General features: G+C 37.4%; 1 long non-coding RNA gene across 8 annotated transcripts; it reads left to right on the top strand.

The window, feature by feature from the left end:
- The first annotated feature begins 21,698 nt into the window (after positions 1-21,698).
- On the top strand, positions 21,699-54,317 carry LOC118151444 (uncharacterized). 8 transcript variants are annotated; one of them, XR_004739760.3, is made up of 5 exons: positions 21,873-23,341; positions 23,720-23,906; positions 34,717-34,844; positions 34,998-38,594; positions 39,404-51,555. It is a non-coding gene; the product is annotated as an uncharacterized LOC118151444 (long non-coding RNA). The 8 variants fall into 8 exon arrangements; XR_013532572.1 differs by lacking the exon at positions 39,404-51,555 and adding an exon at positions 51,593-54,317 and having other exon boundaries at positions 22,584-23,341; positions 34,998-35,120; XR_013532569.1 differs by having other exon boundaries at positions 22,584-23,341; positions 34,998-35,120; positions 38,352-51,555.
- The last annotated feature ends 17,772 nt before the right edge of the window (positions 54,318-72,089 follow it).

The raw sequence follows: 72,089 nt of genomic DNA, 5'->3' as shown, positions 1-72,089 counted from the left end.
GTCTGTAAGATGGCAACAATAAAGTTAAGTGCTTCCTAGAAGAGCATGAATTAAATAAAACAATTTCTGAATTTTCTGGACCATTGCCCAGCAAACGAAAATTGTCTTCTGAGTGTTCAAGTCTCTTCTTACACAGGAAATGAGACACAACTGATGTTAGCTATCTATTATATTTATTGTACATTTCTTTTTACTGTTACATGGGTGTAAGAGAAATTTACTCCATCTCTTTTTCTTTTAATTCTGTTCATCCAGTTGAAAGTGAAGTGTTCTATCAAAATTTAATACAATTCCAAGGATAACAGTTTTGTGTTCTACTTCTTCTTTTACTATATGCGTACTTCTAGAGAGAAGAGATTGTTTATTATGATATGTATCACAAATACATGTAGTATTGATGTGACACAATTTTCTAATGCTGCTCAAAAAGTCAACAGCTGCAGACAAGAGAATTCCAGCTCACAGTTTAATTTTACAGCATCACAGGATAGCATATGCGCTCACCCACAGTGTGACAAACTTGTCCACAGTTCCTAAAAGAGCAGATAAGTTTTTCATGGTAGAAGAAAAACAAGTAGTCTTAGGAATAAAAAAATTATAATCTCTTTGTTTGATTTTTGTTTTGTTTACTATTAAGCTTTAAGTGTTATTTTATTTTCTGATTAACCCAATGTGAGCAATTAACAATTTTGTCTCCATTTTTCAAGACCTGTGATTTGATATTGTAAAAGGACTCAATTTTATTAAAATCCAAAGTTAATAGTAAGCTTTAATAAGCAATAAACAAGAATCAGATATTGACGATGAGGATGTAGTGCCACTAATAACAAAGCTATAGCTACAGAAAAAAACAAAACCTTAAGTTCTAGCTATGGTATCATTTAGCAATTCACCTTAGAAAAGTGTTTGAACTACTTTCAGTCTTAGGTTCCTCAACCATAAAACAGAAAATGACAGTCAAGATGCAGGCAGGCAGGCTAGCCTTAAAATTGGGGCTTAGTCTGGGTGGAATCTTGTCTTTATCTAGGAAAAAATTAAAGGGCTAATTAGTGTAGTTAAAACAGTAATCCTTTCTTGAACCGAATTGTCTTGTTTGTGGAGCAAGTCGAACATGAAGGCAGAGTGTCAGAGCCTTATTTGTGGGCTGTTGGCAACTGTATTTAAATCTATACTGGCTTTCAATTAAATGCAAAATAAGGCACATGTTAATGCAAATTCAGAGGTAAATCGTTTAGAACATTTTAGCAAAGGGACAGTAACTTCCAGGTCATTGCCATGGAAAGGGCCAGTAGCTACTAGGTTGTTGCCACGTCATTGGTAAACTGTTGTGGCGTTGGTGGAAGTGTCTTACGGTAATAAGCAAGGAGGGCAGCTGGGGATCATTTTCCTTGCCATCAGCGGGTTCAGCAGACTTCTTGTTATCCTGTCTCGACCAGATCCTACTTTGGTCAGCAGGGTTGTGACAAAAAAGCAAGTCTTGCAGGTCTCCCAATTTAATAGTAACTATTTTATAAAGTTATTTTGAGAATTAAATGAGATAAAGCTTGAAAGCATAGTATAGTCACTGGCACATTATAAGTTCTCAATAAATATGTTTTGCTTTTATGATGACAATATAATGATAGCCATATTATACATATTCCCACATAAACATATTCACAATAGGATGAAAATTAATCTACTCAATAGTTCAGTTGGTATTAAACACTAATTGTGCCATCTGCATTTTTGTTAAATAGTGACTTCTTCTTCAGTCTATAAGATACTGGCACACTGGAGTTTGGTTGGAGGAGAGAACTGTGACTTTTCTGTTAATCAGCTTAATTCAAAATTTAAGATAATACAAAGTCACACTGGCTGGGCATGGTGGCTCATGCCTGTAATCCCAGCAATTTGGTAGGCTGTGGTGGGTGGATCACTTGAGGTCACAAGTTGGAGACCAGCCTGACCAACATGGTTAAATGCCATCTCTCTTAAAAATACAAAAAAAATTAGCCAGAGTGCTGGCACATGCCTGTAGTCTCAGCTACTAGAGGGGCGGAGGCAGGAGAATTGCGTGAACCTGCAAGGTGGAGGTTGCAGTGAGTCAATCCAGGCTGGGCAACAGAGCAAGACTCCCTCTCAAAAAAAGAAAACAAACAAATACCTATACAGCATTCTTGTCAAACAAACCAATTTTAAAAAAACAAACTTGAATCTGATGAAGCCTCTAGAATTCCATTACGTTACAGAGTTTTCATGAACGTATCTCGTTTAAAAATACACAGCAACATACCAACCTTATTTATCTGAGAGTAATGAAATTTGGGCTATATGGACTTTCTTAAGTCTATGGAAGTTGTAATAATAGCTTAGATAGAGCAATAGAAGGGGTACAAAGGATAGAAAGATCAGCAGACTTCAAAGAGATTTTTAAGGAGAGGCATTACTTGGAGACAGGGATTAGTTAGGGTGCTGTTAGAGGCAGGGGCTGATCAGGTTTTCTCACGTCCATAGAGAGGGTTATTGCCAAGTTCAATAGTTCTATAGAAGGAAAAGGAGACAGAAGGTCAGGAGAGATTTATTAGAAGGACAGTTTGTGACATGTTAAAGTTAAAGCATTGACTATCTGGGGGGAATGTGCAAGGGCTGAAATGTGGGGAGGAGTTAGGCTGAACATAAAGCTGGTACAAATCAAACAACAAATTAATGGCAAATAAAACATTTTCTAAATAAAATAAAACATTTTGGCTGTTTTTTGGATTCCCACATAGAGAAAGGTTCCTCTGCACAAAGCTGAACTGTTTGCAGCCAATAGTTTTTATTATAAATACTCTCTCCTTTTTGAAAACTTTATTTCCTTATCCTGTTGTTTCCTTGCCTTCTGTTGGGATTGTTTATAGATTTTACAGTGAGGAAAATTAATGCTTATAAAATAGTTAAATATGTGAGCTATTTTGAAAAATAATTTTAATTGTTTACCAAAAAGGAATGAAAATCTATTGTTTTACTAGATTGAAAATATTTTCTTTTTATTTATTCTTTCAAAACTTGCCTTTGTTTGTCTTGCTCTCCTCATGTAGAGAGACAGCAGGAAGTAGATTTTTTTTAATACAAGAATTCATTATCACCCTTGTATTACCTCCCTGTGGATTCTAGAAGAATGCAATCCTGACTATAATCCTTGGATGCGGTGTCTGCCTATGCATGTTTTGAAAATGATTGCAGCTATTTCATATTATCAGACCTCTAAATTATCTTTTTCAGAAAGTTGCTCAATTTATTTTTCTCATCCTTCCTCCTTGTCTTGACTACAGGAATTATAAGCCCATGGTTTTTGTGACGATCTTACGTAATTTGAGTATTCACTTTTTACTTTCAAAAAAACTGATAAAAAACCAAAGTGCTATTATGGTCCTAAATATTAATGTATACATAAATGCAATCAATTTAGAAGTGGAATTTGCTGAGGTAGAGCAAACTAAAATTTACATGGAAAGGGAAAATCAGCTTTACACTGGAGAATTTTGTGGTAAAGGAAAAACGTAAGAAAAGATGATTTTGAAAAGTCATTTGCTAACCACCACAATGGTGGTTTCATGTAAATCTCATGCTTGTAAAGTAAACTTATTTTTTGGGGGGGTACCATTGAGTTTATCGGAAAATAGTTTGTTTCACATATCTAGGATAGCTGATACACCTAACTGGCAATACAAATTAAGAAAAATAAAAGTCAGTGTGAATAAGAATAAGAATGAGTTACAGTGGATTTGCTTGACAGTTTCTCTCCTTTCATTATGAATCAAAAAACAATTTAAGTAAAAACAATGTTTTCTTATGTGTAAGATCTCCATTTGGTTAGTTTGAATGGCTATTTTAATACTTTGCCATTTTTTGATTCATATCTAATTTCTCTTTCCAATAAAATCCTGGTGTCTGAAATATTCCCCACATAAGCTCTTGACATAAAGATATTTTTTCTGAATATGAATTAACAGTTGTTGGTACTTAATGCAATGTAAAGCTTAAGTGTTTAATTGTATTTGTTTTACAGTAATTTATGTTTTATTTTGCCTCAGGATCTAAATGAGACTTGGACATTAAGGATACACAATAAATAAGCATTACCTCTTCTCTAAGTAAGTAAATAAATAAAAGCAGTGCATTATTGAAGAGTATACACAATTTTTTTCTAGCCATTCTGAGAATGAAAAAGTATTTTCCATATTGGAAGATGTAGAGATTGGTGTGTAAGCTATTTGATCACCAGCTATATTTGTCATTTTGCTGAAGACAACATTTATTTGATAATATCAAACTTTACTTTGATTACTCAGTTTAGTATAATTTTCTTTGAGGGAAGAAAGAAGGTAATTAAAAAGTCTGGATTTATCTTTTACCTCTGTGAAGACCAAATTATGAGTAGGCCAGGAAACATAGAAGAAACGTGAAGAGACAGAATTGTGAACATAGATGGGTAGTTTGCATTTCAGAAAACAAATTCTAGTAAGTCAAAAAATATTGCTATAGCCCATAGCATGCATAACATGGAAATGGAAGGCCATAGTAAATGTAAAATTTTTAATCTGTTTTATTTGCTATTTCAAGATTATGGCAATTAAAGATACCAATATGGCTACAAAGGACACAGAACAGGATATTTGTAAGAGTGTAACATAAAAAATGAATATATAATCTTAAATTCCTATCATATTCTTTTTTTTTTTTTTGAGACAGAGTCTTGTTCAGCTGTCCAGGCTTGAGTGCAGTGGTGTAATCTCAGCTCACTGCAACCTCCGCTTCCTGGGTTCAAGCAATTCTCCTGCCTCAGCCTCCTGAGTAGCTGGGATTACAGGTGCATCCAACCACTCCCAGCTATTTTTTTGTATTTTTAGTAGAGACAGGGTTTCACCTTGTTAGCCAGGATGATCTCGATCTCTTGACCTCATGATCCTCCTTCTTCCACCTCCCAAAGTGCTGAGATTACAGCCATGAGCCACCTGGCCAAATTCCTATCATGTTCTTAACTATCAAAATTCAGGCAGGAACAGACAAATGCACTAAGAAAAAAGATATATTTCTCTGGAATTTCTTATCTGCATATGTTCTGATATTGTGGAGTCATACACAAGTATTTATGATGACAGTCACTATTATTGAAAATAAATTTTAGACCTTACAGTAGCTAACAAACATCACATTTTCAAGCTTTATCTCACTGATAGAAAATATCATCTTATTTCTCACAACATAAGAGCTGTTTTTTACGAGGATTTGGTATCTTACTTGCTCAGACTAAAATGCCACATTCAGGTATCTGTCTCATTTTCAATCCAGTCTGATTTCCAGAATAAATAACAAAGTATACATAATTGGCAAAGCTATCATGACTGATGCATTAACTTAGATTACAATTAGATGTTATTAAATCATAATCACTAAAAGATGGTCTTTGGCATTACAGACACAGATAATAATAATTCTTTAACCAAACAACCACAAAGAGAAATTCCAAACTGCCTTTGGTACCCGTTTTCCAGCAATGATCGCCATTGAACTACATCTCCCTCTATAACCTCCGGTAGTACACGCTCTCATTGAACGTGGAAAAGGTGATTGCCAGTTCTGGGCTGTGCCTTTGAGAGAACTGTCAGCATCCTTTTCTTTGCTCTTGGGAGACCCACTTTCATAAGCCATGATAGAGGAAATCTGGCTCCCCTTCTGGAGATACCATGGGGAAAGCCCATGTCAATGGAAGCCCTGAGACTGCATGACAGAAAAAAAACCCAAGTATGCCAGCATTTCAGTCTCACATACAGATGAATTCCCTCTTCACTACCATATATTTGCAACTACATGGGGGGAGCCCAAGTGAGATCAGCACAAATACCTAAATGAACCTAGTCAACCTGCCAAATGCTAAGATATGATAAAACAGCTGTTATTTTAAACTATTAAGTTTTAGGGTAGCTTGACACTAGAAATGGTTCCAGAAAAACAGTCTTAATATGGTAATCTGTAAGGAAGTCTCTGATCTAAGTAGATTTCCATGGGCCTGGCAGCATGAGTAGCTCATGGCATGCAGTGACAAAAAGTATGTGAATTATCACATGTAGTCACCAGTAACTAAATGCCTATAGAAGGAAATTTTTAGGTAAGCAGGGAGTAATTCCCATAAAAACATAAGGGCACATAAGGAATACAATGGAGATGATTGGTTGCTTCTAAATGCATTGGAAAATTAGAAAAAAATTATCTACTCAAGGTCCAAGTTAGCAATGAAAAAAATGCCCATAACTGCCCTAAGCACTACCTTTATTTCCTGTAGTTGCATGGACAAGGTTGCTGAGAACCCAATTTCTTCTTACTTAGTTGTATTTAGGTTTGTTCACACATTTGGTTTCGACTTTCTCAAGAGTTAGGACCAAAATCCCAGTTGTTATTACCTCAGGACCAAGCTCAATATCCTGCACAATGGTTACCAAACACATGCTGAGTGAATAAATGAATACTTGAGAAGACATGGTTCAGAACAATCAATATGGAGCAAAGTAAAGAGAAGCAATGTTTACAATTAAACATACTCTGATTTCATCTTAAGGAAGATGAGAAAGAGAAAATATCTGTCAGCTACCATATGAGAATTAAAAATTCAACTTTTGACTCTCTCAATTCTATCTACTTCAGGAGACATATAAAAATGTATTTTTATATGTTTTATATATACTATATACAATACTTATGTATAGTAGTTTTAGTGTTGCTTTTTGGTTTTCTTCCTATTTTAGTTAAAGATTAACTTCTAAGAGAGATATTTTTGGGGAATGTTTTTCCTAAACTCAAACAGATAGGGCTTTAAATTCCTCTTCCAGTTATAATAATTCTTATGTTTTAAAAGAGGACGCAAATTGTTTTCAGAGTCCCATTCTGATTCATTATCTGAAAATGATTCCTAAGTCAAATATTGTGATAATCATTTTTGAATATCAAACAGCTTACATTTGTTACCTGTTATGAAAAGCATATCAGCTGGAGCTTTTAGCCACAGTTACACAGAAGCACAGCTCACCATGATCCTTGTGGAAGGATTGGATTTCTGTTTCTATTAACTTTCCCTCGAGAGAAAAACACTTGGCTACTCTACTTCCTGTTCTGCGGTGTCATTGTTGCTACTTCTGCATGACATAAACAGCCTGCTCAGCTTATATTCACCAAACTTTTAGAATGCAATTTAGCCTGCTAAAGCCTTAAGGTAAGCAAACACACATGCAAGACAATATTTCATATTGGAATATTCCCCATCCACCTATGTTATGAAGACTGATCTTCACAGAGGTAGTTGCACTCTATTCTCTAAATTGTTTTTAAATTTCCTTGTGGCTGGCTTAAGTCAATAGAGCAGTGTAGTGTACCTTTTGAAAAATCTCCTGCCTCACTTCTCAATACTTTCCATTTTTTTTTCATCTTAAGCAATAGCAACTCACTGCCATACACTGTATAGTTATCTGTGATCTATTGGTCCAACCCTGCTGGATTGATGCCAGATTTCAACACTTAGCTCCCCCCGCCGGCGAACTACTTTCCCACCAGTGGTTAAAAAATGATCACTTTTATGCTTAAGCACACACATTGACATCTCCTGTCTTGAATTCTTCTGAAAAAGAAGAAAAATAGCTAGAGAAGTCTACCATAGCAGCCCCTTCTGGCAGGGATTTGAAAGTAAAAGAACATTTCCAATTTCAGTAAAAACCAACTGGTTCAGAAAAGTTCAGTTACTTCAGAAGTGAACACAGGGCTCCCTTTGGTCCCATCAGGATTGACATTCCTGTCGGCCCAGTTTGCTTTTACTCAGTTCGGCTGTTTTGTTATTACTTATAGAAAGTGTTGCCTTGGCTGGAAAGCAGAATCATATCAGAAACCATTTTTAGAAGAGTTTAATGACGATATTTCAGTGGGACAAAAGGAAAAGAGTGCCCCCTCAGGATGTCTTTAAAATCCATAAAGCCAGGTGTTGAAAAGAATATGATTGGAATGCAGCAAGAAATCTATCCTTAACAATTCCCCTTCACTGAATTGCTTCCTGGTTGTTCTTCAAATGGCAACCCTTAATGGTACAAGACACCTTTACACGCTGGAAAACATGGCAGTCTTCTCATGAAAGCAATGCTATTAGTTTCACACAAGGAATTAAAATCAATTATTTTCTCTCTTTTCTCTTTTTGGATGAAATTTTAAGCTTTGGTCAAGAGATTTTTGTTTTTCTTCTGAAAGGCAAATAAGAAACCCTGAAATAAAAAAAAAATAGGCCAATTTGAACTTGAAAAAAAGACTAGTAGTTTATTTTCTTAAACTTTTCAGATTTTCCTTGTTTTTTAAGGGCAGTTACTAAAACGAATGGAATTGTTGGACTACTATAAGCTATTCATGAGTTATCATCATAAAAGAGAATAAAAATACTGTATCATTTTGATGAGGCTTTAAGTGAAATCAAATCAAGAAGCTTTCTTAGGTATTTATGAAGAATATCTAAATAGAGAAGTTGGTATTCACACACACACACACACACACACAGCAGTAAAATTAGAAAAGATGCACCAAAAACAACAAGCAGACAAGTGTAAAAAGTGGTGTTGAGTCATATGGTGTCTCATATGAGAAAGATTTTCAGCGCAAAACAATTTATAGAAGGAACATACAAGTTAGAGAAGGTATGAGAATCAAGTGCTCCTGCAGTAAGATTTGGAAAAAAATAGAGAGGTACAGTTTATAGTAGAGGCCATGTCTTAACTATGGTAGAGGACAGATCTTAACTTTCCAACTCTTTAGGATAAAGGAATGCACATTTCTAGAAAGTCAGTGTAAACAAAAAGCCCTAGAAATCCTTAATCTTAGTTAAGGAGTATGAACATATTTAAAACTAATATGGTAAAAGTGGAAATTGAAAGAGGCTAGAAGAAGAAAAAGAAGAAAAACAAGAATACTGAGTCTTTGCAAAGGAGGAGACAGCATTCGGAAGGAGGATGTCAGAAACAGTTACAACCTTTAGTGCAAAGTTCAAGGAGAGTGATAAGTGGCTGAAAGAAAAACAAGGATAGAAGAAAAATCAATAGACTTCGTAACAAGATTTTGGTTGACTTGACAGCAATTTCAGTGAAGTACTTAATGAAAGTTTAAAGAAATAAATGAAAAATCAGATGTGATAACTAGATATCATTATGCAAGAATTTTCACTGAGAAAGAAGGGAAGAATGAGTATTAGGATAACAATCAGAAGAAATACCCACAGCAGAAGAGTGTGTTTGTGTATGTGTATGTTTTGACATATCTGGTGTTTTAAAATATTGTTTTAAAGTTTCTTCCTATATGAATTAGAAGAAAATGAGAATGAATTGCCACTGCGATACTAGAGATAAGACATTTAAAAATAGTATTCCTCAAGAATTAGAAGAGGAGCTACTAAGAATAGTAGAGAGGTTAATTTTAGAGAGAAGTCTGCCTGTCACTTTGATATCACAGGAAAAGAGGAGCCAAAGAAATTAGAAAAGAATTCAACTAAGGGCGAAGATAAATATGTAAACACACATGGAATTATTTTTGTAGGTTTAATGAAGATGATTACAAGTAAAAATTGAGAAGAGATTTGAGATTGACAAAAGATCAGAAAGGTGATGAACTAGAAAGTAGGAAGAATTACAATCAAAGGTTAGAACAAAAGTTGGAGTTTCATAGGCTGAACAATCAGAAAGATAAATTTCCCCCATAAATGAAGAAAATAGACACATCTTTATTTGATGTGAGTTTTGAGTGCTGCAAATCCTTCACTTCTTAGCCCTGCCACAGTTCTTCAACTTCTCATGTTATTTTTTACTTTAGGTTAAATCAATGAAGTTCTCTGTTAGAGTGAAGATAGTAATAAAATGATTACTATATCATTAGTATTGTTAATATTATATGGGACACCCTGCTTATTGTAAAGTAATGATTCTTTAATAATGGATCCCTGGAACCTGTGATATTCCACTCATAGCTCATTTTAACTAAGAGATATCCAGTGGTATCTTTAATAACTTCTGTCCAATTTAAACAAAATATGAGAGGAATCTTTGAAATGAAGACATTGTATCTGAGAAGAAAAAATTATAATTTGAGACATACACACAGATTGGCTACTTTTTGGTATGTCTGAAAAACAAAGAGAAGACTAGCACTTTTATTAAAAGGAGAAATGTTACATATTGCTTTTTGAGAAATTTCATTGGTACTGGCAAACAATATATTTTCACTAGCTTCTGGTGTAAATGTAGCTGCATCTCTCTAATTTTTAAATAATTATTAATAGTTGTTTTTATTAAAAAGAATCCCAAAGAAAGAAATAAAGGTATTTAAATATGTTAAGAGGAAATCAAATTGTCTCTATTTGCAAATGACACGATTATATATTTAGAAGACTGCATCGTCTCAGCCCAGAATCTCCTAAAGCTGATAAGCAACTTCAGCAAAGTCTCAGGATAGAAAATCAACGTGCAAAAATCATAAGCATTCCCATACACCAATAACAGACTAACAGAAAGTCAAATCATGAGTGAACTCCCATTAACAACTGCTACAAAGAGAATAAAATACCTAGGAATACAACTCACAAGGGATGTGAAGGACGTCTTCAAGGAGAACTACAAACCTCTGATAAGCAAGTATGAGAGGTCACAAACAAATGGAAAAACATTCCAGGCTCATGGTTAGGAAGAATCAATAAATATCATGAAAATGACCAACTGCCCAAAGTAATCCATAGATTCAATGCTAACTCCATCAAGTCACCATTGACATTCTTCACAGAATTGAAAAAAAGCCACCTTAAATTTCATATGGAACCAAAAAAAGAGCCCACATAGCCAAGAAAATCCTAAGCAAAAAAACAAAAACAAAAACAAAGCTGGACGCATCACGCTACCTGACTTCAAACTATAGTATAGGGCTACAGTAATCAAACAGCATAGTAATGGTACCAAAACAGAGATATAGACCAATAGAACAGAACAGAGGTCTCAGAAATAATGCCACATACCTACAACCATCTGATCTCTGACAAACCTGACAAAAACAAGCACTGGAGAAAGGATTCCCTATTTAATAAATGGTGTTGGGAAAACTGGCTAGCCATGTGCAGAAAGCTGAAACTGGACCCCTTCCTTTCGCCTTATACAAAAATTAACTCCACATGGATTAAAGATTTAAATGTAAGACCTAAAACCATAAAAACCCTAGAAGAAAACCTAGGCAGTAACATTCAGGACATAGGCATGGGCAAAGACTTCATGACTAAAACACAAAAAGCAATGGCAACAAAAGCCTAAATAGACAAATGGGATGTAATTAAACTAAAGAGCTTCTACACAGCAAAAGAAATTATGATCAGAGTGAACAGGCAACCTACAGAATGGGAGAAAATTTTTGCAATCTAGCCATCTGACAAAGGACTAACATCCAGAATCTACAAAGAACTTAAACAAATTTATAGGAAAAAAACAAACACCACCATCAAAAAGTGGTCAATGGTTATGAACAGACACTTCTCAAAAGGAGACATTTATGCAGCCAACAAACATATGAAAAATAGCTCATCATCACTGGTCATTAGAGAAATGCAAATTAAAACCACGCTGAGATACCATCTCACGCCAGTTAAAATGATGATCATTAAAAAGTCAGGAGACATCAGAGGCTGGAGGAGATGTGGAGAAATAGGAACACTTTTGCATTGTTTGTGGGAGTGCAAATTAGTTCAACCATTATGGAAGACAGTGTGGTGATGCCTCCAGGATCTAGAACTAGAAGTACCATTTGACCTAGCAATCCCATTACTGGATATATACCCAAAGAACTATAAATTACTCTATTATAAAGACACATTTGCACATGTTTATTTATTGTGGCACTGTTTGCAATAGCAAAGACTTGGAACAAACCCAAATGCCCATCAATGATAGACTGAATAAAGAAAATGTGTCATATATACACCACAGAAAACTATGCAGCCATAAAAATATGAGTTAATGTCCTTTGCAGGGACATGGATGAAGCTGGAAACCATCATTCTCAGCAAACTTAACACAAGAACAGAAAACCAAATCCTACATGTTCTCACTCATAAGTGGGAATTGAACAATGAGAACACATGGACACAGGGAGGGGTAAATCACATACCTGGGACTGTCAGGTGATGGGGGGTTGGGGAGGGATAGCATTAGGAGAAATACCTAATGTAGATGACGGGTGATGGATGCAGCCAACCACCATGGCATGTATGTATCTATGTAACAAATCTGCATGTTCTGTACATGTACCCCAGTACTTAAAGTACAATTTAAAAATGCTACTCTATAATAAAGGATGGTTAATAGGCTGTATTACAGTTATTTTGTAACCAAGATCTAAGCTACAGAAAAGAAAAAAATAAAGACACACACACACAGAAATACACATGCATAATTCTCAAAGAAGAGGCTGGAGATCCCTATTATGCATATTCTTTTTTATCACTAGTTTCTGAATCAAAGTTTTGCCTAAGTATGCCTGATTGACAGAGTTAACTGCATTGCCTGAAATCTAGCTTTAAAAGAGTACAAAAAATTGTGCTTCTCATTTCTATTTGAAAGATTTTTAAATCATTGTAAGGGCTAAGTCACTGAAGCAAAGGTGTACCTAAGTGCAGTTGCTTACAGAAAAGAGTAAGACTTTTTTTTCTCCGCTGTCAGTCCCTAGCTCAATGTCCAGGCTGCAGGGTGCCTATGCTCTGCATGTGCATTCTGGGCCAAGTTCATTCCATTCTCCTGCTCTGCGACCTGCAAGGCCACTATTTACATCTGCATAGTCAGCTAGATTGCAGACATATCACTCTTTCAATTCGGAGAGAGAGGAAAAGAGAACAGTAGTATAGTACTTCAAGTAGTATAGAAGTGGTCTACCACTTCAAAAGTTATAGTAATCACTCTCCTCACAACTCAAATACTTTCTCAAAAAAGGCTTGTGTCTTGTCCATTTGTCCCGCTATAACAAAAATACCCGAGATGTGGTCATTTATAAACAATAGATTTATTTGTCACAGTTCCGGAGGCTGGGACAACCAAGGTCAAGGGTCCCGAAGATGTGATGTCTAGTGAGAGGCTCTTTGTACTTCCATCCTCCAGAGGGGGCAAACTCATTACTTCAAGACCTTTTATAAGTGACCTAATCCTGTTCATTCTGTGCTCAGAACAAAGTTACTTCTTAAAAATCTCACCTATTAATATGATTACATTGATGATTAAGTTTCAATATGAATGAATTTGGGGAACATAGGCCATAGTAGATGGGAAATGTCATCTTTAGCTGGACAGCTATGTGCTGTGCTAGAACTCTATTATGGAAGAGGAAAAGATTGCTCATCTCTAATACGGAGTCATGAATTCATATCTTAGATAATCCCCCAAACTTACTAAAGATGTCTAAAGCTGCTGAGTAATTGCATGTACCTTTAAACAATGTTTTCATTTAAGCAGTTTACATAAAATAAAATTCTACAGTAGAAATTAGTGACCTGCATAACTTAAAATGTATATTTCAGAAAATGTAATGTTTTAATGACATTTTTACAAGACAACTAACTTAGGCCAATCATAAGTTCTGCATGAGAGACTTAAAAAATATCTGAGTATGAATATATTAATCATAAAGAAATGGAAGCTCTTTTGGGTCCTCAAGGGCTTAGGATGTCTTTCATTGTGACTGATAAATGGGATTCCATTTGCTCATTTATTCTTTTAATAAATAATTATTCAATAATTATCTTCAGTTCTATGCACAGTGAATGTTAAAAATGACATGTTACCGACATGCAAGGAAATTAAAATTTAATAAGAAATACATAAATATAGCACTAATAAAGACAACTTCTACACAAGATAAAATACAACAAAAATGCCCCTCTTATTTTAGTTTGTTTGCATTTTCAGAACTTAATTTCCAGAGGTATGTAGAAAATGTAAGTCCAAGGAAAGAGGAATCAATTCTAGTTGGGTTCTAACTATGGAAATGTCTAAAAATCTTTGAAGTGTTTTGGAGAATCTCTTTTCTAAAGGAATAATTGACCAGAAAAGATTGTTTCTATATTGTTTATAATTGCATACATTTTTAACACCTGCTTCTCAGTAATCTTACATCTTCTATGATATAAGTTCAGAAAACTCCAGCCAGTCATGTCTTCTCAAGAAGAGATAAGGAAACTGTCAGGATGTCAGTCTTCTCTTCCCACCAGCTTTAAGAATGACAGGCCACAAATCACTTTGGGTGGAAAGAAATGAATGTCAACTGTGTTTGTTCCTCTCTGTGTTTAGAGATGAAGAAAGCCTCTTAAACTATACATTAATGTGTACTAATTGATATATCTGGATCAGCTCAAATGCTGTCAGTCACACTGTGTGTTTATATAAACTCAGCACTTTAAAAAGAACCATTTGCCTCCAAGCCAAGGAGCAGAAACAAAAATTTGTATAATTTCCTACTGGTTTATATTTGTGGATAAAAACCCACTGTTAAAGCATTTTAAAGGCCATTTTTTTGTGTTTTGTTTTGCTTTTTAGTATTGAGTAGACATATCATGCACATGTGACACAATAAAATGATTTATATTTTTTTTAGGTCTACTTTCTCAGAAACTATTTTGGTAGCTTCTACATGAAAAACTTATGAGACATTGAGACCTCTACAATGATTAAAAGAGCATGCTTATGGCATTCATTCTTCTCATTAAAATCCATAGATGTTCTAGGGACTTTCTTGTACTCAAACCAAATCCAAAGTACTGCTTGCTATGTATCCCACAGGTTCACTTTCTTTTTAATTTTAAACCAATTGTTGTCATTAATACCTATTTATAATTTTTTTGTTTTTCTCTTCTGGTTGAGATATAATACACAAACAATTAAATTTAAAACTTATAGTATGCAATTCAGTCGTTTTTACTGTATTCAGAAAGTTGCTTACCATTACCACTATTTAATTCCAGGTTATTTTCCACTTCAGAAAGAAATTCTATAGCCATTATCAGTCATTCCCCACTTCCAACTCCCCACAGACCCTGGATACTAAAAATCTGCTTCTGGTATCTCTGGAGTTTTCTTTTCTGTACATTTCATAAGTTAAATCATAAGGCCTTTGAGTCACATTGCATCATATTAAATATGTGCCCTAGTGTGTGTGGCTTTATTCACTTTGCATAATGTTTTCAAGATGTATCCATATTATAGCATGTGTCACTACTTCATCTTTTTTGGGGGTGAATAATATTCTATTTTATGAATATACCACATTTTATCTATTTATTAGGTGATTGACATCTGGATTGTATTCACTTTTGAGCTATTATAAGTAATGCTGCTTGTGAACATTTGTATACATATACCTAGGAGTGAAATTTCTGGGTCATATGGTAACTCTGTGTTTAACTTTTTGAGGATCTCCTGTTTTCCAAAACAGATCTACCATTTTGTATTTCCATGAGCAATGTATCAGGGTTTCAATTTCTCCACATCATTGTCAATACTCATTATTGTTTGCCTATTTGATTACAACCATTTTAGCAACTATTGCTTTTATTTGCATTGACCTAATTTTCTTAGTCTATTCCTGCTGCTGCAATAAAACACCTAAGACTCTGTTATTTATATATAGTAGAATCTTATTTCCCATAGTTCTGGAGGCTGAAAAGTTTAAGATCTAGGTGCTAGCAGGTTTTGTATCTGGTCATGCCCTGGTCTGCTAATAAGGTGGCACCTTGAACATTGTCCTCACATGGAGGGAGAATAGAAGGACAAAACAGAGACCTCAGTAGTCCTTTCAGCCCTTTTGTAAAAGTACTGATCCAGTCACGAGGGAAAAGCCCAGCTCTTAATACGTCCCCAAAGCCACAACTCTTAATATTGTTGCATTGGGGATTTAGCTTGAACACAAATTTTAGAGGAGACACAAGCATTCAAACTCTAGCTCTAATTAATAATGATGTTGAATGTCTTTCCAGATGTATTGGGGATTTTTATATCTTCTCTGAAGGAATTTTTATTCAAATCCTTTACCTGTTTTTAAAAAAACTGATTGTCTTTTTCCTCTTGACTTATAAGTGATTTTTAGATATTCAGAATACTAGATATGTGATATGTTAGTTAAAAATGATACTGAGATATATTTAGATATATCTATTGATATACGTTAATTATAGATGTTTTCTTTATTTCTGTTGGTATTTTCACTTTTGTAACAGTGTCCTTTGATGCACAAATGTTTTAAATTTTTATAAGATTCAATGTATTTCCTTTTTTTCTCCTTGCACCTGATTTAGGTGTCATATCTAGGAAACCATTGACTAATCTAAGGTCATAAAAATTTACGTCTATTTTCTTCTAAAAGTTTGATCATTTAGTTCTCATTTAAATATTTGATTCATTTTGAGTAATCTGTGTATGTGTGAAGTAGGGGTAATTTCATTTGAGTTTTTTTTCTAGAGTCTTTCATTTTAGTGTACTATTTGTTGTATTGAAAACCTGATAGCAAAAAGTTTTCTCCATTTTTAAATATGTGGTAATTTTAAATTTTTTCTCCAGTTTCGTTTTCTTGAATACAGAATTTTAATGTAACATGTTTTTCTTTTTTTCTTGTACTTTCAGCACATTTCAATATGTTTCCCGTAGCCTGCTGTCCTCCATGGGTTCCAGTGAAAAATCAGTTGTTAATCTTTTGGAGAATCTGTTATACATGATAAGTCACTTTGCTCTTATAACTCTAAAGATTCTCTTTTCGTCTTTTAATAGTTTGATTAAAATGAGTCTAGGTGTGGAACTACTTGAGTTTTTCCTACTCAAAGATTGTTACATTTCTTGGATTTGTGGAATCATATGTTTTCTCAATGTTTGGGAACTTCATGGCTTTTATTTTTTCAAATATTTTTTCTCCTGTCCTTTCTGTTTTTCTCCTACTGGATTTCCATCACATATGTATTGGCATGCTTGGTTATGTCTCATAGGTCTTTGAGACTCAGTTCATTTTTCTTTACTGTTTTTTCCTTTCTCATACTGAATGATATAAATTGATCTATCTTCCAGTTTGTTGATTATTTTGTCTCTGTTATTAAATTTGCTGTTTAACTTCATTATGAGGATTTCCTTTTAACTTTTCATTTTTAGTACAGAATTTCTATTTTTTTTTTTTTTTTTTTTGAGATGGAGTCTTGCTCTGTCACCAGGCTGGAGTGCAGTGGTGCAATCTCAGCTCACTGCAACCTCTGCCTCCTTGGTTCAAGTGATTCTTCCGCCTCAGCCTCCTGACTAGTTGGGACCACAGGTGCACGACACCACGCCTCGCTAATTTTTTTGCATTTTTATTAGAGATGGGGTTTCATTGTGTTGGCCAGGATGGTCTTGATCTCTTGACCTCGTGATCTGCCCACCTTGGCCTCCCAAAGTGCTGGGATTACAGGAATGAGCCACTGCACCCAACCTCTATTTGTTTTCTTTTTATAATTTCTATCTTTCTTATTGCTATTCCCTTGTTGACAATATTATCATAAATTATTTTACCTTTTTAGACATGGCTCTTAAAAATGAACATATTGAAGTAGCTGATTTAAATTATTTGCCGTAAATATGTTTAAACTTTTCAAAGACCCTATGGATATAACATTCTCTGTCTTTTTCTTATAAGCTTTTTCGTTAGTCTTTTGCTTACTTTAATTCTTGTCTACTACCACAGAGAGCTGCAAAGTTAAACAATTACCTGTAATTTTTTGTTCAACATACACCCCAAGGAAAAGGTTTTTCATACTGGGTGAGATCGAAGTAATGTTAAGCAAAAAAAAAGAAAAAAAAAGAAAGAGTTTTGCAAATGAGACCTTCAAGAGAATCACCTGGCAGGTCAAATAATGAAATGTAGGCTGGGTTTTGAAAGAGTTACAACTCTTTTTCTGCCCTATGTTGGCTGTCAGATGATTGGTTTTCACTATGATTACAGACTGGTGGTTTTCAAGGTTATCACCAACATAGGGAGCTGGGATAGTGACGAGGACAAGTTAAAATGCCACAGAGGTCACTGTTCTTACCGAGATTCAGCTGTTTTTGTTGGGTAGATGACCCCAGAATTGCTGCAACCCTTTGGCTAATTTCCAGAGTTCTGAAAAAGTTAATTCTGACAATTGTTGCAAGATTCCTAATTGCTTACATGCAGAAGAAAATTTTTGGAAGTTTCTACTCTGCTGTTTTCACTAAAGTTATCTGTTTCTCCTGAGAACTTATTTACTTGGAAAGTAACTTTATTTTCCCCTTTATGATACAGTAACAGATGGTAATGGTATTTTGAATCAACCCTTTTTTCAGCAGAAGGGGCCGTGCACAAACAAGATCCAGATCATTGTTAACCATCATCATTCATGGCGATATAATTGATTTAACAATCCTTCCAACAGGTTTCCATCAGCATTACGAGATTAAAAAGAATCAATGTAAATGTCTAAGTTGCATGAGAACAGTTTCATAATTGTTCATATAATTAAATATCACATACAAATAATCTCAAAAATCAAATTAATTAGGAAAGTATGAACTCTAAGATATTGGTAGAAACCAAATAGTACACTGATGTACATATTCTGAAATATAATAGGAAAGCACAAATCATGCTATTTTAAATAGTGACAGACATCTTTGCAACGTATGTGTTCTGGAAGTAGTTCAAATGTAAAAGCATCCTTTTGAAGATAAGGGTTGAATACTGAGAGATAATGGTTGCTTTTAATTTACCAATTAAAATTTCTCACTTGGAAAATAGAAGACTGCTGTCTCACATATACAGTTTCAAGAAAATTAAAATCAGTGAAATACAAAAGATACTTTTGATAAACATGGAGTACCAGGTTGGAAAATTTAGAGGTAGGGCCAATTTAATTCAAAAGTTAAATTGGCTTTTATTAAGTGTTTATTGGAGTAGATCTAATAAACATGTTTGTTGTGCTACAAAGAAAACTTAAGTTTAAACAGCTCAATTAAAAATTTCCACTGGGTAATTCATGATAGAATGGTTAGAGAAAAGCCACACTGTATAAAAATTTCAATAGTTGTGCATTTAAATGTGATACCCCAAATGTTAGAAATGCCTGTAGACAGAATTACTATTTCATTTAAAAATTGTGGCTTGAATAACAACAGTTTTTTAAATAACTCAAGACACACCAACTCACAACCATTTTTATCTGTTTAATTTTATCTTCCATACCATTTGCCAAACTGCCCTACATGAAATGGCTAAAGTCCCCAAGCTCATTGTCATTCAAAAACTCATTTGTCAATTGGCTTTTTGGAACCCCAAACAGACTTTTTCGTAAAAATAAACTTGTAAATGATAGTTTGATTTTAGATCAGATCACAGATTTCTAAAAATAAAATGTGTGAAGTATATATAGTAATGGTGATAAAGGCTCAGGATTATAGACCTAAGAATGGGTGAATTGATTTAAAAGAGGACAAGTTTTTTTTTTTTTTTTTTTTTCTATTTATGGAAGACTGGCCAATCTTAAGAAACTTTAAAGGGAAAATACAAGTTTGTTTTTAATGTATACCCTACCTTCGTTTTAGGCCTCCCTTTTAACTGCCTCTTGATGTCTTTTTTCATACATACTCAACATCCTCAGTTGTATTATTTATAAATAAGCCAAAGATAATCTATTCTGTATACATCAAATGTTTTCACTTTCCCCTGTACTAAAATTCCATGCTACCAGCTATTATCTAGAAAGCAGTCAGACAGATATAACTCTCTCAATGTTATTGATATTTATAGTTTTGCAATGGTTAAATGTGAGGAGAAGGTTGGCTATCTTGTTTGATTATCTATTAACTTTAATCTGTGCTGTGTCACTTACTAGTTGCATAATGTTAGGCAAGTCTCTTTTCATACCTCAATTTCTCCATCTATAAATCTCAAATAGCAATAGTCCTATGTCATAGGGACTCATATCATTGTGAGTAAACACTGATACACTACTATATTACTGCATTTAGGACTATGCCTAAAATAGAGTAATTATCAATTAAGATCAATTTTTACTCCCCCCCCCCTTTTTTTTAATCAGAAACCATCTTTATTTAAAAAGAGGGAGAACTGCTGCTGGTGTCTCACCCAACTCCTCCCCGCAGCCATTGGCATCCACTGTCAGGTTTCCATGTTCCTGGACTTCAGATCCTTCGTCCTCTCCAAATTGATTTTATCAGCTGTCCAGCTATGTTGAGGCGATCTTACTCTTTCTCTTGGTGGGCACAGGCAGAAGCATCTCATTAGTATTGAAATGCATCTCCTGACAGCCCTGCGGCGCCCCAGCTTCTTGTTGGCTGGGCCAACACAGGCTCGGACTTCCTAGCTTGGAGGACGCTGGCTTCCTGTGATTATTGTTGAGCCAGGGTACTCTGGGTGGAGGAGGCGGCCATGAGGTCACGCGGGAGGGCTTGCTGAGCCAAGGTTTCTAAATCTCCACAATTGCCGAGAGAGCTCTCGATGGTCGGGGAGGCCATGGGGGCATGCTGGAGGTCTGGATTAAAATGCTCCAGCTTCCTCTGCAGGCCGGCAGGTGAACTGGAAACTTGAGTGGATAGAGAACAGGTGGGATCCCCCGGAGCAAGGGACTGTAGTGTGTTAGTGGATTGATTTTTTTTTTTTTTCTATCTAAAATAAGGTAGGTGGCCACAGGATAATTGAATAAGTTTTCTTTAATTGCCTTGAAGATGTTCTCAACCTGGAATCCCATGGCCACCAAGAGTTGGGTTGTTTCAGGGTTTGGGTGGTCCATGATTTGCTCTTCATAAGTTGTCAGAGGCAACTCCTGGCCATTGTTCACCCACGGGTTCCTCCTAACTTCTTCTACTGTGGGCCTCTCCCTGGGGTCTGGCATTAACAGTTTTTTCATTAGGTTTTTAAGGCCTTCTGAAAAGGAATCCAGCCAAATGTAATTTCCAGATTTAAGTTTTTGTTTGAGGATCATAATTCTCCATGAGAAGGGCAGATCCCTGGATATCATCTGCTACAAAATGACGCCTAGGCTCCAAACATCCATGGTGGGCATTGGTAGCCCCAGCCCTGGAAGACTTCTGGGGCCATGTATGTAAGGCTGCTTGCCTTGCCGGGAGTCAAACGGACACATTCCTCACTCTCCATGCCTGATAACTGCGTCATCACCTGAGCTCATTATCTGGCTTCCCCACAAAGCTTCCCCCCACCCACCTCTGCATACCATTCCCAAGCCCACACAGCACTAAATTATCCATACAACTTCCAGCCCACTGTTAAAAAACTGCAGAGAAATTTTTTTAAAAAAAGAAGCTCCACCGTTCCCTGCCCAGCAATACCCTGCCCAATTCGCCCCGGCAGGCCCGCGTACCCAAAGTCCTGCCCACCTACCAATGGCAGCTACTTCCTACTTTAACTCCGTGTACTTCCTGCTCCTCAACAGCCAATAGAAATGCCTTCTCTTTGTTTCCCCAGTAGTCTATCAAAGCCCACTTAACCAAAGCCCTGCCCACCTACCAATGGCAGCTAGTTTCATTACTTCCTACTCCTCAACAGCCAATAGAAATGCCTTCTCTTTGTTTCCCAGTAACCAATCAATTGCCTGCATACCTCATAAAACTCCACACCCTGAACAACCGGGTGACTTCTCTGGCCCCTCTTAGACCAGTGAGGATGCTTGGGAGCTGAATAAATTGGCTGCTCATCTTTTTTCATACCTGCCTCAGTTTCCTCGTTTTATCTTGGCAATAAATCTTACAATGTAGACATAGGTGCCACAACGTGTTGTCAGCTTCTGCCCCTCAAGGTAAGTTATTACTGAGCCAAAACCTGCAATTTTTACATTTCCTTCCCTGTCCAACATGATATTTCCTGGATTCAGGTCTCTGTGTGCTATTCATTTTCTGTGGCAGTACTGCATGGCTGACAGCATCTGCTGGAACATGGCCCGGGCCTCCTCCTCTGTCTTGAGGTTGCGGTACATCCACTGGCACAGGTTTCCTCCTGATGCGTACTCCATTATCAAGTGGCACACATCTGTGGTGTCAATAAGTTGATATAGCTTAATTATATTGGGGTGGTGCACAGACTTTAAAATATTCATCTCTCTCTAGCTAGTGATGATGCAGGAGCCAGTTTTGCGGGTGATTTTCACGACCACCGGGCTCCTAGTCAGCAAGTGCCGGGCCAGCTTGACCTCACTGAAGTCACCACAGGCAATGAGGCCCAGCATTTCATAATTCTGTAGCCCCTGGTCAGGTGGGGTGGAGACTGATCTCTGCCCCATGGTGCCTGACACCTCTCTACACTAACTACACAACTACTCTAACTATACTGACTATGCTAATAATACAATTCTAACTACGGTAAAATACTAAGCAACAATACTGACTATATCAAAGTACGCTAAAATACTAAGCAATGATACTGACTATACTAACTACACTAACAATGCTAACTAGAATAACACACCAACACCCCTCACACAGAAACCCTCCCCCACCCCAAACACCCCCACACCTAACCCCCTCCACACACAGATACACACACACATGCACACACCACACAACTCGCAATCACTAAACTGGTCTGAGTCCACAGGTCACCAAATAGGCTTCCAGGGATCTATCAGACCAAAAACCATGACCCAGCCAGGGCCTTACACAGGCCCTGTCTGTGATGACATCACAAAGGCTTTTGATGAGTTCAGAGCAAAACAGGCCTAGTCATGGCTGGGGATCATTCACAGATGTTTTCTCACTTTTAGTCCCCAAACCATCTTCCTCTTTTAAAAAGAAGAGTGCTTTTGGCTTTTGTCTAGATGGGTTATAGAGATTGATATTTAGTTTCCCAGCTATTTAAACTGGTACAACACTTCAACAGCATTTTCATTTGTAGTTTCTTTTTCTGTAATTTTTTTTATTATACTCTTAAGTTCTGGGGAACCTGTGTAGATTGTGCAGGTTTGTTACATAGGTTTACATGTGCCTTGGTGGTTTTCAATCATTTGTAATTTCAAAATCTGAAACAGCTTTTGGATTTTGAAGATCTCCTAAGGTCTACATGCAAAATATTCAATTCCTTTTTTTTCCATCTCTGAATGGTAGGTCTCAACCATTGAGAAGGGAGACAATATTTTCCTTTCCTTTAGGGATTTTCCTTTGTCATGTGGTTGAGATTATGTAAGGGACACAGAGGAAACAGACATACCCTACCGTCCAAGAGCCCATAGCCTCATCAGGAAGGCCCCCCCAGCCATGAAGCTTCTTCAGCGTGAGGAGCACAGGTGAAGTGGGAGCCAGAGAAGAGTGGCCTGGGCTGCAGGTTGGCGCTGGTGAGGGAGGAAGTGGGGCTTTCTGGAGGTCAGTGTGCTGAGCCCTGTCGTGTGAGGCGGGGTCGCCTAAGTGAGTAGGGACAAGAACAGGAGGGTAGCCTCTGCGAAGACCTAGGATGCCCAAGGGTGGCTCGCTGGAGGGATGCGCTCGTCTGAACGAGTGAATGGGGCCAGGTTGGGAATGCTCGAGTCCCAGGACAGAGGCTGAGCCTGTATTCTAGGGCCAGGGCTGCGGAATAGTTCTGAGCCCCTCACTGGGCCACAGCCCTCAGACCCTGACTCTGCTCCTGATCTGGGAGTGGGCTCAACTGAACTTCGCCTCCTTGCCAGCCTCACTGCCACCAGCCTTCCCCACCTTCCTCCGAGAGGGATTCAAGGAAAAGCCACCTCTGGCCTCCACCATCACCTGCTGGCCCTGAGACCTTCAAGGAAAAGCCCTCCTCCTTGTCCACCAGGGCTCACCTGGGCAGCCTGTTCTCCCCACGGCCCTGCCTTACAGACCACCCTGAGTGCCCAGGTGAGTCAGGCCATCATGTTTCCTACACACAGCCCCCACTGCCTGGAGTCCCCCCGTTTACTCTCCTGCACTGGGTGCCCTCCTGTCCGTTCAGTCCCAGCTGAGATATCTGGCACTCTGGGGAGCATCCCTGAGCCCCAGACACAGAGGAGCATCTTCTTCCCTGGATCCCAGAACTGCTTCTGCTTTCCTTCTGCCATGGTGCAGAAACCTCTACCCCACGCAACACACACTCATGCACGCACATACTCACACCTAGAACACACTTGCCAACATCTGGGTACATGGATTTCTGCCTGCTGGACTGCTTCTCTCCCAGCCCAGCCTCTCAGGGGCCCCAGGCAGAGGTGCTGCTATTAATAGTAGGGGCCCCGTAGGTACACTGGAGGTGGGGAAGGGAAGGGTTCCCCAGGAATAACCCTGCATGGATGACAGTCACCCCATAGAGGGCATGGCCACCAGGAAACATAGGTCTTGAATAAGGTGGAGGCAGCAGGTACAGGCTCAAAAAAGAAGGTGAGGCTGAATTCCCAGAGTCCCTAAATGCCAGGATGAGGCACTTCTATTGCTTCCTGGGGAGCAAGCTTTGGAAGAGGCTGCTCGTGGGGGCAGTGCTGGGGACGCTGGTCTGGAGGGAGGTGGCCACTGAAGGGGCCACACCCCTGTGCCTGTCCCTGATGGCCCATTCCACACTGGCACCAGGAATGGCCTCTTGCCTGGTGCCTGAACACCCCAACATGCTCCTCCCAGGATTTTGCACTTCTTCCTCCTTCTTTTGTCTTTTTTTCTCATTGCATTTTAGGTTTTGGGGTACATGTGAAGAACATGCAAGATAGTTGCATAGGTACACACGTGGCAGTGTGATTTGCTGCCTTCCTCCCTTTCACTTATACCTGGCATTTCTCCCCATACTATCTCTCCCCAACTCCCCATCCCCCGCTGTCCCTCCCCTATTATCCCCAAGTGACCCCTGTGTGTAGTACTTCCCTCCCTGTGTCCATGTGTTCTCATTGTTCAATACCCACCTATGAGTGAGAACATGTGGTGTTTCATTTTCTGTTCTTGTGTCAGTTTGCTGAGAATGATGTTTTCCAGATTCATCCATGTCCCTACAAAGGACACGAACTCATCATTTTTGATTGGTGCATAATATTCCATGGTGTATATGTGTCACATTTTCCCTGTCTAGTGTATCATAAATGGGCATTTGGGTTGGTTCCACGTCTTTGCTATTGTAAACAGTGCTGCAATGAACATTCGTGTGCATGTGTCCTTATAATAGAATGATTTATAATCCTTTGGATATATACCCAGTAATGGGATTGCTAGGTCAAATGGAATTTCCATTTCTAGGTCCTTGAGGAATCACCACACTGTCTTCCACAATGGTTGAAGACATTTACACTCCCACCAGCAGTGTAAAAGTGTTCTTGTTTCTCCACATCCTCTCCAGCATCTGTTGTCTCCAGATTTTTTAATGATTGCCATTCTAACTGGCGTGAGATGGTATCTCAATGTCGTTTTGATTTGCATTTCTCTAATGACCAGTGATGATGAGCATTTTTTCATATGTTTGCTGGCCTCATGTATATCTTCTTTTGTAAAGTGTCTGTTCATATCCTTTGCCCATTTTTGAATGGGCTTGTTTTTTTTTTTCCTGTAAATCTGTTTTAGTTCTTTGTAAATTCTGGATATCAGCCCTTTGTCAGATGGGTAAACTGCAAAAATTTTTTCCCATTCTGTTGGTTGCTGTTTCATTCTGTTGACTGTTTCTTTTGCCGTGCAGAAGCTGTGGAGTTTGATTAGGTCCTGTTTGTCTATTTTGGCTTTTGTTGCCAATGCTTTTGGTGTTTTGGTCATGAAGTCCTTGCCTACTCCTATGTCCTGAATGATTTTGCCTAGATTTTCTTCTAGGGTTTTTATGGTGCCACGTCTTATGTTTAAGTCTTTAATCCATCTGGAGTTAATTTTAGTGTAAGGTGTCAGGAAGGGGTCCAGTTTCTGCTTTCTGCACATAGCTAGCCAGTTTTCCCAACACCATTTATGAAACAGGGAATCCTTTCCCCATTGCTTGTTTTTGTCAGGTTTATCAAAGATTGTATGATTGTAGATATGCTGTGTTGCCTCCGAGGCCTCTGTTCTGTTCCATTGGTCTATATCTCTGTTTTGGTACCAGTACCATGCTGTTTTGATTACTGTAGACTTGTAGTATAGTTTGAAGTCCAGTAGTGGGATGCCTCCTGCTGTGTTGTTTTTACTTAGAATTGACTTGGCTATGCGAGCTCTCTTTTGGTTCCATATGAAGTTTAAGGTGGTTTTTTCCAGTTCTGTGAAGAAGGTCATTGGTAGCCCGATGGGGATAGCGTTGAATCTGTAAATTACTTTGGGCAATATGGCCATTTTGATGATATTGATTCTTTCTAACCATGAACATGGAACGTTCTCCATCTGTTTGTGTCCTCTCTTATTTTGTTGAGCAGTGGTTTGTAGTTCTGCTTGAAGAGGTCCTTTACCTTCCTTGTTAGTTGTATTCCTAGGTATTTTATTCTCTTTGTTGCAATTGTGAATGGCAGTTCATTCTTGATTTGGCTCCCTTTAAGTCTGTTACTGGTGTATAGGAATGCTTGTGATTTTTGCACATTGATTTTATATCCTGAGACTTTGCTGAAGTTGCTTATCAGTTTTAGGAGATTTTGGGCTGAGACAATGGGGTCTTCTAGATACACTATCATGTCGACTGTAAATAGGGAGAATTTGGCTTCCTCTTTTCCTATTTGAATACTCTATTTCTTTTTCTTGCCTGATTGCTCTGGCTAGAACTTCCAGTACTATATTGAATAGGAGTGGTGGGAGAGGGCATCCTTGCTAGTGCCAGATTTCAAAGGGAATGTTTTCAGTTTTTGCCCATTTAGTATGATATTGGCTGTTGGTTTGTCATAAATAGCTTTTATTATTTTGAGATACATTCCATCAATACCTAGTTAATTGAGGGTTTTCAGCATAAAGGCCTGATGAATTTTGTCAAAGGCCTTCTCTGCATCAGTTGAGATAATCATGTGGTTTTTGTCTTTGGTTCTGTTAATGTGGTGAATTACATTTATAGACTTGCGTATGTTGAACCAGCCTTGCATCCCCGGGTTGAATCCTACTTGATCATGGTGGATAAGCTTTTTTATGTGCTGTGGCAATTGGCTTGCCAGTATTTTATTGAAGATTTTTGCATCTATGTTCATCATGGATATTGGCCTGAAGTTTTCTTTTCTTGTTGACTCTCTGCCGGGTTTTGGTATCACGATGATGCTGGTCTCATAAAATGTTTGGGAAGGATTTTTGGATTGTTTGGAATAGTTTCAGAAGGAATGGTAACAGTTCCTCTTTGTGTGTCTGGTAGAATTCGGCTGTGAACCCATCTGGACCTGGGCTTTTTTTGTTTGGTAGGCTCTTAATTGCACCTCAACTTCTGATCTTGTTATTGGTCTACTCAGGATTTCGACTTCTTCCTGGTTTAGGCTTGGGAGGAGGCAAGTGTCCAGGAATTTATCCATTTCTTCCAGGTTTACTAGTTTATGTGCATAGAGTTGTTTGTAATATTCTCTGATGATGATTTGAATGTCTGTGGAATTTGTGGTGATTTCCCCATTATCGTTTTTTGTTGCATCTATTTGGTTATTATCTCTATTCTTTTTTATTAATCTGGCTAGTGGTCTGTCTATTTTGTTGATCTTTTCGAAAAACCAGCTCCTGGATTTGTTGATTTTTTGAAGGGTTTTATGTGTCTCTATCTCCTTCAGTTCTGCTCTGATCTTTGTTATTTCTTGTCTTCTGCTAGGTTTTGAATTTTTTTAATGTTGCTCCTCCGGCTCTTTCAATTTTGAGGAAAGGGTGTCAATTTTGGATCTCTCTACTCCTCTCATGTGGGCACTTATAGCTATATATTTTCCTCTAGAGACTGCTTTAAATGTGTCCCAGAGATTCTGCTGTGTTGTATCTTCGTTCTCGTTGATTTTGAATAACTTTTTTATTTCTACCTTCATTTCATTGTTTATCCAATCAACATTCAAGAGCCAGTTGTTTAGTTTCCATGATGCTATGTGGTTCTGAGTTAGTTTCTGAATTCTGAGTTCTACCTTGATTGCACTGTGTTCTGAGAGACTGTTTGTTATGATTTCCATTCTTTTGCATTTGCTGAGGAGTGATTTACTTCCAATTATGTGGTCAGTTTTAGAGTAGGTGTGATGTGGTGCTGAGAAGAATGTATATTCCTTGGATTTGGGGTGGAGAGTTCTGTAAATGTCTATCAGATTTGCTTGTTCCAGGTGTGCGTTCAAGTCCTGGATATGCTGCTAATTTTCTGTCTGGTTGATCTGTCTGATATTGGCAATGGAGTGTTAAAGTCTCCCACTATTATTGTGTGGGAGTCTAAGTCTTTTTATAAGTCATTAAGAACTTGCCTTATGTATCTGGGGGCTCCTGTATTGGGTCCATAAATATTTTGGATCATTAGCTCTTCTTGTTGTATCGATCCTTTTATCATTATGTAATGTCCTTCTTTGTGTCTTTTGACCTTTGTTGCTTTAAAGTCTATTTTATCAGAGACAAGAATTGCAACTCCTGCTTTTTTTTGCTCTCTGTTTGCTTGGTAAATCTTCCTCCATCCCTTTATTTTGAGCCTTTGTGTATCCTTGCATGTGAGATGGGTTTTTTGGATACAGCACACCAATGGGTTTTGGCTTTTTGTCCAATTTGCCGGTCTGTGTTTTTTGATTGGTGCATTTAGCCCATTTACATTTAGGGTTATTATTGTTATGTGTGAATTTGATACTGCCATTTTGATGCTAGCTGGCTGTTTTGCCCATTATTTGATGCAGATTCTTCATTTTTTTTTTGTTGATGCTCTTTAGCATTTGATATGTTTTTGGAATGGCTGGTACTGGTTGTTCCTTTCTTTTTGTGTTGCCTCTTTCAGGAGCTCTTGTAAAGCAGGCCTGGTGGTGACAAAATCTCTGAGTGCTTGCTTGTTCACAAAGGATTTTATTTTTCCTTCACTTATGAAGCTCAGTTTGGCTGGATATGAAATTCTGGGTTGAAAGTTCTTTTCTTTGAGGATGTTGAATATTGGCCCCCACTCTCTTCTGGCTTGTGGAGTTTCTGCTGAGAGATCTGCTGTGAGTCTGATGGGCTTCCCTTTGTGGATAACCAGGCCTTTCTCTCTGGCTGCCCTTAGCATTTTCTCCTTCATTTCAACCCTGGTGAATCTGAGGATTATGTGCCTTGGGGTAGCTCTTCTTGAGGAATATCTTTGTGGTGTTCTCTATATTTCCTGGACTGGAATATTGGCCTGCCTTACTAGGTTGGGGAAGTTTTCCTGGATAATATCCTGAAGAGTATTTTCCAGCTTGGATCCATTCTTTTTGTCACATTCAGGTACACCTTTCAAACTTAGATTAGATCGTTTCGCATAGTTCCTTATTTCTTAGAGACTTTGTTCACTCCTTTTTGCACTTTTTTTCTCTAATCTTGCCTTCTCATTTTATTACATTGAGTTGATCTTCGACCTCTGATATCCTTTCATCTGCTTGGTCAATTTGGCTGTTGAAACTTGTGCGTGCTTCACAAAGTTCTCGTGTTGTGTTTTTCAGCTCCATCAATTCACTCATATTCCTCTCTAAGTTGTCCATTCTTGTTATCATTTCGTCTAATCTTTTTTCAAGGTTCTTAGTTTCTTTGCATTGAGTTAGAATTTGTTCTTTTAGCTCACAGAAGTTTCTCATTACCCACCTTCTGAAGTCTTATTCTGTCATTTCATCACACTCATTCTCCATCCAGCTTTGTTCCCTTGCTGGTGAGGAGTTGTGATCCCTTGCAGGAGGAGAGGTGTTCTGGTTTCGGGTGTTTTCCTCCTTTTCACACTGGTTTCTTCCCATCTTTGTGGATTTATCCACCTGTCATCTGTGTAGTTGCTGACTCTCAGATTGGGTCCTCGTGGATGTCCAGATTGTTGATGATGAAGTTATTTCTGTTTCTTAGTTTCCTTCTAATAGTCTGGCTCTTCTTCTGTAGGACTGCTGAGGTGCACTCCAGGCCCTGCTTGCCTGGGGATTACCTGCAGCAGCTGCAGAACAGTAAGGGTTGCTACAGTTTCATCTTCTGCTGTCTTTGTCCCAGAATGATGCCTGCCAAACGTCAGTCTGATCAGTCCTTTGTGAGGTGACTCTTTGGATATATGGGGGTCTGGGAGCTGCTTGAGGAGACAGTCTGTCCTTTATAGGAGCTCAAGTGCTGAGCTGCAACCTCCATTGTTTATTCAGAGCTGCTAGGCAGGTACGTTTAAGTCTGCTGCAGCAGAACTCATAAACATCCCCCCCCTTTTTTTTTTTCCAGGTGCTCTGTCCCGGGGATTTAGGGCTTTATTTATGAGTTTCCCTTGTGCTGCTGCCTTCTTTTTTCAGGGCTGCCCTGACCAGCAAGGAAGCAGTCTAGTCAGTGTCTGCCTGCAGAGGCTTTGCTGAGCTGCTGTGGGCTCCGCCCTGCTTCTGTATGAACTTCCCTGTAGCCCTGTTTATATGGGTGTGGTTAGAACTGCCTTGGCTGTGGTGGCCTGTCTTTTTAATGGCAGACTCTCTCCATTATGGCAGGTTGCCTCGGCAATGGCTGGCTGCTTCAGCAATGGTGGACTACCTCCATAAGGATGGAGTGCTTCAGTAATGGCAGACGCCCCTCCCCCACTGAGCTGGACCTTCCAGGGTTCAGCTGTGCTTGCTGTGAAACTCTCAACCCCGACTGTTTCCAATTGCTGTTTGTTTGTTTGTTTTTGTGGCGGTGGGACCCGCCTAGCCTGATGACCTGGCTCCCTGCCTCAGAGCCCTTTTTTTTTTTTTTTTAAGTTGAATGGTTGACTCTCTCCCAAGTGTTCCAGTTGGGTACTGAAAGGGCACCGGGATGTGTGTCATTTCCCTTGTAGCAACCCACTGTGCTGGCTGAAACAACAGCACTGAGATTCGTGGTGCTTTTTTCTGCCCAGGAATCTCCTGGCCTGGCTCTCTATTTCAGTACCATTTAATCAGATGAATGGGCTAATCTGCCTTCCCAGAGCTCCAATTGCCAGCTTAAAAGGGCAACCAGACCAGTGTATTTTGTACAGAGAGGTGCTGTGCCGGGGCATTGGCAAAACTGCCGCACCAGCCAAAACAGCCACACTGGTGACCCGTGGGGCTCCTCTGCCTGGGCATCTGCTGGTCTGTGGGCAATAAAGATCCGTCTGGAAATGCGGCATCTATTTGCGCTCTGCTTTCACTGGGAGCTGCAATCCTGAGCTGTTCCTATATGGCCATCTTGCTCCACCCTCCAATTTTTACTTTCATTAAGACAATCTTTAACTTGTGAAACCCCATTGTAACCAAGTAAATTGAATGATAGTAAGAGCATGGCTAGAGGTCCTTTTTGATAAGAATATGAGAAACTCAAATTATCTTTGCCTAGGAGGGGCTTCTCTCAGCTTGTGCTTGCCTGTTCCTTTCTTCAACAATTAATCAGACTTTGGCTCTCTTTAAAGCCTCATTCGATTTGCTTGCTTATTTTATTAGGAGTTTTCCATAGCAGCTCGAATAAATTATCACAAACTTTGTGGCTTAAAACAACTAAAATTTATTGTCTTAAAATAGGTCAGAAGCCTAACAACAGGTCTGTGAGACTAAAATCAAATTGCCAATAGAGCTGTGTTCTTTCTGGAGGCTCTGGAGGAAAAACGTCTTTGCTTCTAGAGGCTATCCAAATTCCTTGGCTCATAGCCATCTTCCAGCAATGACATCACCCTGACATAATCCTCTGTCATCACATCTCCTTATTCTGACTTGGACCATCCTGACACCCTCTTATAAGGACTCTTGTGATTAAACTGGGCAGACATGCCAGGTAATCCAGTATAATCTCCCCATCTCAAGATCTGTAGAATCACACAAAGTTCCTTTTGCTATTTGAGGTAACATATCCACAGGCTCTGGGGACTGGAATGTGAACATATTTGTGACCCATTTATCTTTCTCTCACAGTTTTATTACAGCCAATGGGGAGAAAACAAAGTGAATGAAGGCTTTCACTTATATATATATATATATTTATATACATACACACACACATATATACATATACATACACATATATGTAAATTATATAAAATGGAAAATCATATATATTTATATATACCTATAAATAAATATATATATGTTAAAATGGAACAGAATATTTACTAGTATCCCTTAATCATTGACTCTGCTAAGTTCTTTCAGTATATTATAATGCTGATCATACTAACCTATGAAGTGCATGTTACTACTTTCCTTTTATATAGATGAGGAAACAGATTTGAGAAGAGTTAAATAGCTTGATCAATACCTCAAAGCTCATAAGCAGGAAAACACATTCAAATGAAAGACCCTGCTTTTCCATGTTAGTAATTAACCTTTGCTGATTTTGTAAACATTGCCTAAAAATAATAGTTCTTAATTTCAAACCGTTCTGGTTATCTATTGATACAGACAAAGAGCTTTCACTAAAATAGGGTAACAAATAAGAATTTTTTGAAAACAAACTTTGAGGTGAGTGAAACAAAATTTTACCACCAGTGATAGACTAACTTTAAATAAATTAACCCACATATCCTCTCTGAACCTCCATTTCAGTACATGTCAATGATGAAGAATGTATATATATTTAATTTTCTGGCCTCTAAGAGAGTGGTGACCACTCTTACCTTACTCACTAATATAATTCCACTGCTTAGTTTAGTAAGCACGCACAGCACAGCATAGATGCTCAGTAAGTATTTGTTGAATTAATATATTCTATCTACCTCATAGAACATGGCATAGCATATTTCTAAATAACCTGAAATGACAATCTTCTGGTCTATACATACTAGTATCTTCATTTCACATTGAAATGCTCTTTCTTAGGACATCTGGTAATTAGATACAGTTACCTAACTCAACTTCCATAAATAACAGAGTTTGAATGATATACTAAGTTTGTAAGTATTTGAAGAATCACATGAAAATAAAAAGCAAACATTTTCTAGTGAAGTTGAAAAGTAGTTAGGTAAAAAGAATTAGGGAGTAGCAAAGAATGCAAGATGAGATTCCTCAGGAGAAAGACGTTTGTATATACTGCAGTGTTGACCAAAGTAAACAGCAACTGATGGGGGCTGTAATGGAGATAGACTGGGTAATATTTGTGAGAGGGTGAAAAAGGCTTAGAAATGTAGTTTGAAAAACACGATTTAAAATCTTGCTTTAATGTGTTATACTGATTGATTTTCTGAAACAGATACTTTATGCTTTTAAAAATGAATTTTACATTTACACTGTTCTAGTGTAGCCATAGTAACATTTTTATATAAAAAGTATATGTTACTGAATCACATTAACCACACATTATTTATACATGAGAACATGTTCTTGTTTAAGTCAACTGCCTAACTGAGCCTTTTATACTTGTGAATGCCATTATAAGGATACAACGTTCTATGTTTTGAGAAAATGAACAGAGAAAATAAATGATAATTTTTTTGCAGGCTTAACGTGAAATGGGTTTATCATTAAAAAGATGTGCTTAGACATAATATTCCCAGATGCACAGGACTTAGCCTCAGCAGCAGAGAGCTGGAGGCAGTTTGAGAAATGTTAAAGTCTTGCTTCTCCAGGGAACAAAGCTCTTGGCTAGGAGCTGGGGAGAACGGAAGCCCAGTGTTCTTGGATGCAGCTATCTGGAGTGTAGTCTCTGCCTTGCTGAGCTGGGATGATGGAAGAGTCCTGGGACAACTGAAGGCATCTGGGCAGGGCCACTCCTTGGTGTTGCTGGAAGGTCCCAGACTGAACCCAGTTCCTGACCACCTGCCTGTCAAAGCATCAGTTAAGACCCCCAGACTTTTCTCTAGTTATCTTTCCTGTCTTCTTTTATGGTTTAAATGGCTCCTATATCTACTTTTATAATGTTAACGTTTTGATATAGACTGCAAAATGTTATTAAGTAGAAAGAGCGCTTGCCTCAGCAATCAGATATGCCATTCAAAACAATGTGATTTCCATTTGTTCTTAGAGGGGCCATCCCCACCCACCCCAATACAAACAGCCGCAGGTGCAGGCTGCCCACAGTGGCTCCCCTCCTCATCCCCTCCCCTCCAGACTGGCGCACCTGAGCATGTTTGCTGATTGTGTTTTTGGTGCCCAGTGGGGGTGGTGGGTGAGCTGCGCACCAGCCCCAGGGCAGCCTTAGTGGCCAGGGACCCCAGGCATCTGGCTGGCCAGCGCACCCTGTTTGCCATCCCCTCCAGCTAGGTACCCATAGAGTCTTTCCTCCCCTGACCAAGTAATTCAACTTGGTTCAAACTGGGGGACAGATACAGTGATTAAAGGAACCCATTTGCAAACCTCCTTCTTTTTCCCCTTAAGCTGTTTTATTTCCCTTTTCCCTTTTTTATGTAAGTGGGTTCTTTTCCTACCTTGGCACTATGCTTATGATATGGAGGCAACAGAGGAGAGAGCCTCCACTGGCTAATAACTGCAAGTTTGGCAGGGCCTATTGGGGGCTTAATCTGAATGGACCCAGGCACAATTCCTATTCTCTAGGCCTTCCTTGTTTCATGAGTGCAGGCCTCAATGGCACCCGTGGTTGGCATCCATCAAAGGTCGTCAGGTCACAGAGATACAAAGATGGAAGAGAAAGTGAGGATGCCTGCTTTCTGTCTCCTTCACACACCAAGTTTCTGCTGAAAGAAGGAAGGGAAATGAGGGGTGCTTATTTTTCTTCCTTTCAGAATGGGCAACCAGCTGTCTTCACTACCCCAGTCTATACTCCTCTGGAGGGTATCCTGAATCACTGCAACTGTTTTGACGCTGAGACTCTGAATGGGGGAAAAGATGGCTTATAGTCTTCTGCACAAAGGTTTGGCAAATTATGATCTGTGGGGAGGACTGGGTTGGCCTCAGGAAGAAACTATTCATTTCGATATTCTGCAGTTGGACTTTTTATGTAAATATGAAGGCAAATGGTCTGAGGCCTCATATGTGCAGGCTTTTTTTTTTTTTAATCTTGCAGGGTAATCCATACCTTTCCTGACAGTGTACGATGGATCCAGCCTCCTGTTTGCCACTTCGGGACAGGCTGCAAGGGGAAATTCCAGGGAACTGAAGAAATAAACCCCAGAGGCCCCTCCAGCAGGTGAGCCAGCTCCCTCCAGCTCTCATCTGGGTCCACCCCATCCTTTCTATCCATCTTCTCTCTCTTGCTTACCCCCTCCTAGAAATCTTCACCCTAGATTATCCCAAGTCTCAATCTTGCCCCTCAAAGTCATGCCTGGTGAATTTGGCCACAGTGAGGTCCAGGTCCCCTTCTCTCTACAGGACTTAAGGAAAATTAAGAAAATCTTGGCAACTTTTCAAATGACCCTGACATATATAGAGAGGCTTTCTAGTATTTAACACAAATATTTGAACTGTCCTGGAAAGACATTATGTCACTTTTGAATCAAATCCTGACTAACACTGAAAAGCAGGTCACTCTGCAAGTGGCAGAGGGATTTGGGGATGAGCTTTGTATCACATATAGTGTCAGGAAAGGGGTCAAACTTTATCCAACTGGAAGAGAGAAAGTATCATTGCATGACCTTAAATGACATCCCAATGACAAGATGGGAGAATGGAAGAGGAGACATTTTCAGGTGTGCATAGTGGAGGCCTTATGCAGAACTAGAACTAAGCCTCTCAATTATATCAGTGTTTCTGTGATAGACCAGGTAATGGATGAGAATCCCACTGATTTTCTGGAACGGCTAAGAGGGCCTTGGTAAAGCACATCTCTTTATCTCCTGATTATTTGAGGGGCAACTAATCCTAAAGGATAAATTTATTACTCAGGTAGCCCCTGGTGTCAGGAGGAAGCTGCATAAGCAGGTCCTGGGACCTGATAGTACTTTAGACAACCTTCTGAAAGTGGCCACGCCTGTCTTTTATAATAGAGATAGGGAGGCCCAGGAGAGAGAGGAGACACAGGAAAAAGACAGAGGCTTTACGGCCCCCATGCAAGCCCAAACACTCCAGAATTCCTGAGGTGTGCCTGTTACTACTACAGATGTGGCAAGCCAGGGTACTTTAAGAAGGAATGCCCCCAAATGGTTCCACAGCAGGACTGTTGGATCATAGGGTTTATCTCCCTGGCTCTGGTAGTCCAGATTACCATTACAATCCAGAAGCCCCAGGTAATTCTGGAAATCAAAGGGAGGAAAGTGAACCTCCTTCAGGGCACCAGGGCTGGTGTCTCAGTTTTCCTCTCCAGTCTGGGCCCCCTCTCATCTCAGCACAACCATGAGGGGAAATCTCAGGAAGGCCTTCAACCTGATATTTTTTCATAACCCTTTTATTTGTAGTTGGGAGACCTCTTGTTCACCTATGGCTTTCTAATTACACCTGAAAGCCCAACTCCTCTGTTGGGCAGGGATATTCTGAGCCCACATGGGGACCACCAAACTGATGGCCTGAGGACGAACTCTTTGTCTCCCTCTAGTGGAAACCACTATTAACTGAGAAGTTTGGGCAATACAGGAGAAAATTGGCCAAGCCACAACTGCCATACTGGTCTGATCTACCTTAAAGATTCCAGCTCCTTTTCTATCCAGAAACAATGTCCCCTGAAACCAGAGGTTAGGAAAGGACTAGAAGCCATCATTGATAACTTAATGCTGTATGGCCTCCTTAAACCCTGCAACAACCCTTGTAATACCATGATATTGGAGGCAAAAAAAAAAAAAAACCCAACAGGAAAAGGAGACTAGTTCAGGACCTCTAACCCATTAATGAGGCTGTGGTTCCAATTCACCCATTGGTTTCCAATCTGTATACCCTGCTAGCTCAAATACCTGAGGGAACTAAATGGTTCAGAATTCTGGACATAAAGTATGCCTCCTGTATACTGTTACATCCTTACTCCCAGTAATTATCTGCATTTGAGGATCCCTTTAACCAAACCACCCAGTTAACCTGGACACTGTTACCTCAGGGATTCCAAGATAGTCCCCACTTGTTTGGGCAAGCATTATCAAGAGACCTCTCCAAGTTCCTTTATCCTCAGGATAAAGTTTTACAATACATGGATAACATTCTTCTCTGTGCTCCAACTGAGGAAATCTCTTAGGTGGGAAGTAAGGCTCTTCTTAATTTTCTGGCCAACAGGATATGAGGCTTCAAAATTTAAAGCTCAGCTCTGTCAGATGTCAGTGAAGTATGCAGACCTGTGCTTGTCAGAGGGGACCAGGGCATTGGGTGAAGAAAGGATTAGGCCCATTTTCTCCTTTCCCCTTCCCCAAACCCTCAAGCAACTGAGGGAATTCTTAGGCATTAACAAGACTCTGCAGACTGTGGACACATGAATATGGTGAAATACCTTGTCCCTTATATCACCTAATAAAGGAGACTCAGGCAGCTAAAACTCAGTGTCTAAGTTGGGAACCAGAGGTCAGAAAGGTCTTTGACCAACTGCAACAAGCCTTGCTTAAGGCACCAGCCCTTAGCCTTCCTATAGGGAAGATGTTTAATCTTCATTTGTCAGAAAGGAAGGAAATGGCCTTGGGGGTTCTCTAACACAGGTCAAGCCCAGCAGCCTGAGGTCCAGCCCAGCAGCCTGAGGTCCAGCCCAGCAGCCTGTAGCCTACTTAAGTAAGGAGCTTGATTTGGTATCCAAAGGATGGCTAGCCTGCCTCTGAGCAGTTGCAGCAATAGCCTTGCTGGAACCAGAAGCTACTAAGTTAGCCATAAGGAAGAGCATAACCATTTACACTTTGCATAATGTGGCAGGAGTGTTGTCAATGGCATCTCTGGATAACAGACAATTACTTCCTCAAGTACCAAGCTCTACTATTAGAGTGATCTGTAGTCCAATTAAGAACGAGTACCTCTCTAATTCCAGCCACTTTCCTCCCAGAGTCAGATGGGGAGCTTGAACCTGTCTGTGAACACATAGTAGTACAAACCTATGCAGCCAAAGAGGACCTCAAAGAAATCCCTTTGAGAACCGAGACCGGATTCTCTTTATGGATGGAGGTTCTTTTATAGAACAAGGGACTCATAAAGCAGGGTATTCAATAGTTAACTCTTAATGGTATACCTCTTCCTCAGGTACAAGTTCTCAATTAGATGAACTAATTGCCCTCACAAGGTCACTCAAATTAAACAAAGAAAAAACAGGTAACATTTATGTTGATTCTAAGTATGCTTTACTAGTCCTGCATGCTGATCCCATTATCTGGAAAGAGAGGAACTTCCTTACAGCTAATGGGTCTGCCATTAAGCATCATCAGGAAATTAATAGACTGTTATCCTCAGTTTGAAATGGCAGTAATACATTGTAAATGTCACCAAACAGGGATAGATGAAGTAACTGAGGGAAATCTGTTGGCAGACCAAGCAACTAAATCAGCAGTCAGAGGGCGCCAGATTTTTGATTCACTTGAAGGCCCACTGATCTGGGAGAGCCCCATCAGAGAAATAAAACCTCAACACTCTCCCATGGAAATAGAATGGGCCACCTCTTGGGCATATATTTTTCAGTCCTCAGATTGGCTACAATCAAAGGATGGCAATCATCTACCAGCTGCCAACCAATGGAAAGTTCTTAAAAACCTTTGCCAGACCTTCCACCTAGGTAAGGATAAAACCTACCAATCAACCCAGAGATTGTTCTCAGGTAAAAACTTGATACAAATGATTAAACAGGTGGTTAATTCTTGCAAGACATGCCTAAAAAATAATCCCTTTAACGTATAGCTTCTTCCCCCCAGGAACCTAAAGGATAGTAGGCTATCTGGGAAAAGACTGTCAAATGGATTTCATCAGTATGCCAAAGACCAGGGTCATCCAGTAACTCCTACTATGGATAGACACTTCCACTAACTGGGTAGAAGCATTTCCATGTCAGACAGAGAAAGCCTCTGAGTTGAGAAAAGTACTAATTAATGAGACAATTCCTCTCTTTGGACTCCCTAAGTACCTCCAGAATCATAATGATCCCTTGGCAGCTTCCCTTCAAGGCAGCTGTCACCCAGGGGTCTCAAAGTCACTAAGTATACAGTACCATCTTCATTGTGCTTGGAGACCACAATCCTTGGGAAAGGTAGAAAGGATGAATAATGTTATCAAACGGTACCTCAGGAGATTTATCTCCCCTGGGAACCCTCCCCTGCATTGCCCTACGATGTGTTAGAAACACCCCTTTAAAGCTAGGCTTGAGATCGTTTGAAATGATGTATGGATATGGATAGCATTTTCTCACCAATGATTTCTTGCTAGACCAGGAAACCTCTGATTTGATTAAACATATAACTTCTTTAGCCCATTTCCAACAGAAACAGATACAACTGTCAGAGGCCCTGTCCTGTGAACCAGCACCACCTCTGTTCAACCCAAAAGACCTGGTGCTGGTAAAGTTACTTCCTTCCCTCTCCCTCTCTATAGGACCAGCTTGGAGGGGCCTTACCCTATTCTGCTTTCTACTCCTATGGCAGTGGAGGTCACTGCAATAGACTCTTGAATTCATTACACCCAAGTGAAGGCCTGGAAAGCTGATGGAGTCGCCTCTGTCAACCCAGAAGAGCACCCAAAGTACCATGTAAAGAGATCAGGGACTTCAAGCTAAAAATTACAAAAGATATGTGTTAATAGTTAACTTCCCATGGATATCCCCTTTATAGTCTTGCCTACGCTTGCTGTTCTTACCTTTGTTCAGTTCTATACAATGGGATACAATGTTGTTTTCAGAATGATTATTTCTGTAACCCTTGGCATTAGGTTTTCTCCTTTATAACCACTTTTCGTATAATATGCATATTTGATCTATGCATACTGAATCTTACAAAACTTGTTTCTTCTTGCCTAGAGACAATGAAACTCCAACTGGTCAGGCACCAGAGACTTGGATGATGGCTCCCTTTTGCCAGGGACCCTTAGATAGACCTCTGGAAGGAATCCAAGTATGATTTCCCCAAAACCAATGCCGCTGTCAGCAGGAAGTAACTAAGAATGGTCATTGTCCATATTCTAACAGTAGTTAGATGTGCCTCTTGAGAGGAAATGATAGGGAAACGAGGCAGAGAATTCCAGGTAGAAAGGAAAGGCTCATCCCCTAATTATAGATAATGTCTAATTATAGATATTATTTCTACCTATATATACATATGTATGTAACTATCAGTATATCTGTGTATATTGTGTGTGTGTATATATATATATATATCTAGAGATACTTTATCTATAATCTGTCTATGTTTCTATCAATCTATCTAATTTATCTATCCTATTGATTCTACTTCTCTGAAGAACCTAATATAATATATTGAACTTCAAAATTATATCCAGAATGGTGACCAAATCTCATTACAGTTATTGCAAGCATTCTAGAGCATGCTACCATTGTTTCTCATTTTCTATTTGCCCTAAGAATTACCTCTGTAGGATTTAATCAGAAGTAGAATTAAATGGTTGTTCTAAAAATAATTTTCCCCAGTTTCACAAGGGAGTAGGTTGACAGACTGCCTCATACTGTCAGGCTGGAAGTTGATTCCCTCTTCTCCCATGTAAACTTTTAAATGTGCTCTTTTTATTTTTAATTGCAAAAATCTTTTTAAATCACACAATTTTCTTATAAAGCTTCTCAACAATGTAGACCTTTGTAAAAATAATATAATTAAACTCCTCCCACCCTCCAGCCAATTTCACTTCATAGGATAAACCACTACTAAGTTAAGTAAATAAATAACTTTTAAATGACATAATTTGAACTCTACAGTGACAGATATCTCTTGTAAACTGCACATGACACAGTTATTTCTATCCTTCTCACATCACTTCCACAGTTTTCAAGTAACGTAACTTATAAGTCTATGCAGAAAACTTAATCTGTGTTGCCTGTTTCTAGCTCTGGCTTATTTCTGTGAAAGGAAAATAAATTTGGGGGCCCTCAAGTCACTAAACTAAAGGGAAAAGTCAAGCTGGGAACTGCTTAGGGCAAACCTGCCTCTCTTCTACTCAAAGCCATCCCTCTGCTTACCGAGATAAATGCATATCTGCTTGCCTCCTTTGGAAAGGCTAATCAGAAACTCAAAATAATGCAACTGTTTGTCTCTCACCTATCCGTGACCTGAAAGCCCCCTTCCTGCTTCATGTTGTTCTGCCTCGGCTCTGAGTGGTCCCAACTGTCTGCACAGAATCAGTGTACGTTTTACCTGTATTGATTGATGTCTCATCTCTCCCTAAAATGTATAAAACCAAACTGTTCCCCTACAGCTTTGGGCACATGTCATCAGGACCTCCTGAGGCTGTATCACAGGCACACGTCCTCAACCTTGGCAAAATAAACTTTCTAAATTAACTGAGACCTGTCTCCGATATTCAGGGTTCACATTTCCATAAACTTTAATTAAATTCAGTGTTCAATTCTCAGAACTCATTGTATCTGAATCACTGCAGGCATTTGACAGAGTTGAACACTCTCTTTCGTGAAACAACTTTCCACTTCCTTTCTGACTCCTAAATCTCCTGCTTCTCCTTATACTTCTATGGCTCCTCTCTGTGTTGGGTTGCTACTCTTTTTTCTGACATAAGAACTTTGCAGTCCTGAGTTAGATCTCTTAAATCTTATTATCAACCAGACTGATACTTTAAATATTATCTACATCAGTGATTCCCAAATGTTTAACAACAGACCTCTCCTTAAACTCCAAACACATGTATCCATGATGTATGCTCTTAGTTACTAATGAGAGTCTCTAAATTCACAAAATCAAAGATGAGAACCTGATACTATACTTCCCCCAATATATATATATTCTATTGGTTCTATTTCTCTGGAGAACCCTAATACAATACACTCATCTTTAACATTACAACCAGAATGGTGACCATGCCTCATCACTGCTATTGCCGGCATTCTGGAGCATACTGCCATTGTTTCTCTTTTATATTACTGTAGTAGAATTTTAATTAATGAGGCTCTCAAAAGTAAATAACCTACTAACGTGTTAATTAGATAGTTTATATATGAAGGCATTTTATAAAGGTATGTTTATTAGTCTATTCTCATGCTGCTAATATTGACATACCCAAGACTAGGTAATTTATAAAGGGAAGAAGTTTAATTGATTCATAGTTCAGCATAACTGGGCAGGCCTCAGGAAAGTTACAATCGTGGTAGAAGGCAAAGGAGAAGCAAGGCACCTTCTTCATAAGGCAGCAGAAAGGAGAAGTGCCTAGGAAAGGGGGAAAAACCACTTATAAAACCATCAGATCTTGTGAGAACTCACTATCATGAGAACAGCATGGGAGTAACTGCCCCATAATTCAATTACCTCCCACCAGGTCCTTCCCACAACATTTGGGGATTATGGGAGCTACAATTAAGGATGAGATTTGGGTGGGGACACAGCCAAACCTTTTCAGTATGAGTATAAAGAGACTGAAACTGGAAGTAGTGACAGCAACGCTATTTTCATTTCTGGGCCTGGGTACCTGTGAATGTGACCTTATTTGAAAGTAGGGTCTTTGAAGATGACTAAGTTAAGATTTCTTTTATGGTGAGCTCTACTCTATTATGACTGGTGCCCTTGTGAAAAACAGAAATTTGGACAGATAGTTATGCACAGAGGAAAGAAAATTGAATACACAAAGAACCAAGGAGTTGCAAGCCAAGAAACAGCTGAGGCTACAAGGAATCTAGAGAAGCATGGAAAATTTTTCCTCCAGAGCCTTTAGAAGGAACTATCCCTGTTGATACCTTGATTTCAGACTTCTGGTCTGTCTCACAATCTGAAATTGTGAGACAATAAATTTCTGTTATTTAAGTCATTCAGTTTGTGGTACTGTGTTATGACAGCCACAGGAAATTAATTCCAATGAGAAGAATGTGACAAACCCAGGTTAGATAGTTGAATAAATTTAGAAGATTTGAAAGTGTCACTGAACTTATATTAAATAGTATAATCTGCCGTAGGCAAACTCATGGGGTAAAGTAAAGAAAATAAACTCTGATCTCACTCTGCTGCCTCCCTCTGATCTCCTAGGTTCTCCTGAAAGCTGCTGATGTAGTGCATACAGGTTTGCTTCCTAGGGCAGAGAAAGGGTGAAAAGGGTGGAAGGTGCTTCTGGAAATCTAAAAGGCAGTTTTCTGAGACACTTTCTAACTAGTTCCCTTCATCTTCTCTTTCCTCCTATTGCTTACTCTCAACACAGGTTGCAGAGTGATGTGGCTGAAAGATAAAAAAATAAAAGACAAACAAAAGACATATCACTCCTCTGCTTAAAATCCTCCCAACACAAATCTTATCCAAAAGTCCTCGAAGGACCTGTATAGTCATTCATGTGTGGCTGGTCATTGCCTCTTACCTTACCTCCTAGTATCCTCTCCCTTGCTCACTCTGTTAAAGTTGACCTGGCCTCCTCACTTTACACCTGCTCTGTTTGAAATGATCCTTCATCAGATGTCTACATGACTTCCATTCTCCTTTTATTCAGGTCTTTACTCAATAAGGTGTCCTCAGACCACTCTAACATATTAACCTGTATTTTCCAAACACATGGCCTATTTTCCTCCTTCTTAACATTTATCATTATCTAAAAAGCTGTAAACTGTGTAAAAGTGTAAACTGAAGGACTGCCAATTTTGGTCTGGCATATAAAAAGTTTAGAGGTTGCCATTCTATCCTAACAATAAAATGCTGAACAACTTAAAAAATCAACAACTCTTGTTAGGTCTGTAAGAGAAGTGAGGTTATAGGACAAACAAATATCCCCAAAATTAGACAGAAAAGCAAATATAGAGCATCACAATTTTTGTCAATATTGACAAACTAATTATATATTTCACATGGAGAGGTTAAAAGATCCAGAAGATTGGCTGGGTGTGGTAGCTCATGCCTGGAATCCCAGAACTTTGGGAGTCCGAGGCAGGTGGATCATGAGGTCATAAGATCAAGCCCATCCTGGCTAACTTGGTGAAACCCCATCTCTATTAAATATACAAAAAAATAGCCAGGCATGGTGGCAGGCACCTGTAGTCCCAGCTACTCAGGAGGCTGAGACAGGAGAATTGCTTGAACCTGTAAGGCAGAGGTTGTAGTGAGCCGAGATTGCACCACTGTACTCCAGCCTGGGTGACAGAGTGAGACTCTCTCTCAAAAAAAAAAAAAAAAAAAAAAAGATGCAGGAGATCTAGGACAACAGTGAAAAAGAACAAAGTTGGAAGACTGACACTATACAACTTCAAGTCTTACTATAAAGCTAGTAATCAAGACAGTGTGGTATTGGCAAAAGAATAGACAAATAAATAAATGGGATGAAATAGAGTCCAGAAATAGACCCACAGAAATATAGTCAACAGACCTTTGACAAAGGAGCTCTAAAGTGACGTCTGTTTTTAAAAAACTATATATTTTACTTATTTATCTTGTTTCTTAGCTCCCTCCTCCACAGTAAGCCCCTTCAAAATAGGGGTATTTGTCTATTTTGTTTACTGTTGAGTTTCCAGTGCCTAGAATAGTTCTGGTTTGTAGGCTGTAATACACATGTTGAATGCATGAATAAATGGCCTACCTTTCTGTTTTTCAATCTTATGAGCTTAACCTTTTTTAGTTACTGCAGTTGTTTTTAAGTCTATTATTGCTACCATCACATTTTCTGGTATAAAGAGATAGAATGAGACAGATGATTTCATTGTAGTTGATATTTAATGGTTTGCTGTAATGAATGATGAATCCCTAAAACCCAAAGGCATGCACAAATCCTGTATATTCTATCTTTCTGACAAGCCTGTAACATTTCTTAATAAAAAGCAATGAAACTTCAAGGAAATTTTGTGTATACTTTTCAATTGGAGAGCCATTTTGTTTTCAGTTTCCCTTTCTTTTCCAAGCCACCCTATTCAAGGTAATATAATATGTTCCTAAATGTAAGCAATGATGGCAGACCACATTTATTCTTTTGTCTAGAATTATTTTGAAATATTTAGTGAGGGACACACATGGCATTTTAGCAAACATTTCTTTTGGAAGAAAACTTAAACAGCAAGTACCACCAAATTGCACTATCAACTCTATGTATAACTATGAGGAAAAAATAATGCTATTTTTATTACTATTCTTTTTATAGATTTGATATGGCTCCTGGGTAAATATGTTCTTACTAAAAGCCTGCCAGAGTTGAATGAAATATCCCTATTCTCCAGGTTTTGGATATCAGTATAGATTATTATATTGATTTTTGTGGCCAGTAATCCTTGCTCTATTTTCCTTCTTCTCAGTGCTCTCATTAACCTTTTGTATTTCTTATTCTAATACAAATCACTGCCATGTTTTAGACTCAGTGTCTCTAAAATGTAGATCATGGTGTGTCTGTCCAAACATTCAGCGTTTTTAAAGGTGACATTATGTGTTCTTCATAACAGCAAGAGAATGCGAATTAGAAAACACAAAGAAAACAGCTGTCAAGTAAATTTTATAACTTTCAAATAAATTTTTGATGGCTTACATTTTACAAGATTTGAAATCCTCAATGAAATCCAGAAAATCTGATAGTCATACAGAAAATAAAAATTAGCTCTTCTTATGGGACAAAAGTTGTTTATTTTAGCAACAAATTAAGGTTAGTAGGTCACGAAATGTCCATGTTCTTATACTAAGCCAACTTGTTTTTGATAACATAACAGTATTCCTAACAGTGTTTTAAACAAGACACTTTTTCTGAGGTTGAGAAAGAAGTTCTGATTTTTCTTTTCTTAGCTTCTTTTCTTTCCCTGATTCTAGCCTTCCACCAGTTTCCTTCAATTCCAAGTTGTTTTTCTCTATAAAATCGTTTTTCTCTCTGTTATTCTGAGTAATAACCATAAATGGCAAGGATGTGTGTCGCTTATTCCTTCTTCCATGCATTGCTCGTGTGTGTGTGTGTGTGTGTGTGTGTGTAAAATTTGAAATAAAATTTTCAGCAGTTCATCTTTAAACTTAAAAGCAATCTATGTAAAATTAAAAGACAGATGCTTATCTCTCAACATCTTTGACTGGGTTTATTTGGTTTAGGGAAGGTAGGGTGGGGTGCTCAGAATGCTATTTAAATTGAAATCTGAGATAAGATTCTTTTCTGTGGTCTCCAAGGCACAGATGGAAGCACAATCACATATTGAAAACTTTCTTAGGGCTATGACCTTGAATACCTCTTCAAAAGATGAAACAACTAATTTAAAAATAAAATGCAAATATTACATGTTAAGTTTGTGCCATCTATTAATGTACCTTTCTGAAAAAATTGTCTTTTAACTGAACTCAAATTTTTATAATAAAAATTACTTAAACCAATGTAAATATTGGCATACTTTGGAATACATCAAGTTAGATATATTTTAAAGTGAATTTTTGCAGTGTGCAAGTCTTAAGAATAAAATAGGAAAAAAAAGAAGTCTTTACTTTTTAAAATACAACATTTTTAAAAAATTAATAAAAAACTAGACAGACGAGAAAGAGCTCTACTTAGCAAGCAATAGATACAACCAAACTATTTTCAAGCAGTTTTCGGAGCAACGATTATGGAAGACATTTATTCCCCTAAGTGTTTGCCAATTACACTTTAACTTCAGGGATACTGGTTGCTGCTTCAGGATGGCTCTGCTGATGTTGTGGATAGAGAAATGGGCATGATTGCTCATCGCAGGGCTAAGTGGCAGCTTAAGACTTAAAGGCACACATTTATAAAGTTCAGAGCTTTCTCAAGTGTCAGTTGGTATGTACTTGATGAAGTAGCTCAGAGGAAGCCAGCTGGCCTGCAGTCATACTAACTGCAAGATCAACGATTAATACCAAAGTGTTCACATATTCAAAAGAGAAGTATAATCCTGTGAAATCCCTTACTGTGCTGCCCTCTAGTTTGATTGGGGATGACAGGTGCGGTAAGTGAGCCTCTTGACTAAGAACAAAGAATTGTAACAAGATAATGAACAGAACAAGCTTGAAAAGAACAAGAGAAATAAAGAAGGGTGGGTGGTGGCAGGGAGAAATCCGAGGGGAAGTCTCTCTTGAAAAGTGAAAGTTTCAAGCTGTTCTCAAAATAGAGAAAACGTAGAGAATATTTGTATATACACTTTAAAAAATTTGCCAGAAAATTAAAAGTGAGATAACACATTGAGTTTTGCAATAGCTGTTTCTCAATATGGATATATTATGTCCTCCATTTTGCAGCAGTACAAGAAAAAAGAGAAGTAAAATATGTGATAGATCTTCATCACTATAGCGATCCCATTTTTAATCTTATGTAAAACAGAGTTAACCATACGCACTTTTAAGTTTACTGTTTTCTTTTAAAATCATATCCAAAGTATATAGAAACCCATACAGGAATGTGGCAAATTGTGTCCGTATATTTCTTTCCATGAAGTAATACACATGCCACGTAATAGTAATTAATGTAGCGTAGGGCTTAACAACAGCAATGGCAAGGAAAACACTTAGCAATTTAATACGAAACCTCTTCAAGCCTCAGGGCTGTCATCTAAAATTTGAAATAATAATTCAAGTTCTGAAAGATCCTATGAAGCTTAAAAGAGATAACAGATATAAAGTAAAATGTTTGGTGTAATTTTTAGCACATTCTAAATGATCAATAAATGAGAGACACTCTTATAATTTGAGGAAATAGTAAATTAAAATTCCAACTTAGATTTCAATTATAGTAGAGAGAGAGAGGTAGATAGAATAGATAAAGAATTACTAAAGAAAAGTATGAATGGTTTCAAAGTATATAAAAAATACTCCTTGGGCAGCTCTAATATTCAAAGGAGACAATAAAAGGGCTAAGGGAAGAGAAATTTTAGAAGAGCTTTATTGTGGTATAGTTGCTGAAATGATTTGACTCTCACTAATTCCCCTTTAAGGGACATGCTGAAGTGTTCACTTCTAAGTTACTCACTTCAAGAAGACAATTCTGAAGGTTTCACAGGTGCCCTTGGAATTCCAGGAAAAATGTTGGTAGGGTTATCTGTACATTATGAAGTAGCTAAGGGATAGAACAGTCCAAGGTCACAGTGTACAGGGAGCTACTGATGCATTAGGGAACAAGAGATCACCTGGTAATGGTGGATAAAAGTACAAAACCTTCAGAGATGAGCTGTGTAAACCCAGTGAGAATGCAGGTATTTATTATATGGGATCTTTCCAAATGCCTTCTGCCAGAATGTTGGGTGCCCAACAGGGAGTGTCTGTGTAGGTAGGCCCCAGAGGAAACATGAAGCTGATGTGGGTGCAGAACCAGCCAGCCACCCAAGGTAAAAGTGCTAGTGTAAGAGGAGTCCATCAGGCTATTTCTAAAGAATCTCCTAAAATGCCCCAAAGGAAAAAATCAGAATTAAACACTAGCCATGCTCAGAGGCTGTACAATTCTGTGATTACAATGGTCAGCTAAAGTTTACTACTTATTTACCTCTTCCTTTTCTCTGTTTCAATTCCAAGAAGCCAAAAGAAACATGTATTAGTTAGATTAGGTGAGTTGCAATAAAAAACAAATCTTAAATCTTCTTGGATTAAAACAAAAATTTTCATTTTCATGTATGTCACATGCCGTTTGCAAGTCACCAGGAAGTCTCTGCTTATTACAGTACTCAGGAACACAGATCGATGAAGCTGTGCCTACATGAACATTTCAGATTAAATGCCAATCCTTAGTCACTAACAGCCTGTACAGAGCCAGCCCCACGGTCCACCCAATCACAGTATTCCAGGTAGAGCAATGCCGCTGTTTATGTAGAAGATTGTGAGTAAGAAACGATTGATAAACATCATGAACAACTGCCACAGTTTGCCCTTTTGCCAAAATTATAAATTGATACAGTCTCTCTTTCAGAGTCAAAATACACTGCTTTCTTCCCAACAGATACAACCTCAAAGTCTTATCTAATTCTAAAACTGGTGGGGGAATGACTAATAGTCTCAGTATTCGTTCTGCTGTATTTGCTCTTGACTTGGAGGCCAATGAAAAAAAGACAAGTTCTCTGCTACCCACACAGCCAAAATACAATGAAACAGAAACAGAATAAACACAGGAAACAATCCTATTTGTAAAATAACTGGCCTATAGCAGATTTACAAATAGGTGTTTTAAAGGTGCCCTTTCCTGATGATGGGGAATAGTTTAGGCCCTAATTTTGTTCCCTGACTCCCAGCTAAGAAACACTTCATGTTCTCTGTAGTAGGCAGCTGTGTGGCATCTTATCTGTCTTTTTTTTTTTTTTAACAGTACTCTTTGATAACATCTGAAATTGGCATTGGCAAATATGTTCTTCTTGGGGTTAAGCAGAGTTTGCAGCATGTATCTTGCCAGTGTGTGGTGGGAGACCCAAAGGTCATTTTCAGTCTTGAGCCCTCACAATTTCTTTTAAACAAGGCTGATGGTTATTTTGTAGTAGTAATTTCCAAATGGCTCAGGAAATTTCTGGTGATGAGAATGTAATCAATTTGGCATCAGTCATTTCCATGTTGTAATAGGCATATCCTCAGTTCTTTTCGAGATATGTCTCTAAGATTTTTTGTATTTCTATGATTTTCCTATTCTTGATTATTTTTTCTCAAGAATTAACTTTAGGCATCATGAGCTTTTCACACAAAGGGCACCTTTAAAACACATATATGTGATAGCAGCAGGAGGCAGACCAATTTCCAGGCAGATAGGGGTGGGTCTCCGGTGAAATTCCACCTTCAAGCCCAAAAAGCCTAAAAACTGAAAGACTGGACTTCTGGTCCCAGATGAAACCCGCTACCCAGAGTGAGAACTTCTGTTCCTGTTTGCCTGCCCTTCCCCTATTGATTCTTTCCGAATAAGGCCTCTTAACCAATCAAATGTTGCCTTTTCCAATGAAAGACTATGGCCTGCCCCTCCCCTAGTCTGAGCCCATAGGAGCCCGAGACTTGCCCAGGACTTAGACAAATTGGGAGAACTTTCCTGTCTTTGGGTAGGGGGACCACCCCTGCATCTCCCTCTCTATAGAAAGCTGCTTCATTACTCAGTAAAACTCCCTGCCTTGCTAACTCTTCAATTGTCAGCGTATCCTCATTCTTGGATGCTAGACTAGAGCTCGGGACCCACTGAGTGTGGGTACCTCAACGTGCTGTCACATTGCCCTTGCCAGCAGAGGGCAGTTGCTCTATGCAATGGCGCCGGAGGCCAACTGAGCTGGGAACACACCGGTGTCCAGAGGGCAGTGTACAGCAGAATTAAAAGAGCTAATTAGCACACTAACACCCCCGGCCCCCGAGGCTTCAGGATTATGGGTATCCTTGCCTGGGTGCTGCCACATTCCCCGTGAGGTGAAATGCCTGGTCTGGTCTGGCTGTGAGCTCTGCACGGAGCTTGCTCCTTTGTTGGTGCTTGGAGTGGCTGGCTGGATCCTGCACTGACTCACTCAGGCACTCCGTCACTTAGGCGCTCCTTCCTGCAAGGGGCTGAGCAAGGCAGGCAGAGTAGATGGGGCACTCCTGCTACACGTCCTGTATAGAGGCCGGGAAAAAATTCCTGTGTCTTTTGGGAAGGTCGCATATTGATCTTATATCTCTCAGCCATGTTGTCCAATTCAAAGCAATTGGGCACCACATTTTCAACGGGGTCTTCGTCCTAAATCTAGCTAAATTTATTTTATGGTTTTCGCAATGCACGTGAGGACTATGCTGTTGATTTGATCCTTGCTACAAAATTAAATTTTAATTGTCATTGTTTCCTCAAAGCCTTTCTCAGTTTAATTTTTTCTAGTAGGTGATGAAAAGTGGTTGCATTTTTCAGCCCTGGAAGTTCCCAAATTTTAGGACTCTACTGATTTCTTATTCCTGTTCTAAAACCAGGAAATTATTTTCTGACAACACCTTCCCTGCAGTAACCTGCCAAACTCAGCCAACAGCAACCAATACACACTGATAATATTTTGTTTTTTCCCTTTTCCCTTCAAGCTACAAATTGATTAAGTAAATGTCTTTTAAATTGCTCAACTGACATTTTCCAGGGTCTAATATTAATTTATCCATTGCTTTCTACCTGGCCCCTAAAGTAGTGCCACATGTTTCTAGTCAGGAGAGGTTACATTGTCCTTGTGTAATGTCAAAGTCCAAAATATCAGTAATTTAGTTGAACAGTTTATTTTTTGTTTCCATTACATTTCCCTTGTGGTTAGTGGAATGGGAAGTGAGGATAGGAAAGGAGTGCCTTCTCAGAAGACACCTAAGTGAATAACTCTCTTGAATGTAGCTGTTCACCCAGTTCAAAGGAGAGATTTTGGAGGGTTCTGTATCAACCACTATGTATTCTGTTCTGTAAGTGATTTATGCCACTTCCTACTGGCAGCTCATTGGTTAGAATTATTAACACAGTTGCATCCAGTCACAAAGGGGCCAAGAAATGCAATTCTCCCACGTGCATTTAGGTGGAAAACATCACAAACGGCTGAGGTAACATGGTTGTTACCAAAATTAGGAAGGAAAAAGATCATGAAACTAACCTCCCAAGCAACAGGTAGCCTGATCAATGTTGACCTCTGCCAGGGGAGGAAATAACATTTCATTGTAAATAATGTTTAGAGTTTTGATTACTGCACTATGTTGATCACCCTAAGTCAATTGTGTTTTATGACTCTAGGTGATGTTGGACAACAAGAAGAAAATTATGGATCTATCCAAGTTTTCATCCATTGGCCCTACTGGATAAATTTTAAGGTGAAAAATGTGAGACACAAAAGAATTTTCCTTTTGACGACAAGAGTTATACCTGTTTGACCATTAAATGACCATTTAAATCACATTAAATGAAGACCTCCATCATCATCATCATCAGATGCACTTCAATTTATGAAAGTCTCGGATTGGTGAGCACATCAGGTCCAACTCGCCTAGCTGTCATCAGTTAATAATTCATAAAGGAGAAGGAAAAATTTCCTCCAGAATCAAAACCCCTGCCTGGCTCTTTGATTGAAAGTACCATACGATGATTTATTTTTTAGTTTTTTTTTAAGTCTCCAAAGCACTCTGTCTCAGGTTGCAAGTACTACCAGGTGACTTTGGCAAAATCAAACTAAAATGTATTTAATGGGTGGACATGATGTAGCTCACAGGGTTTAAATGAAGGCTAGCGAGCTAAACTCAAAACAGATACAAAAAGAAAGCTGTAGAGACTCAATGGTCCTGATTGTTAGGTTGTTTCTACATTGTTAGGATGGATGAACAAATTCTAATTTTTCGCTTGTCTTAGTCACTCCCCTAATGATTCGGTTTCTGAGAGAGATGGTTGATTGGTTAAACTCAGTTTGATTACTTGCCCACTCATTCTCTGCTGTATTTTTGCAGTGAGAAGAATTACTAGTTTTGATGGAAGAAACCTCCAGGGTTTCAAATTTTCTTTTCTCTTGGTGGCAGAGCACAGCACCTTATGTTCCCATTCTTAGCAACAGTGATAGTGGTTGTGTGGTAGCCATAAAACAAAACAAAACAAAAATGCCTGTAATCAGTTTTTCTTGTTGTATGAATGTAAAATGTTTGAAGAATATAACTTTAATAATTTTTTCCTTAAAGTAAAAAACAACATTTTCAGAAAAATAGTCCGCGATGAAGTTTTGGGTCAATAACATGCTTGCTAGGTAAATTATCAACAATAAGGTACAAAAATACATGCTTGAAAAAAATGATAAAGTCAGCTCATTTAAGCCACTTGATTCTTCATCCCCTCTTTCCTGCTATTGTACTCTACTTTGAAAACCAAGCCGAGGAGCAACTAAAAGTTTCAGGCTTTACAATGACATGTCTTTGGCAAAATCTCCTGCTCCGTCCCCAGATGTAGTCATTCCCTAGATGCTCGTAACCTAATGTAATTTCCTCAATGCAAATTAACTGATTTATTTGAGGCTTTCCCCGACACTGACTATTAATTCTTGGTGGAGGTGAAGCCCGAGGTTGGTAATGTGATGGTAGTGGAGAGAGTGAATTATGACGGTGCTGATTTCTTGGAGCCTTCTATAAAATGTTGAAGGATTATTCAAGGCCTTGCCATTACAAATAAGCTAGTACAAAACAAAGATGCAGTCTTCATTCAATATATAATACAAGTATTGAGCTAACACAGTAGAATGGGAAAAGCTTTAGAAAGAAACGAAAACAGTTTTCTGCCTGCATGAAAGACACAGGAAAAAGCCACTTCAACATGGATCGTGTGTGCACGTTTTCTATGCATTTCTCTGTCTATACATAAAAAACAAAACGTTTTGACTGGTAAGCAATTGGCAATGATTCATTTTTATTCACTGCTGTCTATAACTGGATTAAACAATTACAATTTGTCTTACCATCTGAGACTCTCCCTGGGGTTGGGTGCCTCTGCTCTGCTGCTCACTTTTGCTTAAGTTTGTACCTTCTCATTAACTGATTTGTCCTAAAAATAACTTTGAAAGTCTCAGATCCTGAGCTGTTAGCAGTTAGCCTGCAAAGCGAAGGTTACAAAATCAGCATCTGGCTAGAGCTCAAAAAGCTGACTCTGTTCTTATTTTTAAGGCTAAGATAAAGAAATGTATATTTAAATCTGCTTCTAATTAGCTCTTAAACTGTAAAACACTGAAGGCTATCATGAAGGAAGTGTCTCATTCTAGTGAAGAGCTTGTTGCTTCATTCCTGGCTTCAGAATTCCTTACAGCATCTCTCCTAGACGTGAAACCTACCACCTCTTCTCTATCCCAGAAAATCTCCAGGGTAAAACATGCAATAATGGTACTCTGTTTTGTGGTTAAATATTTTCATGAGGAAGTTTTGCATTTTTGAGAAACAAACTTATCAACCTACCTTAAGTTGATCTAATTCTGGATGTTTGAGAATCACTGCATTTGAGAGTGCCAGAATTTATTTGATAATATTTGCATTTCATCCTTGAGATAACTATTTACAAGTTTGACTAAACCAATTTTTAACTTTCATAATAAAAGACAGAGAAAAGAAACATTTTCTTTTCGTACTATGTTCACATGGGGGCATAATGGGTAATTTCGTTTCTGAAAAAGAAGCAAAATAACTTTATATTTTAATACTAATTAATTGACACTTAATTTAATTAATAAAATAAGCTGGTTAGCAAAATCAAGCCTGTGGTGAAGAATGCAGCACAAAGTTGAACAATTTGAAGTATTAGAGTTTAAAGTTAAATTGTACAGTATTTTGTGTAAGTCTTCGTCTACTGATTCGTCACTTGTGCTTTGTACCACTGTTGGTCTGCAAAACATTATTTTGTATTCTAAACTATGTGAGGATACACATCTTGAAGTGCTTCTCTTTTTATATCTAGTGAATAACTTAGCACATACAATGAACTAGATAAAAATGCTTATTAGTGGTATTAATATTCTATATAATTTAAAATATCATCCTAAATATTTACAGAAATCCTCATAGTGTGTTGTCCCTTTTTGTCTTCTCAGAGAATGTTTATCTGAATAAAATATAATATGAATGTACAAGATGAATTTTCTTCCTAAGTCTCAGTCACCTCAGGTTAAATGATATTTCAAACAGAGACTGTAACTCTTTTTAATATTTTTTTGTTCCTTACAGTTGTTATAATAATAAAACACAAGTAATATAAATTAAAATGTTTCAGAAAGATGCAGTGAAAAGTGAAATTTATACTTAATAAACACCACATCTCAGTATACCGATTAGTAGTAATAGCCATAAATGATATCTTGTGTTTTTTCAGAAAGTTCAAAAGTATGCACATGTAGCTGTAATTATTGTAGACATATAAAGGACAAATACATACACATGTAATATGCATAAGGTACTGTTATGGACTGAATTGTATTACTCCACAAATTCATATGTTGAAGCCTTATCCCCCAATGTGATTATACAGAGACTGGACCTTTGGGAGGTAATTAGGTTTGAATGAGGCCCTAAAGGTGGGGCCCTGGGATTAAAGACTTTATAAAACACACAGGAGAGCTTGCCTGCTTTTTTTTCTGCCATTTGAGAACATATCAAGAGGGAAGTCTTCTGTCTGCAAGTCAGGAAGGCAGCCCTCACTAGGAACTGATTATGCTGGCACCTTGATCTCAGACTTTCAGCCTCCAGAATTGTAAAAAATAAACTTATTTTGTTTAAGCCACCCAGTCCATGTCATTATGGCAACCCAAGTTGACTCAAATAGGAGTGATATAAAGGGGATGTATATGTCCCTTGAAAACTACTTTTACATTAGAAGTTTCTTAGCTAATACCAAATCTTAGAGATCTGTTCTTATCAACATATATGAATATATTAATCACTGATCAGGATTCTGTCATACAAAATTATAATTGAACATACTAAGTCCCTATAGATAAATATATACCTTGATTCTGGATCTCAGCTATTACAGACAATGTTTTAGTGTACATTCTTATAGGCACACCTTTGAGTAAAGTGAAATATATGTCTATCTAAATGATTCTATGATTCATCTAAATGATTCTATGATATGATCTTAGAAATAATCCTTTGGGTAAATACCCAGGAGTGAGATTGCTGGATCAAATGGTGCATCTAATCTTAGCTCTTTAAGGAATCTCCACACTGTTTTCCACAGTTGGTTGTTGTACTGAGATTTTGGTGCACCTATCACTCAACCAGGTACACTGCACCCAAAGTACAGTCTTTTATCCCTCACCTCCCTCCCAGCCTTTCTCCGAAGTCCCTAAAGTCCGTTGTTTCCATCTTATGCCTTTTGATCCTCATAGCTTAGCTCCCATTTATAAGTGAGAACATATGATGTTTGGTTTCCTATTCCTGAGTTATTTCATTTAGAATAATGGTATCCAGTTCTATCCAGGTTGCTGTGAATGGCACGATTTCATTTCTTTTTATGGATGAGTAGTATTCATGATGTTTGTGTGTGTGTGTGTGTGTATATATATAGTCACATTTTCTTTATCCACTCATTCTTTGATGGGCAATTGGACTGGTTCCATATATTTGCAATTGCAAATTGTGTTGCTATAAACATACATGTTCAAATGTCTCACCCAGCAGTGTAAAAGTGTTTCCTTTTCATCACATCCATGACAACATCTATTTTCTTTTTAATTTAAAAAGGAAAAGTTTTAATTATGGCAATTCTTGCAGGGGTAAACTGGTATTGCATTGTGGTTTTGATTTGCATTTCCCTGGTAATTAGTGATATCAAACATTTATTTTACATGCTTATTGGCCATCTGTATATCTTCTTTTGAGAATCTACTAATGTCCTTAGTCCACTTTTTGATGTGATTATTATTATTATTATTTTCTTGCTGATTTGTTTAAGTTACTTGTAGATTCTGGATACTAGTCCCTTGTTGAATGCATAGGTTGTGAAGGTTTTCTCCCATTCTGTGGGTTGTTTAGTCCCCTTATTATTTATTTTTTGCTGTGCAGAAGCTTTTTAGCTTAATTAAGTATAATCTATTTGTCTCTGTTTTTGTTGAATTTGCTTTTGGGTTATTGGTCATGAAATCTTTGCCTAAGCAAATGTCTAGAATGTTTATGGTTTCAGGTCTCAGATTTAACTTTTTAATTCATCTTGAGTTGATTTTTGTGTAAGGTGGCAGACGAAGAAGTTTCATTCTTCTACGTGAGGCTTGCCAATTCTGTTCTATACAGATTTTAAGGCTAATATGAATAGGTTTTAGCAAAGGATTTTCTTTTAATTCTTTTATTTCCCAATGTAACAATTCTTCAGTTTTTACTTTTAAGCTAGCATATTTTTATCTTTCCATTCTTTCTTGTATAACTAGATAATTATCTAGTTTCTTTCAAAAAATACCTTTTTGTTTTCAAATATTCTTTAATGTTTTAGATTTATTAATCTCAACTCTTTAAAATTAAATTATCTCTGCTTTCCTTACACTTCTTTGCATTTTCTAACTTCTTTAGATGAATGTGTAATTAATTTTACAAGACTGCATATTTCATCTACAGTGAACCTGACTTCCCATTTTTAAGCTTTAACCACCCTCCTGTCAAAAATGCTAAAATCAATTTATGTTTCTTTATTTTTGTCGAATTTTCCCCTTAACCCATCTCTCCTAAATTTTATGTTCCAATTTTGCTATAGTTTCATTTCCACATCACCACAATCTAAAACATAAATGTTCTCTCAATAATAATATTTTCCATAATTTCTTAATTTAATATAGTTTTCTGTTTTTAGATTTTTGACACTGATTACCAGGTATTTCAACACAGCTTCTTCATTCATTTTCTGATGAAATCAACTTCATCATCTTAAGTTTTTCTAAGAAGTCTTAAGGTACATTGTTACTTTTTGCTTGCATAGTGTGTCATGCTTTAAAATTTTAGTAATATTCCTTCTTATAGCAAATCAACCTGTTTTAGTCTTAGATGAGGCTGATTTTAACATGTAGCAGCAGGAATAACCCAAATATAACCAAATAGATGATCCTATCTAATTGACCACAGCAATTGACTCAATCTTTGTCAAGATAGAGTAATGAGATTCAGTGTTTGAATATTTACTGAAATCTTGGGGAACGAAGTGCTGTCTTTGGAGACATTTTCAGTAATGTATCTGTACCATCATTGCCATTAGAAGTATTCTAAGAGTAAAGACAATGCAGAGGAAGGCAATGTTTGTACATAGAGAAAAACAAAGAATATCTTGATGTGATTATTTGAGCCTCTGAATTCTGTGGTTCAATTCAGATGCAATCTACAGTGATTAATACAGAGCCAACTCTCATCAGCATCACCACTCAAGTGTCCTTTCCACCCTGCTAATTTATCGCCGATCACTGATCAGAGAAGTGTGTGATCCACCTTTCCCTTTTCATCAAGAATAAGAATTATTTATGGCTCACAGTCACTCCAATATTTTAAAGGTTTTTTTATTGTATGTAATTCTTTAAGATTAAGATAACTCATGTTTACAGTATTTTTACCAGACAGGAATCTAATCCTCACCTGCCAACACTCCTTCAAGCTTACATGCTAGCAATGTGCATCAAATACATGCAAATTATCCTCAAGTTTTTTTATTCAGTTCGATTTACTTGCTGTAATATCATGTAACACAGAGTCACATGTCCTCCTACAGCCTTCATGCTACCAAAATTTCCTATGTCAAAATCTATGGACCCCTGGTTAAGGGTTCTGAGAACTCATTGGGAAGGCTTTGTGTGTTTGCTGCTCAATTTTATCTAACACTCATTGTGGCTGACAGCTGTTTTTATAGTTTGTGGTTCACAGATTTCTCTACTTTCTGATTTTACCAAATATAAAATTTCTTCCTCCATTTGTATGCTCATTTGGCCAGAATCAAAGAAGAGGGTGAGATAGAAATGTCCAGGGGAATTTTTTGATGACTCCAACATTAATATATATGATATAATGCAAATGATTTCTGAAATAATGCAGATATTACACAGATTTTTGCCTTTTCAGTCTTGGTGATAATCATTGTTATTATGAAAGGTTATGATAAATTGCTATACATTTATTATAATTTTCTATTCACTAATTACAAGACACTCATCAATTTTCTTCATACTATGCATATTGTAACATAAGCTTTTGCTTATCATTTTGTATCTCCAAATTCCTAGCAATAAATAAACTATGACATTCGTATTTTATTCTCTAGTGTTTAACACAATTCTTGGTAAATATCAGGCATGCAAATAATTGTTGTTGAATAAATGAGTAAACAGACAAAAGCTTAGAAACAAGAAGAGGATCTTGTAATAATTTGCCATCCAAGAAACTACATTAATCAGTTTTCATAAAAGATACATTAAATCAATTTATGAATTGTCAATGAGATTCAGTATGTATTTCTTTGCATTTAAGAATTCTTTTAAAAATGATAAACACTATCCTTATAATATTTAATATAGTTAAGGATAACTGCTTAATATAAAATATCTATTTCAAGTTTCTCTTTATTTATTCATTTATTTGTTACTGTTGGTTGTTTAAAACAAAACAGTCATTGAATTTTGTTTTTAAAGATTTTTTTCTGAGACATAGAGTTATACTTTCATAGATACATTTATTCTTTACTACAGAAGTGTATGCAGAAATGTAACTTAACAAATTTCTTGGCTTATATTGCTTCTTTTAGCTATTAGTCTCTTTTTACCAACATTTTCTCTCTTTTTACCATCTGGTTGTTTTTAAGATTTTTTTATTGTCTTTAGTTTTCAACAGTTTTACTAAAACTTGTATAAGTTTGTATTCTGCTTTGTGATTTGTAGTGTTTTTTTTTGAATCTGTGCTTCAATGTCACTCAAATGAAGAAAAGAGTGTTTTCTTTTCAAATATGGGTTCTGTATATTTTCTATTTTCTAAAATTGAAATTGGATGCATATCAGAATTTTTCACTTTATCATCTATAGAGCTATAACCTTGCAAATTTTCTTTTCTTTTTCTTTCTGTACTTCATTCTGGATTTTTTAAAAACATATTTTCCAAGTCACTAATTCTTTCTTCAGATAAATCTAATTTGCAATTAAAACTAACTGTTGAACTATTTATTTCAGTTTTTATGATTTCCATTCCAGACGTTTTATTTGAATACTTACTATGATTTCTAATACTCTGTTGACATTTTCAATCTCTTCTTTTATTATCTGGAACTCATTGTTATATTAACAGTTAAATCCATATCTGATACCTTCATATCTAAATACCAAATGGGCTGTTTCTATTCTTTACCTTTTTAAAAAATGATTGTGAGTCATGTGTTGTTACCACCTATGCCTGATTGTTTTTTTTTTTACTTACACATATGAATTCACAAATTACATACATTTTACAGCATGAAACATTATGGAAGTAACTTGAGACATAAGATCATGTTATCTTTTCCATAGAGAATTACAGATATTTCCTAGAGGGCTAAGTGCACTCAGATATCCCAGATCACCTTATTCAACCAGGAATTGAAATGATTCAAAGCTTAGCCACAGTCCTTTCAAGGACTGTTTCCACTTTTCCCTTAATCCTCGGATATAAGCCTGCACAAATCATGGCAGGTTTGCCAAGGTCTAAATGCCTGGTGCTCAAACTACATTTGTCTTTTTCCCAGTCCTGTGAGTCTTTTGAAAGCCCTGCTCAGCTTATCAGCCCCTTAGTCATCTTACCGTAATATGAATGCCATATACATCTTTTAGTTAAAAACAATCTTCAATATCAGAGCTCATGTCATTTTCTTTTCTTGTTCTAGAAATGGATTCTATAATTCCTCACTGCCTTGCTATTCAATATATTTAAACATAAAAAGTTTTTCGTCTTTTTCAGTGGCTCTCAGCTGACAGGTTAACCTGAATTAATTAGTCATTACCAGAGGAGAAATGCTGATTCTTCTTTGTACTTTCTTAATTTTCAGTTTATTTGTGTTCTGACACCTTCCAGAAAATTTTGATAAAACGGAATTTATAGTTAAAAACGTAATGAAGATATTTTTATAAAATAGGTTCTTTCAATTTTGAGGGGGCAATAATTTTTAGAATCATATTATATTGACAAAAGCATCATATACAGATGATAGCTATTAAATTCCAGAGTGGCTTTTCCACCATCCTATATTTTGTAATCAGAATAACTTTCCTTCTTTTTTTTTTTTTTTTTTTTGAGATGGAGTCTTGCTCTGTCACCCAGGCTGAAGTGCAATGGTGCGATGTTGGCTTACAGCAACCTCCACTTCCTGGGTTCAAGCAATCCTCCTGCCTCAGCTTCCTGAGTAGCTGGGATTACAGGCGTGTGCCACCAAACCTGGCTAATTTTTTGTATTTTTAGTAGAGATGGGTTTTCACCCTGTTAGCCAGGATGGTCTAGCTCTCCTGACCTCATGATCTGTTCACCTCAGCCTCACAAAGTGCTGGGAATTCAGGCATCAGCCAGGGTGCCCAGTCATCAGAATAACTTTCTAAAAAACATTTTTTATCTTGCCACTTTCAATTTAAAAGCCTTCAGTCTTAGCTACATTTATTATATGTATTCTCTCTTGCAATTGAAAACAGTTTATGATTTTATTACTGAAGAGTGCTTTGTACATTTCTATTTTCTGCCTTTGCAAAGGTAGTTCCTTCTTCCAGGACCTTCTATTTCTAAGTCTATCTGCCAGAACCTTATACATAAAAATGACTAACTTGAATGCTACCTCTCTGTGAATATTTTCTCAAGTATACTCATTAGAGAGTTTGATCTTATCTCACCTTTAAAGGGTATATTATTCATTGTACAACACACTTATGTAATTTCTATCATGTATATTTGTGTCTTACATCTTTTTCTCAATTTCAAAAATCTTCAAGGCAGAAATATGTGTTTATTTGCATGCTATTTAGAAGGCAGTTTCTGAATGGTACAAGATTTTTTCAGAGACAAATATGGTGTACTTATTAGAAAACAAAGGATGATTCACATACATAGGTAGGTATGATGAGATTGAAATTGTTTTCTTGAAACTTAGTTGAATAAATATTTCCTATATAGGTATTTTTTAAAAATCAGGCTTAAGCGTGGCATGTTTTACTGAATTTCATATTTTTCCTAAAGATAAATAATTTAGAGCAGCATTTTATATTAAAATCAATATGTTACAGTATATGTACAAATTCTGCATGAAGTCTAAAGATAAAACAAAGGAACTCAAAAAGTATATAAACTGCTATCAGCTTTATTTGTCAGTATCTAAGTCTTCCTGCTATCCTCTCAATAGCATATGTTAGAAAGAAAATGTATGAAAATAATTGGATTAAGGGAAGTGCCACAGAGAGGGAAAAAATCTGACACTAAGGAATCTAATTAACAGTAAAAAGTATTTTTAAAAAAATACTTGGTATGTGAGACACTGGAAAAATTATTCATTTATAAATTCCAGTGTATATATAAAAGCATATGAAAAAATTCAAGAATATTAAACTAATGGCAAATTATATCTTGAAAAATTGAAACGTTTTATAAAATTGTGTAGCTATAAAACTGAACTATTATACTTTGATAGCAGCTTAAGAAATTTATATACCACTACAACTCTTATTTTGAGGTAATAATAATTATATTTTTAACATAATCTTCATTATCAAATAATAAAATTATATGTGAACTAATTATGTGCATTATTACAATAAAAGATTTATTAGCAATTTTATAATAAATGCCTTTTTTTCTTCTATAATGATAGGAATAGCCTTTCTCTAAGCATATAAATGCCTCCAATCATTTTCATCCAAAGTTTTTACTGTTGTTTCACTCTTAAACAGCCATCCAAGAAATCATGCAACCAGTAGCAAATTATGGTGCACATTGGACAAGTCTTAATTATACAAGATAATAATAAAAATTTACTTGTTTTAAATCATGTTCGTCCACTGGTTAAATGCTGTTTGAAATATTTATGATTCTTTGTATCTTTTTTGCAACATGTAACTAATTAATGACAAAATTTTAAGTCTCTGTTTATCAGACAATTTCAGTCTCAAAACATGCAATAATCATGACACACCGGGATGGTAACCAGGCTCTTCACACTCCAACTTGCCATTGGCAGTTCTTCTCCTTCAGCCTCTATAATTATAGTGTTTCTCATCTAACATACCTTTTTTTTTAATCTCTACCCACAGGCTTTACAAATCCTAATGTGTCACTTGAAAGCTTATGTTGACACAAGAATCACTCTTTTTGAATTCTGAGAGGCTATTTTTTTGGAACCTATTGTGTCTCAAATGCGATTACAGTTGCTTCAATTCCAGAATATGCAATTTTGCTATTAAATTTGTTGATTAATTGGAGAATTAGCTGTATCCTTTTGTGTGGTATTTGTTTTACAGATTCAAACTCTGTATATAGTAAACTTCTTATGGAAAGTAATCATTTCTCAAACTAATATGAGTATAATGGTTACTCCAAAAAGAAACCATTTATACATTTTAATTTAATAGCTATCATCAATTCTGAACAGGATTTTCTGATAGATTATTTAAGTCTAGAGAGAAATGTGGGTGAAAGATAAAGCAAGTTTCAAATACAATCATAATTTGTTATGCAAGTGACATAAAAATACAAAATATAGGAGTTTGAAGAGGAGACTCTTATTTGGTTTGATGTATGATGAAATTTAAAGGTAGCTTTTAATGTGAATAGATTTTTTCAGCTATAAAGATGTGGTTAAGTATAAGGGGATAAAGAGACAGCAGAAAAATAGTCATATACAAGAAAGTCAAATATATTGAATGATTTTGCAAATTATTTGAGTTAGAAAGAAATTATTCAAACAAACTTCATAGACTATTACAGACAAGGGGCAATAAAGACGTTAAATGTGGCAACTATTACAAAAAAGGGAAGATGAGTGCCAGCATATATTTCAAATATTGAATGAACAAGACATGGCAACTTATATGAACGTAGTTCAGAGGGAGAAATCAACATTTTCAAGATTTGTGGAATGGAAGAGTTTTTGGTGTGATTAGGAGAATAGTCAGGGGGAAATGGGAAGATAATAGTGGATGAGGAGAACATCTGAATCAGCAGAATTCTCAAAGTTGTCTGCACAGCACCCTGTGACTTTTTTTTATTGCACTTTAGTTTCTGGGGTACATGTGCAGAACATGAAGGATTGTTGCATAGGTACATACATGGCAATGTGGTTTGCTGCCTCCATTCCCCTGTCACCTGCATCTGGCATTTCTCCCCATGTTATCCCTCCTCAACTCCCTACCCCCACTGTCCCTCCCATAGTTACCCCCAACAGACCCCAGTGTGTGATGCTTCCCTCCCTGTGTTCTTATTGCTCAAAACCCGCCTATGAGTGAGAACACTCAGTGTTTGATCCTCTGTTCTTGTGTCAGTTTGCTAAGAATGATGGTTTCCAGATTCATCCATGTCCCTATAAAGGGATCATAGTTTTTTGTGGCTGCAAGGTATTCCATTGTGTATATGTGCCATATTTTCCTTGGCCAGTCTATCATCGATGGGCATTTGGGTTGGTTCCAGGTCTTTGCTATTGTAAACAGTACCTCAATGAACATAGGAGTTCAAGTGTCTTTATAATAGAACGATTTATAGTCCTTTGGATATACCCAAATGGGATTGCTGGGTCAAATGGAATTTCTATTTCTAGGTCCTTGAGGAATCACCACACTGTCTTTGACAGTGGTGGAACTAATTTACACTCCCACCAACAGTGTAAAAGCATTCCTATTTCTCCACATCCTCTCCAGCATCTGTTGTCTCCAGATTTTGTAATGATGGACATTCTAACTGGTGTGACATGGTATCTCAATGTGGTTTTGATTTGCATTTCTCTAATGACCAGTGATCATGACCATTGTTTCATGTTTGTTGGCATCATAAATGTCTTCATTTGAAAAGTACGTGTTCATATCCTTAGCCCACTTTGAAATGGGTTTGTTTGTTTTCTTGTGAATCTGTTTTAGTTTCTTGTAGATTCTGGATATTAGCCCTTTGTCAGATGAGTAGATTGCAAAAGTTTTTCCTATTCTGTTGGTTGCTGGTTCATTCTAATAGCTGTTCCTTTTGCTGTGCAGAAGCTCTGGAGTTTAATTAGATCCCACTTGTGTATTTTGGTTTTGTTGCCAATGCTTTTGGTGTTTTAGGCATGAAGTCCTTGCCTATGCCTATATCTTGAATGGTTTTGCCTAGGTTTTCTTCTAGGGTTTTTATGGTGTTAGGTCTTATGTTTAAGTCTTTAATCCATCTGGAGTTATTTTAGTGTAAGGTGTCAGGAAGGGGTCCAGTTTCTGCTACCTGTGACATTTTTAAAGCCACTAGTAACTAAATTGCACCCAGTGAATTTTTCATGTAATGCATCTAGAGTGTGTCATGAGCATAGGTATTTTTTTAAAAAACTCCCCTCTGCAGACCTGAAAAAAAAACTCCCTAGGAAATTGCATTATTAAGCTAAGATAGTTCTGATCTAGATTCTGTCCACTTATCCAAGAAATTAACAAGCCAGTAACATCCACATTATCTGGTAACTTGACAGAAATCCAGATTTTTAGTTTCCACTGCAGAATGCCTGAATTAGAATCTGCAGTTTAAATGTTTCCTCAGGTGATTTAACTTTTTAGTACTGCTTACTTTGAACACACTAGAATTATCTGTGGTGCTTTTAGAAAACAACTAACTAGTTCCTGTAACACAGAAACAGAAAACCAAACACCGCATATTCTCACTTATAAGTGGGAGTTGAACAATGAGAACATATGGAGACAGGGAGGGGAACAACACACACCAGGGCCTGTATGGGGGTGGGGGCATGGGGAGGGAGAACATTAGGATGAATACCTAACACATGTGGGGCTTAACACCCAGATGATGGGTTGATAGGTCCAGCAAACCAGCATAGCACATACATACCTATGTAACAAACCTGCGCATTCTGTGCTTGTATCCTGGAACTTAAAGTAAAATAAATTAAAAAAAAATTTTTTTAATTAAAAAAGGAAAAATCAACAAAGGGCATTAGGCAATTAGCACAAACAAAATACGCATTGCCAATAAATAGAAGAAATGTTTAACACCAACAAAATAAGCAAATCCAAAAGACATTTTTACATCTGAAAAAAAGTATATATGGGAATAAAATATAGAGAAGACTTCATTGTTGCTGAGAAAATTATAATCTGTCTTGAGTAATTATCTAATGATGATAAACAAATCTATTTATTTTAATAGAAATTTCTAACCTGATTTTTTTAATTTTAAGAGAATGACTGTATATATCTATGAAGAAAGAGTTTACTTATCTTTGGACATAATATACATGATATGGTAAAATAAGTATTTAGCAAAAAAAAACAAATCTCGTAGTGACACATAACTAAATTTGGCACAATGCTTCACCTGCCTTCATTTTCTTATTAAGGAGTCATAGTTTTCTTTCTGTTAAGCTTTAAAAAGGACATTAAATAAAGATAATGAATTCTTCACTAAAAAAAAAAAAAAGAAAACAACTACCTGTAGGCCCCACCCAAAGAAATGCTGATTTAATTAGCATGGGGTGGGACCAAAGCGCTGGTATTCTTTTAAACCACTCCCAGAAAATACAAATATAAGCCAGGTTTGAGAGCTGCAGGTAGAGAATGGTGTTAACTATACAGCCAAGAGTAAGACTCCCTGGGCAGTTTCCTTTTTCCTTGATTGTTTATAACAGCATTAATATGTAACTAGAAGGAGAATGAGAAATGTTTTCTTTCTCTAAATGTATTGCAAGACAGAAGGGTAGTTAATGAGAATCCACAGAAAGAATCCACGGAGATATTTTACGTGACTGAAATTTTAGGTGTATTTCAATCAGTTTGAAATAAAATGGAAGCATACAATTGTACAAAAAAGATCTCCCAGAAAGCACAATAAATATCCACATCATCAATATACAATAATCTACTGAGAGTTAAGGTAAACTTTTTAGGCATCTCTGATTTTTTTTTCTTTTGAACCAATATGGATAGCAACCCTGTTTCGAGGGACTTTATAATGACAGCCAATGTGAATTGTTGCCACACTCAATTTGCAAGGGCAGAGTTTCAAGCTAGAATAATTGCCTATTCCACTCCAGAGATGGGATGCTGACTGCTTCATTACCAACAGGATGAACCAGGGCATGAGCAATTTCAGACAATGTGAACCATGCTCCTCTACACTACCCATGGGCACTAGTTCCCAAATCTACTTACTCTCTGTCCCTGAGAGACGACAGACACATTTTGCTTGCTGAAAGGTGCTCTTGATAGGGCTAAAAGAGATGTGCAAATGCACCCGTGTCTTGCTCTCACATTATTCTACAAAGTGAATCATTAACCATGTTGGAATAGCAGATAGACTCACATTGGGGAATCAGTCATTTGGTTTCTTCCATTTTTAATTGTTTTCCATCCAATTTTATCTTACTTCTGAGGCAAAAGAATGGACAATTATATAATCAATTATTAAATAGATTGCATAGTACTATTGGAATATAGCAGGCCAATAATGACTAAGAAGGTTTAACTCACTATTTAATATCTTATGATTCTAAGTAGTTCTACAAAAACTACTAAGAAGAGCTGATCGGCCTGGACAAATAATTGCTTTTAAAAAGTATCTGCATTTAAAACTTTTCATAGTTGATAGAAACTGTTATGAAAATGATTTTAAGGCACAACTTTTTTTGCTCAATTTAAATTACTTATAATAGGCCAACTATGGTACTTAAGTAACCAAACCTCTTTAAAAATCAATAATTGTTTCATTTTGAATTAGAGCAAACATTGCTTGCACCACAAGCCAATGTCAGATTTCCTTTAGTGAATTATTAAGTATAACTTTAAACCAGAATTGGGCATATATATTAGTTTTCAGTGCAGCGGAAACTATAATGGAAATATTGGTAAGAATTATATTGAAGTAATCATACTCAATTTATTTGTTGTTTTATTAATTTTAAATTCCTTGATATTTTATCTACCTATAATCATACGTGCATATAAAATATGGATGTAAAGTATAAACAAAGAAAATTTTAAATAATATTTATGTCTGCCACTAAGATTAGAAATATAACCTTCTCAACTTTCCTAAGTACCTGAATGTCTTCTCCATCTCTCATCCTTATCCTGCCTAAAAAACACACATGGGTTTTTGAATTTCCATACTATTTTAACAGCTATATTTGAGATATTTACACAGCATGCGGCTCACCCATTTAAAGTCTATAGCTCAATGGTTTGTAGTATATTCACTGATATATCCTACTATTGCCACAGTCAAATTTAGAATATTTTTTTATCACCCTGAAAAGAAACCTCATAGCAACTAGCAATATTCCCCATTCTACCCCCCTAGTTGCCAGTCCAGATAACCACCAATCTACTTTTTCTTTTTCTTTTTTAAATGGAGTCTCTCTCTGTAGCCTAGGCTGGAGTGCAATGGTGATATCTTGGCTTGCTGCAACCTCTACCTCCCAGGCTCAAGCTATTCCTGTGCCTCAGTCTCCCAAGTAGCTGGGATTACAGACATGTGTGACCATGCCTGGCTGATTTTGGTAGTATTTTTCTGAGAGATGAGTTTTCACCATGTTGGCCAGGCTGGTCTCAAACTCCTGACTGGTGATCTGCCTACCTGGGCTTCCCAAAATGCTAGGATGCACAGGCGTGCATCACTGCAACCGACTCACCAATCTACTTTTGGTGTCTATATATGCCTATTCTCTATATGTCAAATAAATAGAACCATTGACTATGTGGTATTTTTGTGACTGAGCATAAATGTTTTCAAGGTTTCATCTATGTTGAAGAATGTATCATTACTTCATTTATTTTTGTGGCCAAATAATATTAGATTGTATGAGTTTACCACATTTTGTTTATCTATTTATCTGTCGATAAATATTTAGGTTCTTTCTATCTTTTATCTATCATTACAGTGTTAAAAATATTTGTATACAAGTTTCTTCATGGGCATATGCTTTTATTTTTTGAAGGTACATACCTAGGAGTTAAATTAGCTAGGACAATTGGTGACTCCCTATTTAATCAGTTGAGGAACTCCTAGCTTAGTTTCCATAGTGGCTGCACCATTTTATATTCCCCAAAGTATTGTAAGAGGATTTTAATTTCCCTACATTCTCAGCAATACTTGACATTCTCTGACTTTTGGATTCTAGCCATTCTAGTGTGTGAAGTGGTATCTCATTGTGGTTTTGGTTTGCATTTCCTTGTTGAATAATAACATTGAACATTTTTCTTGTCTTCATCGCCATTTACATATCTTCTTGGGAAAAATTTCTCTTCACCTTCCTTGCACGTCTTTAAACTGAGTTAGTTGACTTTTAATAGATTCTGAATACAAATTCTTTATTTGTTTCATGATTTTCAAATATATTTTCCTATTCTATAGGTCGTCTTTACATTTTCTTCATAGTTCCCCTGAAGCACAAAAGTGCTTATTGCTATTTACTTTTTCATTTGTCTGGTGACGGGCTGGATTGTCATAGTGAGGTCTCTATTCTGGCCACTGTGTTAAGCACCTGATGTTGCTCCTTAGGGAGCACTGTGCTTAACACAGTGGCCAGAATAGAGGGTATGCCCACAGTCACTCTAGCACAATAGTGGTTTTCGTGATACTCTCTTCTTTAACCACAGGCAGATGGCTAGCCACACCAACTGCTGCCTATTGTTCAGTTGATTTCAACGATGCTCTGGGATATACACTGCTTTTCAACCTACTTTAATTATATTGTGGGTCCTTTGAAGAAATAATGCCTGAGGTCATTGTTATATGTATATAATGTTATATATAGAACATATAACAAGATATGTATTTCAGGAGGGTTCCTCTCTGTTGATTTATTTATTCTCCCTGACAGACCATCTAGCCTACCATTAAGCTTGTAATCTGAATCTTCTCTTAATTGCTTTTCATTGAAACCTCCAGTGTTTCTGAGAGTACCCGGAGACTTGACTTTCTCCATGCTGAGCTGCAAATGACAACACAAATTCACTCTCTGGTAGTTTTTGAGGCCAGAAGTTCAAAATCAGTTTCACTGGGTCAAAACCAGGACTGTACTGTTTCTGGAGGCCCTGGAGGATATGTTTCCTTGTTCCTTTCAGCTTCTAGAGCAGCACCTTTTGGCTCATAGTGCCTTTTTCCATCTGTAAACTGAGTGTTGTAGAATACTTTCTCTTTCACTCTACTTCCTTAATGTGATATTCTCTCTGTGTTAAATCTGTTTTACTCCTACCAGAAACTTGTGGGTGTATTTAAGGCTCACTTAGATAATTTAGATTATGTTCTCATCTAAAAACCTTAACTTACTCACATCTTCAAAGTCAACCTGTATAAAGTTCATAGGTTTCGGAGATTAGGTCCTTGATATCTTTTGAAGGGGTTTACTACATTAAGTATCCTTACATCCCAATTCCAAGAAGACTCTCAAAATGAGCAGCTAGATGGTCTCGTTGCTGTACAGAAACAGAAGAAACTTGTATTTCTCCATCCTTCGTTTACAGATTCAACCCACAATGCATGTAGGACATGTTTTCTTCCTAGCTCTCATCCCATTGCACTGTGGGGCTGTTGGGCACCTTAGCACTGAAAAGTTAAGGTGAATGTTGATTTTACTGTGAGCATAATAGAACACTTGACTCTGATCCAAAACCCGTACATGCACAAGTTTAAAAATTACATTATCTATCTGGATATAAAGGCTCACCTAATCTATATGCAAGAAATAAAAAGATAAACATGTGGTTAGAGATTTATTTTTTGAGACAGAATCTTACTCTGTTGCCCAGCAGTGACAGAATCACAGATTCCTATAGCCCCTCAGCCCCATGGCTCAGGTGATCCTCCCACCTTAGCATCTTGAGTAGCTAGGACTACAGGTGTATGCCACAAGGCCCTGCTAATTTTTCTACCTTTTGTAGAGATGAGGCTTTGCCATGTTGCCCAGGCTAGTCTCAAATGCCTGGGCTCAAGCAGTCCACTCACCTGGGACTCCCATAGTGCTGAGATTACAGAGATGACCCACTGCACCCAGCCAGAGATATTTTAAAGTAGAGCATTTTAAAGATTTCTATAAAATACTCATACAATAATGTTTCATGATCCTAAATGTCTCAAAATAGAGCCATTTATAACAAATTACTCACTCTAGAGTGAAATTGCTGACCCTTTAGAGTGATAAGCATATGTATGATAGACCAATGTGACATGATAACACCTGCTATGGCCAGGCACCCCCAAGGGCGGACAAGAAAGTGAAACCAAAATACAAAAAATGGCTATGAACACTCCAACAACTGACAACTCTTCATCCACGTTGGTTGGAGTTCTGAGGGAAAATCATAGCTACTTCCTATGATTCTTCTCCCCTACTCTCTTATTACTGTCTGTGTGTGTTGAATATATTTGCATGATGGTTGGTATGTGAAAGCCTCTCAACAAACCATGGATTCAAAAGAATTTAATTAGCCACTGAGCCACTGTGAAACCTTCTGCCCTCCCTGTTGGAGTTAGTACAATTAGGCTGAGTCAACCCTGACACTAGAAACACTTATGCCTCTTTAGGTTGGACTTTGTATCACGGGCCTGATGCTGTGTCAGTCTACATATATCTTTCAAGAATGTTTTCATTGTGCACTGGAAGAGAACACCATTTTTAGATTAGATAGGCCCAGGTTTAAATCTTGACCCTCATACCCATTATTTAGGATTATTTATTGGTTCCACCGGGGTCCCTTTGCTAGAGGCATAGGAAGCTAATCACTGAGATAACAAATATTAGCCAGGAAGAAAGATTTTTTGTGAGTGACTTCAGTCTAACCATCAAATTCCTCTCCCCAACCCACTAAAGTTAGGGGTTTATACAGCAAGGAGGGATAAGGAAGAGGAGCTGGTCAACAGGCAGCTAGTGTGTCTCATTGTCCAGACATGATGACCCATAGTGATACTTGTTACCATCTGGGAAGCCTGATGGTCAGTCTCTTGAGAAAGGAATTCATATAAGAAAAATACAAATTTCTCAAACTAGAGTTCTATGGGAACATTGGGCCAATTTCATATATACATATCATTTCATTTTTTTCAATTACAGAGTGGTCAAAACCTACTTTGTGAGGGTCATAAAATCAAAGATAATGCCTGTGTTTAGTACATAGTACACAGCTAATAAAGATGGATATTGTCATAATGTTATGTTACATTATGGGTATGTAAATAAAAGATGGAAAAATAGGAGATCTCATAAGGAGATATCTGTACTAAGTATTTATTATTTTAGAACCTACTAATAGTTTATATGTGTATAAACATGCCTATATATGTATGTGTAATTACATACATATTTATCTTGCATATGACATATTTCATATATAACATCTCATTATATATCACATTTAAGATATGCAACATATATGTGTAACATATCTTTTAAGAAAAGTAGAGCCACAACACTAATTTTTATAAAATTAGTGAATTTTTACATCTTGAAAGTTTTAGCACTTTAAAATTTACATTATCTCAGTTTATTTTTCCATCAATGTTTAGAATCATCTTTATTCCTAGAGGAAATCTTTAAATGTGTTTCTGAAAACTCTCATGATAAGACTCAAGCCATACAT

The sequence above is a fragment of the Callithrix jacchus genome, chromosome 2 (assembly GCF_049354715.1).
Source record: "Callithrix jacchus isolate 240 chromosome 2, calJac240_pri, whole genome shotgun sequence".
Classification (NCBI taxonomy): Eukaryota; Metazoa; Chordata; class Mammalia; order Primates; family Cebidae; genus Callithrix; species Callithrix jacchus.
This window is presented reverse-complemented; position numbering and strand designations above follow the sequence as displayed.